Source organism: Pleurodeles waltl, chromosome 7 (genome assembly GCF_031143425.1).
Source record: "Pleurodeles waltl isolate 20211129_DDA chromosome 7, aPleWal1.hap1.20221129, whole genome shotgun sequence".
In the NCBI taxonomy this organism is placed as follows: domain Eukaryota; kingdom Metazoa; phylum Chordata; class Amphibia; order Caudata; family Salamandridae; genus Pleurodeles; species Pleurodeles waltl.
The window spans coordinates 1,303,166,213-1,303,238,301 of record NC_090446.1 but is presented as its reverse complement, the minus strand read 5'-3'; the positions used below and the strand labels follow the sequence as shown (position 1 = coordinate 1,303,238,301).

Below are 72,089 nucleotides of genomic sequence, written 5' to 3'. Positions count from 1 at the left end.
CCTCACTTTAAATTTACACTTTTTTTAAGCGTGAGTCCATATCATACATCCTGGTTCAAACCCACTTCAAAATCTGGTCATGTTCTGTTTTGTGAGTGCCAGACTCCAAGATGTCATCCTGAAAAACGAATGCCTTAGATATCTCTTCCAATACCTTTATCCTCACCCTCTGAAAACATGCCACTGCTGAAGTCAGTCCAAATGGCATGCAAAGTAACTTGAATGCCCCTAGAGGAGTGATGAATATAGTAAGATGCATAGAGTCTTCCTGCAAGGCAATCTGGTGGTAAGCACAGGACATTTCCATAACACTAAAATAAAATCTAGCTTTTCCTAAAGTTGCCAAACTTTCCGTAATGTTATGAAGTGGTTGCCTGTCCACCCAAATATATTTATTAAGATCATGAAGATTTACACACATTGTGATTTTCTTACCATTGTCCTTGGATGCCAAATGCACTGAACAGAGCCAACTGACTTCTTTAGAATTTCCCCCAACCCATTCTATTTCAATACAATGACAATCCCCAATGATGAAGATATATTCTTTTAGCATCAGAGATTGCAAGTGAGGAAGAGACAGTAACAGAGATTAAATATGGTAGTTCTTAAGAGATAGATTCATGCTGTGAAACATATTTGTAACTAGAATGCTCTAAATGTGTGCTGTAGAAAACTACACACATGCCAACACAGATGAAACTAAAAACAGTAGATATGCTTCCTTAGTGGGCCTCACTGTGAATGGCATGGCACCCTGTGACTTAAAATGTACTACATAAATACAATATAAGACTATGTTCATATTTACATATCCATATATTGTGAAGGACAGTGCATGGACTGGCTCTCAAGTATGTAGGATGCTGGCACTCTATATAGTGTACAAAAAAGACATGCACTGTGCAGACAGTCCAAGCAACCCCACGTTGGTAATCAGAAGTAAAAAGCAGACCGCTTAATGCTCTATTTATATGGTAGTGTGGGTGAGCAGTTAGGCTTATCTTGGAAATGTGCATTTGTTGTACTTACAGTATCAATAAATATGGACACACACTCAAAAGAATACCTCAAGACTAATTTCAGATTGTTATAATATTTTTAAGACCAAGATCATCAAGATCGGGTAAGTATTTTTTAAGTTATGATTTTTCAAAGTTTAGCAAAAATAGTATTTTTGTACATAATTACACACCATAGGAATCAATGGGAAACATCTTTAAAAATGTATTTAAAATCAGACAATGCTCTCAGAAGTGTCACCTTCTGTTTTTAGGTCGAGGTCGTTGAGATGTCCTATGGGCAGGCAGAGAAGTTCAGGCGGTACCCGGTACAAGCGAGAGCAGCAGCTGAAAGTCTTGGAGCTGGTGCAGAACATAGAAGGTGGCCACTTGGAAACACACTGCACAGGTGGACTTAAAGGTAAATCCGGTGGGTCTCCTTGGAGTGTAGAGGTCACAAGAGGTTAACTGATGCAGGGGCCACGGAGGACAGGTGCAGTGCAGGTAGGTCAGTCAAGGGTTGTGCGTCAAGGAGCCTTTGGAGCCAGAGGCATGTTACTTTGAGAGTGGATTGCAGGTCAGCAGGGCCACTTTGGGGGGTGATTTTTGTGTGACCTTAAGTCCCTCAAAAGGCCCTTGCTTCTGGTCCTTGGAGAGTCCGGAGTGGACTTTTCTTTTGGGTGTCCGAAGTTGGGGCATGTCTCAGGCTATGGCATGTCTCAGCCACTGGAGGTCGCAATGCTATTAAACTTGACACACTGGCAGAGTTTGGAATTTGGTCAGGCTGCTTTGCCTGGTTCATTGGTCAGCAGCTAGTCAATTAACTAGACTTCATTGGTTTCTTACCTGCAGGGTGCAGGGAGTTATGTCTTCACTCAGAGGGAGGTTCTTGGCGATTTTCAGAGGGCTGAGGGTCCTCTGGGGTTTCTTAGAGTCCGTTCCGTTATATTTGAAAACAATAGGAGACCGCCTTTTTTGTTTTTTAATGATAACTTATGCCCCAAAGTACCTATGACTCATGCCCTAACCATGCACTGCTTATGACCTCATGATGTGTTTAGTGACACCGTTAGTAGCATTACTGATGACAAATGAACTGACATCATTGAGGACAATACTATTTATGGCAAGGGTGCAAGTTATAGTTACATCAGATCAACCACAAACCTGCATATATTGCTGGACACATTTGAGATGTTATTTTTGCAAATCCACAACTAGACTAGTTACTTTTAAAAAGTTGACTTCAGTCACATGGTCTGTCCACCATTTGATAGGTTTCCAACACAAAACACCACAAATCAACACATCTAAGCCCACTTTACATGCCACTTTACATCCACCAATCGACTGTGGCAATTACTCATTTTTGAATAATTAGAAACACAACTAACATCTAAGGGCGGGTAGAACACGTGGAGTTGTACTATGCAGAATTCCACGGAGTACCCTAAAATCTCTGATAGCGGGCGGAGTATTTCTGTGCCACCCATCCACAGCTGGAAAAGAGCTTTAGTCTGTCACTTAACACTGTGGCTTGCCTTCTCGTTTACCCAACTCACACTCGTGCCCTAATACACCTCATACGAATCTGCCTTGACAGCTTAATTCAATTATTTGTTATTCCAAGCCTTAACTTCCTTGGTCGTTTACGGGTGACGAAGTCCATCTCTGTCCACTCGAGCACGTGGCTGACTGAGCTTGAGGGAGGCGAGGTTCCTCTCTGGCCGCGGTCCATTTGTGATGGCCTCACTCACACACATTACGAGCATGGTCTTTGAAATGCAGCAAAGATTGGAATGCCAACCCATATCAGATGGGTAAAGGAGGTGGCCATTGTGGATGAGGCTGCAGATGGGTTATTGACAGGAGTGAAGAAATATGCACAGACTGGGACCCCGAGGATGGGACAGGAAAGCGAAGGGACGTGAGCGTATGTACTGTGATGTTGCCAAGGAAAGCAAAGGGAGAAGGGAGCGTATGTACTGTGATGTTGCCAAAGACTCATGGGTTATGCGGGGCCTGCTAGGAGATCGTGTTTTACAAATGAAGATACACATAATAGAAGGTAGTAGTATAGGAGTGGCCTTTAGCGGGCCACATCCCTTTTATTAGTGGCTGCATTGAACAGTCTCCCTCCTCAGTGATCTTAGTTACAGGCTTGTCAACCAACCACCGGCAGCATCTCCTACAGCCAATCACAGAGACCAGGTTGCACCATGGTCAGCTCCAGCGTTAACCCTTTGGTGAATGGTGACATAAATTACACACATCTCCAAGCCTTATTTATTCCTTTCAAGGCTGCTTGCTTTCCATCCATGCAGCCGTGAAAGGCCCATCTCAGCTATCTGTATCTTCTGCTCTATTATTAACTTATCGCTTTCAATAAAAAAAGGTGAGATTTGTTTTGAACCTCTTTTTAGAGGTGATTGTGCTTTTTTCTACATAGGTCCTGGAAAATCATGGGTGAACAAACAAACCCAGCATGATCCACACTGAGCAGTTCCCGATATCCCGACAACTATTAGAGGGAGGCTCGAAGAGAGGAGTCCACTGCCATTCATCAATTTGACATTCTATGTTGGCCACTAGAATTGGCTGAGACACCCTCCAAGCTCAAATCATGGGTCACCTTACACAGTTGTGCCACCCACTCCTAGACATTCTTTCTGACAATAGTCAGCTAATTGATTGGTTGCTATGAGACCCTGTAGTGCTAAAATTTGGTTTTCAGGGGTAGGTGCACCATTAAACTCAACTAAAGCTGGTGGTTGGCGGAGATTTTTGCTGAACTCCGCACATAATGCAGAGTGCAGAGTGGGCAAAACTTTGCCAGAATGGAGTTTGCCGCCCACCCCTACTAACATCCAGTCCAGATCTGGACACAATAAATTCCGTTCAAAAACTCTGAGTGGCTACAGGAAGCTTTTGATATCCTAATACCACTAAGAACAACAAAAAAAGACAAAAGAAAACAAGCACCTTGCAGAAATACAGAACTAAAAAAGATACAACTACAAATTGCAAAGTTGCAATGCACCAAATTCAAAACAAACAGCAATCAAGAGAAACGCAACCTACACAAGTTTAACAGAATATACATGTTAAGAATCAAAAAATATAAACATAAGGTACTTTTCAGACAGAAGTCAAAATTGATTAATGTGCAAATAAAGAATTTTATAAAATTCTCTGCAAATTTTGTAAACCTGAATGCACACACAGACGTCATCCCATTACTCAAGAATTCACTGACAAATTGGCAAATCATTTCACAACCAGAGCAGACACACTGGACACTTACTTAAAACAAAGAAAAACACCAGCACCAATCCTTTTCTACTAATCCCCTTCAAGAGTAGGCTAACCCAGACTCTGCATTCCACCAGACAACTATCACAAAATTAATTTATGGATCTTGTCAAAGTAAGTAGGCCAAGCAGAGTCCTTCCGACCCTTGTCCACCACAAATCTTCAAGAACATTCTTTTAACTACCTCTGCTGCCATGCCAGTAAGAAGAATTATCAATAATTTCTTAACTACAGGAATCTTTCCAGAAGACCTAAAAAAAAGGGCATACAAACAAGCAATTATTACAGAAAACAAACCTGGACCAATAACTACAGACCGATTACAAATGGACCTGCCCAGATGTCACAGTTCAGTGAAGATAATTCCATACTTTCAGATTACCAAACTGGATTCCACCCAGAAAGGGGCACAGAATCTGCCCTCCTCATCATCTGGGATGACCTTAAAAACAAAGTAGACCGCAATGGAGTTCCTGCACTACTCCTCTTGGACCTCTCAGCTGCCTTTGATACAGTTGACCATGACACCCTAATACAAAGACTCTACGAAGCCGTCATAGAGGGGACTGCTCTCGACTGGATCACATCCTACCTTCAAAACAGAACAAATGTCATCCATACTTCCCCTTTCTCAGCCACCCCATACTTCACAAAAGCAGAGGTCACTCAAGGCTCAATCATCTCATCCATGCTTTTCCACATCTACAAGAATTCATTACTGGCAATGATCAATGAATTTCATCTCACATGCTACAACTTTGTAGATGACACACAAATACTCCTTAAATTGGAATGCCCCAAATACATTTGAAACTAATAAATCATCAGTTGTCTCAGAGCCATTGATCAGTGGATGGCATGGACAAATCTCAAACTGAATGCATCTAGAATGGAAATACTCATGTGCAGCAATTGGAAAAATTATGACCCACTCTGCGTCTGGCCTGACAATCTGGGACCACGTCCTAAAGTACCTAAGGAAGGAAGAAACCTTGGAATTACCATGGACTCCAAGTTAACAATGAATGCTCAAGTGGACAAATTAGCAAGATCAAGCTTACTCCCCATGAAAACTCTGTAACACACCTCCCCCCACCTGGGATTTCCTGACAAAGTCCAGGCTACTATCTCTCTTATACTGTCTAAACTGAATTACTCCAATGGCCTCTACCATGGATCATCTCTATCTACTATGAAAAGACTACAACGGATTCAGAACTCTGCTGCCAGACAACTCCTACATGTAAACTCACAAGCCAACATCTCCTCTGCCTTGAGGGCCATTAATTGGTTAAAGGTTGCCAGAAGATCCACCTTCAAGCTGCTTTGTATCACTCACAAAGCAGTACATGGAACAGGACCTCTTTTCATCAAGAATAAAATCACCAAATACATTCAACGAAGGAACTGCTGCTCCTCACAATTAGCACCTCACCTCCTAACCCCATCATACAAGAGAAAGACAATAGTTGGTACATCTTTCTCTGTTAAAGCGGCCAAACTATAGAATTCATTAACCCCATATATAAGATCCACAGATAATGATCTTGTCTTGCACAAGAGTTAGGTCTTTCTTACATAACCACCTTACTTAAAGAGCAATGTACTGCATATCCCTGTGTATATAAACATTTATAATCTAATATATATATATATCTAGATGTGTGTATTTCTTCTTTGTAGAAAGATGTATAGTACTTATTTTTTACTTATTGTTTCACTCTCTTAAAATATAAAACATATACATATTCTTAGGCCTGCTTAACAAATGTATATGTTACTTATGGTTATATTTATATATATATGTATATATATGTATATATATATATATATATATATATATATATATAGGTAAATATTATCCTAACTATTTATGTACAAGCATTTCACTATTGAAATATAGAGGAAAAGATTTTTAAAAAGTTATAAAAAGTAAACAAATAAACTACCTTCAAATACTGCAACACTTGACAGTTTGTGTTTATACAGCCTTACATTTCAATATATTATCGTCCTTATACATATATTCCCTTTCTATGTAATCATGTATCTATACATTTATTACTTTAGTCCTACTGTACAAGAGAAAAGAAATACAAATAAAAAAACAGAAAAATAAATCTCTCCAATGCAGTACTCTGGCTCACTCTATACCATTATCAATCTATCCTCTATCTCCACTCTCTGACTCATACCAAATCTTATTCTAGTAGTATGATCACCAAAATAACCCTTCCTAGACCCATCCCTTCTCTATCCCTCCTGGGTCACCCCAAACCTCAGTTTTCTACTAACATCTGCCAAACAACCCTAATACCTTCTCCCTCATGTATCTCTCATTTGACTCCTCTCAAACCTCATTTGACCACTATGATCTCCCTATTCCCATTCTACAGACTATTCCCTCCTCCCTTTCTCCTTTACTAATCCCAAACATCATCTTACTACTATGATCTCCCAATTAACACTTTCTGGATCTTCCTTCTTCTATCCCTCCATTGTTCTATTCACTCCAACAAACAGACTCCCATGCCCACAGCTGAAATTAACCCATATTTCCCTATACTAATGCTAATACTATTGTTGTATTTACCTATCCTAATCAACCACTAATCGTTTGGGTTCCGATGTAGCGTACTACTCACCAAAAAGACCGTCACTGACTCATCAGGGGTAGTAGGCGCTGCATAAATACAATGACAATTAATGTTTTCCACAATAGTTCAACCTAAAATGTTTTGTCCGTAGTCTTATCACCATGCAAGGTTGATGTTTGCAAATTCTCATCAACAGAAGGTTATATTGGAGAAGGAAAGCCATGCAACGAAAAGAATAACAACGGGAAATGAAACAAAATTCAAAACATTGGATACAAAAATAAAAAATGACCTACTGAACAGTAGCAAAAAAGGATGCTTTATGACAAGAACAGATGAACAAGATTGCCTACATGTCCCCAATAGAAACTGCAGATGTGTGTAAAGAAAGTGGCATGATGACAAACACATGACAAAGTGGTGAACTGACCAATAGATACTCACCAGAATTCAACAAGCAAATCTAGACCTAAAACTGGGGGAACACCACAGCTTCATTTTGTGCTGTTGTGGTACAATTGGAGGCTGTGGAGTAATGGTGACTGGCTCTGATGCACAAACATCAGAGGTTGAAGATGTATGCAACATTTTTGTAACATCAGTGAGCGCTATATGATGCTTGCACTGAATGCTGGCTTGGCAACACGACAACGACCTTGCTGTGGAAGGCTCTAGTTAGTGCCTTGAAGGAGACCATATTGTCTCCTTCCGATTTCCTAACCTCTCCAGTCCTTGATGCAAGGACTGAATGGAGGAACTGATGGCTACTAGCTGGGTAGCAGCATCACTGGTGCATGATCTAGAAGGTTGTTGTTGATTGCTCTTCTGCATCATAACACCAGCAATGTCAGCTAAGGAGGCATAAATCCAAGGGAGCAAGAATGCGTGTCTCGTACTGCCTCTGCCAACTGCTTATTGTGGCTGAGACACCTCTGGACTCCTAAACTCCCCAATAAAGTCTCCATCCCCAACTTCACCACATCTAACATACAATGCTGGACCCAACCACTCTCCACTGAAACCTGACTTGAGGGCCATCAGGATCAGGACCCTCCCTAGGGATATGGTGAGCGGCTGTATGTGGCACAGTCTTCCCTTGCCAAGATACGAGGAGAACGATTAATGATGCCCAGGAGTTGGTTTAAGATGTCTTCATCCATGGAAGGCAAGTAAGAGTTGATGCTAAGATCTTCATCATTGGCAGGCTGCAGTACAAGAGAGGTAGGTGTTGCCTCTGTAAAGATGTGGATAAAGTTAGCATTGTACTGAGTTTATATTTGATATAGTTATTATTCAATATATTGTGACAGACGTGTTGTTCACTTATCATACACTACAAAATAAAAAGTTTATTTAGCAAAATGGCACTTTTTGCAGATTGTAGTGAAATCATCACTATGTACAGGTACTGTAGTGAAACACCCTCATATGGAAACATGACTTTATGCCTATGTAAGCGCAACAATGCACCATTTTGCAACACAAACATAAGTTATGCTTAAACATCACTACATAGCTGTCGTTTTGGACATGCTAAATCTTTTAAAGGCATTATTTCACATCACAGTTGCATTGCTTGCCTCCTTATATTGCCACGCTCACCTGTATATTCTCAACAGCTTGTAGAGTAAATAATACTCAAGTGATTCAATCGCCATACTTTAACCAGGTTCATCAAACTAGAAGCATTCATGACATTAGTTGCGTTTTTCTGGATTGTGTCCCCTTCACTTTAGTATTACACTGTGTAGCACTCAGATATCAAAGTGGAATAATCCACCTTATTATTATCCATTCATCTTTGAGCCTTAGAGGCCACACACATTTCTATACATTGTACAGACGGCCTTACATATGTCCCAACATGTTCTACGTCTGCAATTCGTCACAACACAGTGAAGCATCCTGATGAAGGAAAGCCATCACAATATGTGATTGTCTGTAGCAAAATTTAGCTCTTCACCTTTTCATGCACGACTGCACATGATGCAGGTGGCCTATTTAACACACCATAGAGTAGATGTACATTAAGGCGCATATGGATTTGCCTTCAGGATTTGTCTTGGATGTGGATTGCAAGGGCAGGTTATCTCTGCTTTCATATATATAATTGGCATACCATTATAATCCTTGGCCTGGCAACATGTTTGTTTGTTATTAGCAATACAGGCATACTTTTACCATTGTGGAGGTGTAAGACCTATATAGGTATTCCAGTTATGTCATGAGTCAGGATAAACAGACATGTATTTCGAATCTTAGTATCATGACCTCTGTGTATGTACCATACATGTGGCAGTTGTGATGAAATTACACATTCCTGCACACAAACAAATAAGTCTGAACTGCAGTCACACTTGCGCTATGGGGTATATGTGGCAGATGTGGACCTAGGCTGCACACAGTGCAACACAGCTAGCTGTTATATGGATATTGAGCCTTTATAATTAATTGTTCTACATTATTATACACTCCTTTACAACTTACAAACCACACCAAGTTAGCTTGCAGGCCTCCACTACATGCCACTGTAGTATGTAGGCCCTGTTTTGTGTGGAGCCAGGTTTTTGTGCTTCACAGGTAATCTGAAGGTATGTAGATATATTACTAAGAGACATACACAACTGTCCTAGTATGTGAAGGAAGGTAGATGACTGACGTCTACATTTTGGTGCTGCAGCCATTTCATAAAGACATGATAATACACATATTGTAGATACTTTGGATATTTGAGTGTGTTATGCTATAGCTGTACATATACACACATCTTGATTGATAATGGTGATTCTATAGTTAGTTCCAGGAACTGCTTGCCCTATATAATTATATGGTGTCCTACATGTGCTTACATGTTAGGGTACGTTTACTATGTGTTTATCTACTCATATTACTAGTTTGTTCACATATGGACAGTGCATTATGTTATAATTCACCCTGTAGATTTTGTTGATCCTCAATACCAGCACTGTCCATGCCCTCAACTTTAACAACCAGTTATTAAAATGAGTGAGGCCACCTGCTCCTCCAGTGAGTTCAGCTCCTTCTGGTCTTCCTTCAGCCCTCATTGAAGCCTTCCGATTCCTGGCCAGTTTCTTTTTTGTCCTGTGTTTGTGAGGAGGCCACCTTTTCTTCCATTCAACTACATTCCTGGTCAGCGTCTGCTGCCCTCCCCAGCTCCTCTGGCTACTGCTGCTGCTGCCTCTGCCGGGATGAACTGAGAGTCTCCTCATTCCCAGTTCGAGGCCCTCCTCCACCCGCAGGCTTGTCCCTGCGCCTCATCCCTGGTGGTCTAGTGGCCATCAAAATTAAGTATTTCCTTTTCTTTCTCTCTGTCGCTCTGTCACTTGTGTTTTCTGTCTTTTTCTTCTATCATCCCTCGTTTTTCTCTTTTTTTTTCCTTTGTCCTCTCTCTCCTCTGCCCCTCCTCCCCACCGCGAAGCACATTTCCCACCCTCCCGCCTCTCAGCTGACCACTCCCTCTTTCCCCCTTTCCTTCTTAATGGCAGCCGCAGAGCTGTGAGAGGGTAGCTGCACTGACCTCCTGGTCAGCGTCTGCTTCCCTCCCCAGCTCCTCTGGCTGCTGCTGCTGCTGCCTTTGCTGGGACAAACTGAGAGTCTCCTGACTCCCAGTTCGAGGCCCTCCTCCACCTGCAGTCTTGTCACTGTGCCTCATCCCTCGTGGTCTAGTGGCCATCACAAGTAAGTATTTCCTTTTTCTTTTCTTTCTCTCTGTCGCTCTTTCACTCTTGCGTTTTCTGCCTTTTTCTTCTATCATACCTCGTTCCTTCTCTATTTCCTTTTCCTTTCTTCCCTCTTTCCTCTGCCCCCCTCACCCCTCTGCGAAGTATCTTTCCCGCCCTCCCACCTCCCAGCTGACCGCTCCCCTGCCCCCCTCCCCTTCTCAATGGCGGCCGCTTAGAGGAACACGCAGCGGGCGCGCCAAAGGCAAGCCCGTCTGCGCCCATCCACGCCTGGACCGTGCCCAGCGCCAGGAACCCTGGTGGCTCTTCGGATAAGGCACCTCCCCCCAGCCCCTTGAGACCTTCATGGGTGAGTAGCCGCTCTTTACAAGCATTGAATGATTGATTGAGTCCTTCTGGTTGGTGCTAAGCAATTTATCTTGTCCACTATCACTTGCTGTAAAACATCCTTCTTGGCTAATGGTAATTTGGAGGTCACAAACAAAAGTTTCTAACTTTTAGTGACCTCTATGATCAAAATTTGGAATTCCTTCTTGGCAAAATTGACTTTTCACTTCTTTTTGGACTGCCTGACAACCCCATCTTGTGGATTCGACCCCTTCTGACTTGCGAATGCCCCTACCATGCCTCTAAAATGCGAGTGTGGAAGAACAATTGTTTAGGGCTGTGTGGGTTTTTGAACTTTTGCATCACACATTGGACTCCTGCCTGAGGCACAGCTGACTTGGGGCATGTAAAGGTGCCTTGTGGTATGCAAGACTGCTTTGTGTCACGCAGGTTGGAGTTGTGTTACTGCACATTGTGCTGAAACTTCAGCCTTGCATCATGCTGCTCGATGCAACTCTTGCATCATGGTGCCCATATAGTAAATATGCAAAAAGAACAGATGATGGACGTAATTCTGAACAATCTCAAACATTAACCCCAGTCACAGATTTGGACCTAAATCCATCATTTTATTTTTGCTTGCCACACCCTTCCAGTTTAGACCCTGCCATATACAGATCAGTCCTGATCCTGCTCCCTGTGGGAACAGTCCAGCCCAAACTTCTAGGCCAGGTACTCCCTGGCCCGGAAAGAAGTTTCCTGGGGCTGGTTTTAGGTTATCACCCCTCATCAACCAGGCTAGCTTGAGGCCGGTGGCATAGCATGCACAGGCCCCACCTCTGGGCATACCCTTGCCTCTTAAGGTGCCAAATGCAAAAAGAACAGATACTGGACAGAATGCTGAACAATGTCAAACAATTGCCACCAGTCACAGACCTGGGCCTAAATCCACTGTTTTTTTGTGTGCTTGCCACGCTATTCCAGATTGGACCTAGCCATGTGGAAATAAGTCTTGACCCTGCTCCCCATGGGAACAGTCCAGTCCGAACTGCCAGGCCACATTCTCCCTGGACCAGAAACAAGCATCCTGGGACTGGTTTGAGGGTATCAACCCTCATCAGCCAAGCTAGCTTGACTCTGGTGGCATATCGAGCACAGGGCTTATGTATAAGCATACCCTTCCTGCTTAGGACACCAACTGCAAAAAGAACAGATGATGGACAGAATGCTGAACAATGTTAAACTTTCACATCCAGCCACAGATCTGGGCCTAACTTCATGTTTTTTATTTCTCGCTACATCATTCCAGTTTAGGGTCAACCATATACATATCAGTCTTGACCCTGCTCCCCATGGGAACAGTGCAACCTGAACTGCCACACCAAGTCTTCCTCGGACTGGAAATAAGCATCCTAGGACTGGGTTCAGGGTATAACCCCTCATCAGCCAGGCTAGCTTGAATCCACTGGCATTGCGAGCACGGGATTCATGTCTGGGCATACCCTTCCCATCCAGCCTGTGTAACTCTTTGAGTACCAGGGTGATGAGATTGAATTTGTTACTCTTTAACCCACAACATGGGGTATGCTTTGTTATTGGGCCTGCTGTCTGTGAGGCTGACTATCCACTGTGAAAATGTGATCTGGGTAATTAATCTCTATGAAAGAGTTGACCTTACCATATGCTGATTCTCCTGACGGACTAACTGAGTGGACAACCAAAGCATGCTAATACCCTCGATGCAGCTGATGGGGAAACCCAGTGACGAAGCATGCCACACAAATGGGTGAGAGTTGATCATCTAATTGAAACTACAGACATCCATTGTAATCCCTTACTAGGTTTGGTAACAGAGCATGGCGTGCTTTATGTATGTGTATAGTACAGGAGAGAGGTCAGATAGGAAAATTAATTTTAAAGAGAATGGGAAAGACAGACATGCCAGCATTGAGAGAGTTTTCGATGCACAAAAGAAGGGAAGCTAATGACCTGAGAGAACAGAAGGAGACGAGCAAAGGAGCTCAGAGACAAAAATCCCCCTTCAACTGAGCTAAGAAGATCACTAATCCTGCTCTCAAGCACGTCAGGAGGTGGGGAGAAGAGAACAGCAGAAGCGGCGGCAGCAAGCAACTGGCAACATCCCTCCTCCTTCCTTAGCTCTCCTCTCTCCGCCCACCTGCTAATGTCACTCACCGCCCAAAGAGCCTATAAAACAAGGCGCAGGTAGAAGTGCTACCCTTACTTTATCTGGTATCTCAAAAGAGGAAAGGGGAAACGGAAAGCAGGTTAAAGTGAGAAAAGGAAATTAAAAAGCAGAACAGAGGAAAATAGAATGAATTAAAATCAAGTCAAAGAAGGAAGAGGGAAAAAAGAAAATAGTAAGGGGTCATCCGAAGGAAGGACAGCAGTTCAAAAGACAAAACATCAGAGTCCGAAGCATGGGGAACAGTAAAAGTGGAGCACTCTCCAAGGAAATATTGGAGGATCTGAAAATGAACACACGGTACACAGAGGATGAGCTCTGCAAGTGGTATGAGAGCTTCAAGAAGCAGTGCCCTGATGGCAAGATCAGCCGGGCGGACTTCGAGAAAATCTATGCCAACTTCTTCCCCAACTCTGACCCCAAGACATACGCCCGGCACGTCTTCAGGAGCTTCGACACCAATGACGACGGTACGCTGGACTTCCGAGAGTACATCATTGCCCTACACCTCACCTCCTCCGGCAAGACCAATCTGAAGCTTGAGTGGGCCTTCTCCCTCTTCGACGTGGACAAGAACGGAGAGGTCAGCAAGACTGAGGTGCTGGAGATCATAACGGTGAGTACTCAGTCATTTAGTCTCCTCACATGTATGTTCAAGAGGAGATAGGTTGATGCTAATCAGCCGCTTTGTACAATATATATTCCTGCGTCGTAAACCTACCATGATAGAACAAAATGGTTGCTTTGCAAAGTCCATGGTATCCATGCACACACACATGTTCATGTGTCCCTTGACTCTGGGTCAAAGATTCCTGTTTAATATTTTAAAGAAAGACTAAAGTATGCGTGTGACACAGGGATTGGCTACTTCACAGTGGATGGTTTTCCTCATTTGTAGGTACTTTTCTTACAACCATAATATAGTTTAGTTGGGCGCTGCCTGAAGTATGACATTTCTAGCAGTATTTCAGCTCTAGCACACTAAGCAGTTCCTAGCAGATGAACACGCACTGGCGCTCCTCTACTTTTTGAACAGGTGGAGCACCGGGGCTGGGATTTCACAGAACCTGCTTCGCTTGCATTCAAAACCTTTTCAGAGGGGTTTCCACCTGTGTGCCTGTATAGAGCATAGTTACTTAACCTTTGGCTGGGCTGCTCCAAATCCCAAATGACCTACAATCTACAGCTACTTCTCAAATTGTGGAAAACCTGGGACATTCAGGGTGTTGTCTTAGAATATAACTTAAGTGAGAATGGTATCTGAACATGCAAATTCGCTCACTCATCCACTTCTACATGCTCCTTAATGAGCGAAGCAGCCGCTCCAGATCTCGGTCTCTAACCTGTATCACTTGTGCCACAAGTGTACATGTTCTCTGACTGATGGAAGCTTGCACTAGTCTGCCCTGCTGCATCTGTTCTACTGGGAATTGCAGATTGCACTTGTTAAGGTCTGTGAGAGCGGGAAACTTGCTTTGCTACTGCCATCCTGCACCAATATTGTGAGGAAACAAAATGTGCACTGCTGCTGCCTGAACTGTAACTGTTGTGTGGCGGGAAAGCTTGCGCTTCTGCCGCTCTATCAATATTTGCCCTTTGAAGGAGGAGGCTTGCACTATTTCTGCCCTGGCTATCCCTGTTCTATGAAGAAGGGCTGTTTCCAGTGCAGAATGAAGGTGTTTCTGCTCCTTACTATTTAAAAGGGATAGCGAGAATGCACTTGCATAACATGCCTTATGAACAGGGACGTTCCACAATATTTGATTAGATGCCTGTAGACATGAGGAAGTTCCGGTCCCCAAAAGGTTAATATTCAGTGCCAACACATTCTGGCATAAAAAAGAAGCATATTCAATTGTTCTACCCTCTGTTTTTAAACTTGTGACAGGGAGATACCAGTAAAAAAATAGTTCCCCAACAGAGCATTTTATTATATGTTGGAGAATTTAGCAAAGTTAGAACATAAATGTTGACATAAGAGACATACCCTAACCAGGTCTGGTAACTAGGATGCTGTACAAGGGAGGAGTAGTCTCTGATGTTTTCAGTGGTAAATGTGGGACCTGCTACTAACCATACCACACAAGGTGGTGGAGTATCAGCGCCCTTCATGAGTACATTAATGCATGGGAATTAGTTTAGAGGTTTGGCTCTTTCTTGCACATGTGCTGTGCTTCTGATGTGCTTATGTATGTTTATGGAAAGTGAACATAACACATTTTTAACTCCTCTTCACATAGCCGCCTGTGCTGTATCAGTCCTGTGTGTGTGAGTGACTTGTGTGATGTTCCTCTTGCTACTGCCACCGGCCCTTTTACTTATTCTTTGCACCAGGTAAATCTACTCTGCTGAGGCCCATGTGGGACCGTTGTTGTGTTGTGAAGCTTGATATAAAACATTCTGCTACACAAAAGATAAAACAATTGTATTGCCAATGCTCGTTTTAATGCATGATGTGAAAGAAAGTGTGAACCCTCACAAAATATGTGAGCAGAGTTTACTTTTGTTTTATGTGTGAAACAAACAGATTTTGATATGGGCTAGAAGGCATTGTAACATTTTAAAAATGTACCTTACAGGTGGCTCCATGTCATGTATGGCCCCTTCTGCCAGGTCTGGCATTTTATCCAACACCCCTTTAGGGCTCTGGATCCAAAAAGAAAGTATTAAGGTGAAACACAAGAGCCACAATAAAATGTGCTTTGTAGCTGAAAAGCTAGAAATGGCTGATGTATTTTTGTGCATTTGACAGACTAGTGAAATGCAAAATATAATGTTGTTTCTGGCTTTCTTCCATTTCCCTCAAGTGTTAAACAGCCCAGTGGGTGACAGGGCAGAGATGGCCTTTCAAATGCAAACAGGAACATCTCACTTTTAGTGGGCTAACATGAATACTCCTTGGCTCCACGCTAAAAACACATTGTTTCCCAGATGAATGCGAGCAGCAGGGAGTCGATGAGCGAACAAGGAATGTGCTATAACCCTTGATACTGAGCACCTGCCTGTGACCCTGACTTGAAATGCTGCAGCATGTGCTGCAGGTGCTGCCCGGCGAGGGCCACCAGTGCGAACACGTGTCTATGAATGTAAGACATGTGAAGCCAGACAAGTCTCTTTCTGACAGGAAAAAATCTGAGTGGTGTGGATCAGATTAGGACACTGAAGGCAATTTGCATACCCAACCGACGGCAATGTTATTCAGCCATGTGAAGGGAACTGTTCTTAGGTGTAGGAAGGTTGGTAAGGTAACATAGGGTGCATGGTTCCTATTTAGTGTCAGCAACATGAGGCTGAAACATCCCAAGCACTATATAGCTTGTGCAAGGAAAAAAAAACTCAGAGATCTGAAATTCCCGGCTGCCAGGTTAGAGCTGCTGTCATACATGTAGATACACACGTATAGGAGTGCTTAGTCATCCCTCTTCATCTATTTATTGGTTCAAGTGTCATTCACGTTCAGAGTCAGAATAGGACAGAAAATAGGCCCAGGCACCAATGCAAAAGTGGCCCCGTTAGTGAATTAGATAGCTAAAAAAGTGACCCATGTTTGTAAACTGATATGCTGCATAAGTGTTCCGCAAGGTAAGAAACACTGCATGGATTTGAGCTTGCTACTGGCAATGTTCGTTTTAGTGTCATGGAAATCAAGATTTAAAATAGCCAAAAAGCGGCCCACACACTGACCTGTCAGACCAGCCCATCTGGCACCGCCTGGGTGCTTTATGGGCCAGTCCGACCCTGTTTTTAACTTCCACCCACCACAGCATGAAGTAATGGGTCAGTTCATCCACTGGCTCTCTTCACTGTGAAAGCTTCAATGTTACCTGTGCACATCAGCTTAAAAACAGTGCTATTCAGTTCCAGGAGTGGTAGGCTAATGTCTGCTTTTGATTCTGCTTTCATTTCATTTTCTTTTAGTTTATTTTTTTCTGTGAGTTATTTTTTACAATGAAACGTATTCACTCCAAGTGAGACTGTAGCAGTGTCACTTTTACAAGTTTTACACTTCTAATGTCTGTTGCATATGTTTGCAAAAAATACAAAATCACAGGATTGAAAAGCCAGAACCTTTGATTTTGTCAGTGTATGTTGCTGTTTGTATTTTGGTCTTTTAAGTCATGCAATTATAGAGAAATGACAGAACTAAACGTATCAGTATCTGCCCGTTTATGAGGAAGTCCTTGTTGACGCATTGTTTTAAGAAAAATACGGTGTCTGTGGCTCTGTATAGATTGTCTGGCCGTGGAGAGCGGGTATATCAAATGATGTACTTTACATTTTTCACACCTTCATTCTGTTTACTGCAGAAAGTTGGGAGCGGTGACACCCCTGGAATATATGTAATCTCCCAATAGGCTCGTATGGAATGGGGAATAACATGGGGATTTTGTTCGTGCTACACCAATTTGCTTATGTTATTCCGTAATTCCCAGTCTTTTGTCCTGGCAAATTATCACAGGTTTAGTTTGGAGGCTTTGTCCGGTAATATCACGTGTAGTAATATCAGATGCCTTGCTTTATGGATTTGGACAGAAACTTCTGTTTTTTCACAACTCATTAATAGGAGCCCACTTGTAGTGTTAGCGTAAGTGGTAGCACAAATATGGAAATCCATATTATGACACAGAAGGAGTTCAAGCCTGGGAGCAAAACACATGGTACCATGCTGATCTTTCAAGCTGACCGTGACAATTCCTGGAACGAAATTTACGTCTCACACGTGATCCTTTCTATTACATGCAGCTAACATAGCCTTTTCTCCTCGTTAATCTCCAGCACGCCATTTTCAGTGATCATCCGCACGAACGTCAATTTACCAACATGTCAGGGGTAGCGGAAGTGACATCAAATACCATTTAACCTTTACTTTCACTCACACACGCATGCATGCTTACACATACACACGAACACACACACACTCTACACTTCCTCACCTGCGGGCATGAACAGAACATATATTTAAAAGCATTATTTACTTAAACCTTAGCTGCCAGGGAGGGCCATATCCCAGCTAATTGTAATACATTCTTTATTAGAGTAAATACCAGTTCTATAATATTCTATAATAGTATACACTATAACTGTAATACAAGATTGACAGAAAAGAAGGAAAGTGGAGCCTCAACGGCCGTCCTTAAGGACGAGCAGCTCTTGTGTTCCTGGCAGTGATTTTGCCACCTCTGAAGCCAGGGGTCACAAAGGCAGTGCCAGGGGTCACAAGGGGCAAGCCTAAATGATGTCCATGGCCACCCGCCTACGGCCATTAATGTCAGGTTACACTTTTACACTACAACGCTGAAGTAAACAAAACCAGAATGCGTCAGCAATGGCTCGCATTAATGAGACAACAAATTTAGAGGAAAATGATGAAGCCAGTGCGAGTCAGTATGCGCCAAAGATTACGGCATACTCGTTCCAGCTTTCCAAAATACAGAAACACGTATATAGCTGAATTAATGTTCTTAAATACTTGAAATAATGTGTAAACAATGAAAGCTGAGTTAGGCCGCTTGCCAAACCATGTGTGACTTTGCATCACATTTCTATTTGCATCCGAATAATGCCCCTGTCCGTCCTATGTTTACTTATTTAGTAGGGGTCGCGTGTGTTCCATATGATATAGAAAGGTACCGTCCAGAGTAAGGTTACGTAAAGATTCCGTGGCGTGCGCTGCACAGTGGCCTTTTCACAGCCTGGTAGGGTTCGAGCTTCGTCACGTCACTTCTAGCGTGTTGAAGCTCAGGGCGCGTAAAACCGCGCAAGGATTCGGATCTCAAATCCGGGCGCTAATCCCTCCTAAACGGAATTAAGGGCGCTATTTATATTTCTCAATCCTAATGAGGTTAGCACAGACTGCAGCTGGAGCAGAAAACCTGGACCGCTTGAGAAGTCGGCCCAGGAGAAGGGGGCAGGGGGCAAGTGACACCCACACCTACTGGAGGGCTTCAGCCGGATGTGAGTCGAACAGAAGGCACGGTTTAAATCCTTGAGTGTTATCCGCCATGTCATTATTGGCTGTGGGTCCCAAATACAATTCAAAAGGACAAATCACATTTGCAGACAACTGTAACAAAATGTAACACGTGATGTGGTTAAGAGCCTGGCTGCTCCTTTGATTTAGTGGGGCTCATATTCATTAATGGCGTGCTGCCCCGGGGGTAAGATTTATTCAAGTATTTTCATATGTACTTTTTGCCCTTCTATCAGAGCACCCCATCTCACATGGGTGTATGCCCACACAGGGGGTCTTTTGATTACAGCTCCACAGGGATTCAGGCTCCTTCTCACCGACCCATCAAAGCCAAAACGTTTATGCGGTTGCTGTGTTCCTATTCAGGGGGTTGGGAGCAGTGCTTAATTTGTGCTGCGGTTGCAGGTGGTTGAAGTAAAGTTTGATGTGGCCCCCCCTCTTGCAATGACGACTCACGCGTGTTCAGTCTCTAGACAACTGCCGGTTAAGCAGCGCCGTTTTTATTATATAGCCTCGGGCGATGGCCCGCCCTCCTGCCCTCACCGGGCAACAAAGTATAGGAGATCCCGAGTGGCTCTCTACATCCCTCCAAGGCTTTAATAAGAAAGAAAAAACCCTAACCCCATAGGGTGAGCGTCTAACAGAAAAGACCCTAAAAGAGTAACAGAACAAAAAGGGGGAAAAATGACAATGTCACCATACAGTCATACAGAACCTGTCACATTCCATGTCATATGCTATACTCTAGCAGTCAAAATCTATGAGTGACTGGCTAGGCGCAGGGTTGGGTTGCAGATGTTACCTCTCACTCCGACCACCAGGCACCACGCCGCCAGCCTCGTCTGCTGGCAACGCCTGAGTAGACCTTGGTGCGTCTTGGACACCCGACCTCTCTTCCGTCCAATATTCTCCACCTCCAAAGGCACTCTCTTCTTCGCCGTCCTCTTCTCCAGACTCACCAGATGCTCCCACTCGTTTGAAACACAACACATTTCTCGTAACTTGCCTCTCTCCTCTATGGGCAGTCACCATGGTTCCCCTTACCATCACTACATTCCACACCTCGGGCTCGTATGTAGTCTGAAATTTTCCTCCGGGACGTCGGTTTCTCTCTACCACTCGGTCGCCCACATGAAGATCTTGTTCTCCTTCGGACGGTCGTTTTCTGATTGGTCTGCCATTGTCGTTGTTGCGCAGCCTCCACATTTAACTCGGTGGGCTTCCAGTGAGAGTCAGCCGGGATACAATCCCGCAGAGCCACCTTAAACATCAGAGCAGCCTGTGATGCTGTGGGGTGTCTGTCGATATGCTCTTAGAAACTGGTGCAGACACCTTTTGGCCACTTTTTGTTCCACCCAGATCCTCATGGCTCTGTTAAGGGTCCGCATGAACCTTTCAACATCACCATTGGCCTGAGGCCAGTAAGGCATGATCTTATGGTGACGTATGGCAAAGCCTTCGAGATAGTCCTTGAATTCCTGCCCTTGAAACAGCGGACCATTGTCTGTTCTGATTTCGTCAGGGAGACCAAACAAAGGAAATGTTCTCTCTAGCACTGGTCTCCCATTCTCAAAGGCAGTAGAAGTCCCTGCCTCCATCACAGGAAACCACGTGTAAAAGTCAATCATGACCACGGTCAGCCTCCCATTGGGAAAACCCCCAAAGTCCATGCTGAGTTTTGACCAGGGTTTTTGACTGGGAGGCTCAGTGACCACTGGAGTGGTGGTCTGCTCAATGGAGGTGATCGCGCAGGAGTGACAGTTCCCTATGAGGGTATCCACCTTGGAGTCCATACCAGGAAGCCATACTTTGGCTCTAAGGCGCACCTTAGTCTTGGCTGCTCCCTGGTGCCCCTGAAGGGCCAGTTCGACCACCCTGTCCCACATGCAATATGGAAGCACTATCTTCTGACCTCGCAGGAGGAGACCATCGCTCCCCACCGACAGCTGGTCCTTCACCCTCCTCATTCCTTGCATTGCAATCCGGTCCTGAAGTCAAAAACTCTCACACCATCCAAGAAATACTTCCACTGTCGTCTGATCAGGGCCTCCTTCACACGGTTAATGACAGACTCTCTTTCAGCGGCATCTGCTATGTCTGCCACTGTCAAAGCCACTGGGCAGGCCGCCTGTACTACCATGTTTATGAAACTTTCCATCCTCTCTTCTTCGTCTTCCTGCGACACATCCAGCGGTGTTGTCGGGGGATGCCGTGACAGGTAATCTACCGGATTATTCGCTCCTGGTCAGTAGATGACCTTAAACTAGTAAGATTGGAGTAGGACAGCCCAACGCTCAATTCTCAGAGGAGCCAGCCGCATGGACCCAGCGAACAATGAGACAAGAGGCTTTTGGTCCGTGACCATTTGGAACTCAAGGTAGAGGTGGAAGTGCTTGCAGGCCCATTGAATGGCCAGCGCCTCTCTCTCCACTTGTGCGTACCGGGCCTCTACAACGGACAATGCCCTGCTGGCATAGGCTACGGGGGCCCATTCCTGGTGACGCTACCTGTGAAGTTAAACCGCTCCTAGCCCAATGGGGCTGGCATCCACCACCACTTCTGTTCTGAAAGGGTGAAAGTATGCCATGGTCACTTTGTCTAGCAGTGTCTTTCACAGCTTGGAAAGCTTTGTCCGCTTCCAGGTTCCAGTCCCACTTATTAGTCACTTTCGTGAGTTGTCTGAGTGGTTCAGCCATCGTAGCTAGTTGGGGAAGGAATCGGACATAATATGTCACCATTCCCAGGAAGCTTCTGACTTCCGTCGCATTTTGTGGGACTGGAGCCTGACGAATGGCCTCTACCTTCCTAGGGTCCACTTGCAGTCCCTCTCTCTCGAAGATGTATCCAAAGAAATCAATCGAGGTTTGATAGGACGCACACTTTTTTCTGTGAAGTGTGAGACCCGCATCAGAAAGCCGCTGCAGAGTGGCTCTTAATCGGCGATGATGCTCCTCACGGGTCTCAGAATAAATCTGAATATCGTCACTCAGGTTGATCATACCTGCCAGGCCGGATAACATCTCCCTGATGGCATTTCGGAACACTTCCGCTGCTGAAGATACCCCGAAACTCAGCCTCTTGTATTGTCACAACCCTATGTGTGTAGAGAACGTGGTGATATTTCCGCTGTCGGGGTCCAGCTCCAGTTGGTGGAGAACCATTGGGCCCCATTCAAATCTGCAATTATGTCGTCCATCGTGGGTGTAATGTTCCGTTCTCTCCTTATGGCACGGTTTGGTAGTTGCATGTCCACACAGATGCGGATGGCCCTGGGCTGTTTTGGCTTGGGCGTGATCACCAGTGGCGATACTCAGGAGGTAGGTCCCTCGATCTTCTCAATCACCCCATGGTCCTCTAGAATCTGCAGTTCTTTCTCGACTGCAGGACGAAGATGAAAAAGAACCCTCTGGTGTCACAGCGCCGCAGGTGTCACATCCTGGTCAACATGCAGTTTTACTTGCTTGCCTTTGAGCTTTCCCAGTCCCACAAACAGTTGTGGGAAGTCGTTGAGGAGGAACTCCATATGGGGGGTCGTAGACCTGGCGTGCGAAGAAGACAAGTTCAAGATCTTCCTCTGTGTGACACCCCAAAAGAGTACCTCGGTTTCCCTTTACCACATAGAACTTGGCTTTGGTCGCGTGTTCTCGGTTAGCAAATGGATACTTCAATGGTGCCTTGCAGAGGAAAGTGGTTCACACCCCCCATAGGTGTAGATTTTCGTGTTACATGGTGACAAACCAGGTTTTGGAGAGAGCTGTTGATACAAAGCATTGTCCATAGCATTAACCGAGGCGCCTGTGTCGATCAGCACTGTTGCAGGGGTGCCATTTATCTCTACTGCTCTCATGGGGGTGGTCTCCGCTTTTGCTGTCACCATCCAGTGAACGAAATGACGAATATGTCCTCCTCCTCATCCTCCTCGTACATCAGCGTCTTTGTGTCCATTTGCCCTCCAGGCATACTGTCGCCAGGTCTTATATTCTTTACGGTAGAAGCCTTCCCTTTAAACTCTCTCTGCCTGACTCTCTCCATTTGGCACATTTTGGCAAAATGATTCCCTTTTCCACATTTGTTACAGGTTTTCCCTCTCGCTGGGCAACCGCCGGGTGTCTTCTGTTCATATCCGCAGCTGCCACACATACTCTCCCCTTGTTTTGAGGTGTTTGACGGCCGCAGGTGAGTCTGGCAAGCTTGTATGTCATCGACCTGTTCCTCTTTTACGACCGGTTGCCGAGGGGTATTAGCTGCCAACATCGATTGCCCCCTCACAGCGGCCATGGCGTCAGTACGGACAGCCGAGAGTTCGTGGCATCGGGCCAGAATCAGGATTTTGTCCAGAGAGATTCCTGGCTGCCGCATGATGAGTTTTCTTAGTATATTCGAACGGCATCCATGGATAATTTGTGCACGGATCTCCTCGTGTTGGTTGAGGCCTACGCATGTGCTTGCTAGCCTCCTCAGCCTGGCATAAAACATGTTCACAGATTCCACGTCTACTTGCTGGGCTTGATGCAGTTTGAATCTTTCGTAATCAGTGTTAAGCTGGGGATCGAAATATCTATTTAGCGCCACCACCGGAGTGTCAAAATCCCCAGCCTTATCTGTATTGGGAATGGTGTCGAAAAACTTGTGAAGTTCGTCGCCTCCCATGTGTAGCATAAGCAACCTGTGTACTGCTCCATTCGTTTGTCTGGTTGCCCAGAAATAGTCCTCCAGGTGGCCAAGCCAGTGATGCCAACGTGGCGATGCTTGGCAGGATCCAAAAGCTGACTGAATGGGGGCAGCGCAGCCACAGATGAATGGGCCCCTGCATGGGCGTGTGCGGGCTGCTGCTCTCGATTTTGCTGCAGTGCATTAAATTTTCCTTTTCAGTGTCTTCTGCGCACTGCTTTTCCCTGCGCACTCGTTGGCAAAGCCTCTATGAATTATTTACTATATATATATTTTGTCCTCCTGTCTTTTTTTTTTTCCTTCTTTTGCACTGTGCTTTGTAGCGGCCCTCTTTTTTTCCCCTCTCTCTCTTGAAGGGAGTCAATTGGTGCCTCGCTATGTGGCCACATGCACCCGGTCTTCTGGATGTCACTTCGGAAGGTCAGGGGCGGCGAATCACCTCCATCCTCTTCTGGGCGGGAGCTGTGGTGGACACCCTCCTGGGTCCTCTCCACCTCGTGAACGAACGACGCGGTACACTCATAGGACGGCCTGCCCCTTCCACAGCTTTACTGTGCGGCTCGCCTTAGCTGCCTCCCGACCAGCCTCACCCAACGGGACTCCGCACAAGCGTCGCCGAACCAAGCGAGCGCAACAGCTTGAGCAGAGGTTAGAAAGGGGGTGTGGCCCCTTCAGCTGTTTACAGTCCACACCGCCATGATTCCGGCACACAAACTCCCGGGAGGGCAGAGCACAGGTAAGTGAGATAGCCGTGTGGGTGCTTTAGGGTCGCGGCCAAACCTCACAGTGCGCTGTCGAAATTCTGAGCACTGCAGGGTTTTTGGCCCTTGTCACCAATGTAAAGTTTGTTGTGGCCCCCCTCTAGCAATGATGACTTACACTCGTGTTCAGTTTCTAGACAGCTGCCGGGTCAGCAGCACCGTCTTTATTATATAGCCTCGGGCGATGGCCCGCCCTCCTGCCCTTACAGGTCAACAAAGAATAGGGGAGCCCGAGTGGCTCTCTACATTTGACACTGGCAATCACTTTTGGGACTGGACTGAGGCTTGTTTTTAAAGGCCAGACTTTGACTTTGAGTAAGAATTGGAACAGCAGATAGGGAAAAGGAAAGATTGGGAGCAATGACAAGAGGGAACGAGGGTAACAAATGTGAACCCCCAATAGTGAGGTAAACAGGCAGGAAGTGTCAGTGGTGCGGGGCAACAATTGTGAGAGTGGGGGTGCTGCTTTAGGTGACTGAGGTCACAAGGCTTGTGAAAAATCAAAGACCTGCATTAAGGACAAGTGCAGCAAATGAGCCACGCCCCTTCAGCTGCAGGAGAGCGATAATGGTGCGGTGTGTAGCTGCTGTTGCAGTCTAGAGCACACTGTCTCACATACATTACTAAAGCATGGTACAGCAGCGCACTGTCATTTACAGACAGCACATTTTCCATTGAAATGACCACTAAGTTTACTGATCAGGCTATGTTGCAAACAGGCGCTATTGTGTGAAAATCGTTTTTCACAAAAATGTATAGCTCGCATATTACAAAGTAAAGTGCCTTGATTTGTTCTGATGTATTAAAGTATATGTTTCCATCATACTTCAGAATTACAAGTGTTTAATTGTTCTTACCTAGCCGCGGATATTTTTTGAATAATATGTACACTTAATTTGCAGATATTTTAATTTTGTTTTGTCTTAGAAAAACACAACATCCCATAGCTGTTCCTTTCACACTCCCTCTACCCCAGCAAAGTTGTCACATGCTCTCACTTTGCAGTTAGAGAATGAAAACACCAACGTCCTTGCTAACAGAATAAGCAGTAATGAAGATTGGGCAGCCTTGGAATTCAGAGCCCTGGCTTTCAGCAGTGTCAGCAGTGGAGTCAACAAAAACTTTAGGGTAATTCACAAACTAAGCACTGGTTCGGGGCCTAGTAGCTCATGCCGGACCATGCCTTTTGCAGGGGAATGATGACTAATTTTCATACAGATGGTTCTTCTGTAGGAAATGTTAAACAGAGGCATCCCCAAATGTTTGAAATCGATTCAAACCTTTACATTCCTCACTTCTTTGTATCTAGCTGGGCACCCATGGTTGAGAGCAAGATGGTTTTTTAGGTGTCTTTTTGTACAGCCAAGTGCTTCATAGGGTTCTTGAACAGATCTCCAAATACTAATTTGTTATAGATAGACATGAGTAATTTGACCAACTTTGCAAAAGCAGCATCAGCAATACTGCTTAAACAAGCATTGGCAAAGCCACCAATTCTCACCTTATTGAGCTATTGGCTTTTCCAATGATTTTGCAGAAGCTGTCCAGTGTTGCACAAAAGTAAAATGCAAGAAGAATGCAACTCCTTTGTTCCATAGCTTGTTGCTGCAACACTCAGGTGGTCATTCCGACCCTGGCGGTTTCAAACCTCCAGGGCCGGGGACCACGGAAGCACCGCCAACAGGCTGGCGGTGCTTCCAGGGCCATTCTGACCGCGGCGGTAAAGCCGCGGTCAGAAAAGGGGAACCGGCGGTTTCCCGCCGGTTTTCCCGCCGGTTTTCCCCTGGCCCAGGGAATCCTCCATGGCGGCGCTGCTTGCAGCGCCGCCATGGGGATTCCGACCCCCTTCCCGCCAGCCTGTTCCTGGCGGTTTTTACCGCCAGGAACAGGATGGCGGGAACGGGTGTCGTGGGGCCCCCTAACAGGGCCCCACAAAGATATTCACTGTCTGCTTAGCAGACAGTGAAAATCGCGACGGGTGCCACTGCACCCGTCGCACCCCTGCAACTCCGCCGGCTCCATTCGGAGCCGGCTTCATTGTTGCAGGGGCTTTTCCCGCTGGGCCGGCGGGCGCTCTTTTGGAGGGCGCCCGCCGGCCCAGCGGGAAAGTTGGAATTGCCGCCGTGGTCTTTTGACGGCGGGGCGGTCATTTGGCGGCCAGATATTGGCGGGCGGCGACCGCCGCCCGCCAATATCAGAATGAGGGCCTCAGTCTTTAAAAAGTTGCTGAGATTTTGTGTTCTTATGTCTGCCAGCACTTTCAGTTTGTCGAATTCAAACGTACAAAATGTAGCTTTTCCAGCAAATCCAAGAATAGACATCTCTTAAAAGAAGACATTCATTGTTGAAGACGCTTGAACATTTACATGCTCGCAAGTACAAAAAAGTTAAAGTAAAGAGATCGACGCCCTTATCTTGTTATATTTTACTGTGGAATTCCCCTCCAAGGAATGAATAATGATCTTGGTGATTGTACTTTGGCAACATTATAAATCCCTTCAATTATTTACTATCGTGTTTGCCAGTGCCTGCTGAACTTACAGTGGCATTGTTTTTTGTTGGTGGTCTCTGTGTGGGTCATGAGGAATCTTCACAGAAGTGCATAGCAAGCACTTGTATTTATCATCTAGCTGTCATACTGTCATCAACAGTACGCTGGTCAGTATGAAAGAGCCAACAAAACAATGAACAGTATGTAAAAGGAAACCACTATTCAATCAGTAGCAAGACACCTTGAGCCATTCTTCACCCACCAACCACTTAGAGTCAAAGAATGGATCATCCTTCTTTTAAGACTCCCTTTCCTTTAGCTACTGCTTATTTGGTGGTTGAATTCTGCCATCTTCTCCATTGACAATTCATAATCTTTCAGTTTATGGATTAGTAGAAGAGCTAATACAATTCTATGAGGTTTAAGAGAAGATTGTGACAGCTGGGGTTTGGGGGTGAAAATCCAACATCAAATCAAATAATTTCATTAAATCCAACTACCAGCTGAGGTGTTTTGTTAAATAAGACACTCATTACAAGACTGGAGATTTGAGTCTGGGTGTCATCGATGTGCTTTGATGAGTCTGAGACATTTGTGATGCAGATGGACATGTTGCCTTAGTGAGTGGCAGGAAGGGTAATGGTGTAATCGTCATGAATTAATTTCAAGAAATTGCATGTTTGTCTAGTACTTATTGTGTGAACCTCTCACTTAGAAAAAGAACATGGGGAGCCAAATACATTACCGGGTTAATAAAAACATTATAATATAAAAACTCCAAACACGACATCAAAATAAAACATCTATGGGCTTTAAAAAAACAAAGGGGCTTATTTACAAGCCCCTTGCGCCTCCGGTCCCTCACTTTTTATATTTACATTAAGATTGTGAAAGTGGCATTAGCTGAGTATCCGGATTTGACAATCTGTGGGTTTTTGAACAGCTACACGTTTTGCGCTTTTGAATATGCATTTAATACCAGCAAACTAAAGCATGTTAGTCACTGACCACACAATTCTTGTCACAGGAGGAGAGGTTGAAGTGACCCCAGAGGTTTGATGTGGGAGCCCTTGCCTTGCGCACACACAGCTCTTTGTTGTAAATAGGTCTTGACTGATATATTCAGTCCTGGACCCCTAAAATGACTACTCACTAAATCCTGGGATCTTCACTGTCCTGAATGACCAGCTGTGGTGGAGTTATGACACAAGCTTAGCACTTGTTTCTGTTCATTCTTTACTCGACCGATGCACGACCTCTCCATTGGAAAACAAAGATCCTCGTTGCTGTCTCTGATGTTGCTATTGTAACCACTGAGCCAAACTGATGGACCGCTGAGCTCTTGTGACCTGTTTTAATCCCAATTATTCTTGGGCACTGTTGAGACAGCTAGTATATTTGGAGGTGGGACAGACTCTTCTTTTTCCTCCTGTCAGTCTCAATAATACTTCTGCCGTCTCATGACAACCAACAATCCTCTGTAGTATATATGGTATTGTTGGACTCTGTACTGGTCAGAGGTTGGGAAAAATAGCCCACTGGATGCAAAGCTTCTGCCTTTCGGAAGTTTTTAAAAAATACTGCCCTCAGAGCAAAGGATGCGCCATCAGCTTTTATTATAATGGGAAGCTGGATGTCTGAATGCCAAAGGATGGGAGTAGTCTTAAAGGCCTTCTTGAAAGCTGTGAAGGTCGCTTTTTGTCTCCCCTGCTGATATGGGATTCCTTACTTAGGCTGACAATTGGTCAGACCCAAATACGAAAATCCTGAATAAAATGTCAGTAAATGTTGGCGAAACATACACACATTTGGTTTCCTTGGATGCTGCTGGTACAATGCCATTCTACCATAGTTTGTACTTTGGAATTATCAATTCCAATTCTTTTGTCTGATGTTTGAAAACATAAGAAGATCTCTGATACATTAAAAACATTTCTCCAAGTTAACATTAAGAGAACATCTTTGCAGTAAAGTGAGCACTCATCAAAATTCGTAATGTTGTGGTAACTTCTCAAAGGAGGTTAAGGTGTCATAAACATAAACCTCTATAAAATATCCAACAAATCTCTGAAAGTGTCCCTCGCAAAAAAGCCAAAAGGCATCGGGGGCACTGCACAGGCCAAATAGCATGACCAGATATCCGAAATACCCATACTGTGTATGAAATACCGTCTTTATTCCTATCCCTCTCTTATCCGAACAAGTTCTCCTTTGGGATCAAGTTTAGTGAAAATCTTAGCTGTCTTAACCTGATTCAATAAAACAGATATGAGAGGTAGGCAATAGTGATTTTGAATTGTGATGTTTCATTCACGCTAGTCAGTATACAGCCTTACCCCTTGAGGATTTCATCCTCTTTTATAGCCCAGGGATAAATCCTTCCATGATGAACTGTTGTTCTAGGATTCAAATCAGTTGCACAATCAGTCTCAATTTGGAAGAAGAGAACCTGCTCTCTTTTTACCAAACCCATCTGTGAAGCCAGTGTATGCTGAAGGCACAGAATTTCCTGTGCAGTTGTTTCTTTCCATTTCTGATTAGCTGGTCTGTCAGAGTGCCAAATATTTGAATTCTTGAGTGTGTGTTTGTTTTGGTGTTGGATAACATGTTTCTATGCAATAAAGATATAGAAAATGAAATTGCTGGAGTCTTTCAGTCGATCATTGGGTTATGTAAGCTTACTGAAGTAGTAGAGTCTACCAAAGCATGGGGAAAAATGGAACCGCACAGAATGGTAATGAGAACTTGTAAATAAAACTGGGACTTCAGAGAAACAGACTGTGAAATCTTTGAAATGCTCGCCCTATGTATGTCAATCTAGTGTTGAGCCAATCTATTTCCTGACAGATGAAGGTATTGTACGAAATTTCCTATGTTACCATAGTATAGCCACAAGCTCATCTTCTGTTGCCATTCCTTTCCCTCGGGAGTAAGAGCCCTTCCTACACCTCTGAATTGCATCGGCCCTTCACTCACAGGTGTTTCATCAGAGACTTCTGGGGCAGATGAGCACATACTGTCCTGTGCAATTCTTTCTTTCCATTTCTGACTCTTCAACTGAAGGTCAGAGGACAAACCCCCTCAGCGCCTTGAGACTCTTACAGCTGAGTAGCTGCGCTTTATAAACTTTGATTTGATTTGATGAGCCGGGCACCTCTTTTTCTTCTTCCTTCTCTGTAATTGTGCATCAATCTGTAAAGTTAGGTCTCTGGGGCTGTAGTTGTCATTGGGTTAGTTAACCACCAGGCACAGAGTGTCCATTAAGTCTACCCCAATGCTTTGATTAAATGAAGCAACTGCTGCCTCATCTAGCCATGCCACTTCCGCCATTAACTGCTAAAACAGACATATTAGGAATTATGTCTTTATTAGAAATTAGGTTTCTGGTTGGCAGAGGTAGGCACCCTATCCAAGCAGGAACCACAATCCTAGTCAGGGTAGGTCACAAGCACACCCTAAATTAATCTGTGCTCACCTCCTGGTAGCTTGGCACAGAGCAGTCAAGCTTAACTTAAAAGGCAATGTGTTAAGTATTTGTGCAACACTTAAAACACTAAAAGAGTGAAAACACCAAACAAAAAGATACCACTCCTGGTTAGAAAAACAAATCTTAATTTAATAAATTAAACAAGATCAAAATGACAAAACTCCAATAAGTAGAAGTGGAGATATGAGGTTTTAAAGAATAAACTGTGAATTAGCGCTTAGAAACAAGAAGCAGCAACCGGGGATATCTAGTCTTGCTGGAAGGGGACAAAGTAAAAAGTTCAGGCCGACAGCGATGGAGCGCGGGGCGGCTACAGGGACCCTGTTACGCCCACTGAATAAAAGTACCTTAATCCTGAATCTCAGTTGCATCGACATCCAAGATGCAGGCTGAAGTGATGCTTCAGTGTTGATCCTTGCAGTGGAAGCAATGCGTTGATCCTTTTCACGCAGTAGCAAAGATATATTGATTTTCTCCATGCAGTTGCAATGATGCGTCGGGTTCAAGATGCAGCAGTCCCGAAGGTGATGCACCTAGGTTGATCGCCCTGGAGAGGCGATACGTCGACTCTGCTCCACACGATGGGGGCCTATGAGCTGGTTCCAATCCACATAGCAACAGCGATACATTGATTTTGACTGGAGCCGCACTTAATATTCACTTCCAAGGGTCCAGGACTGGATTGGCACCACTTGGCAGGGCAGGACTCACAGTTGGCAGAGTCCAGGTGCTGTAGCAGGTGAGTTGGAAGTCTTTTGTGTCCCTGAGACTTCAAAAAACAGGAAACAAGTCAGCATGCCCTTGGAATCCCTTTGGTTCTGGGTTGGAGAGCTGCAGGTCCAGTCCTTCTCACTCCCAAGCAAGGAGGGTAGCATGCAGCAGGGTCAGCACAACAGAGTAACAGTCTAGCAGAGTGGCAGTGCTTTCACCAGCACTTCAGTCGTTCTTCCTGGCAGAGTATCCACAGGTCCAGAAGTGTACTGAGTTAGTGGTGTCTGAGGTCCAGTACTTATACCCAGTTGTGCCTTTGAAGTGGGGAGACTTCAAAAAGAGGCCTTTGAAGTGCATAGAGTCTCTGCCCTTCCTGTCCTCGCTCCAGAATCAATACAGGGGGTATGCAGCCCTTTGTGCGAAGACCGGACACAGTCTATTTAGGTGTGTCAGCTCCTCCCTCTCATCCTGCCAGGATGGCCCATCAGGCTGTGGATGGCCCATCAGTCACACCTGAGCTCCCTTTGTGTATATGGCTATCGAAAGGAAATGTACAAAGTCTGGCTGTCACCCCAGACATGTATTAACAGACAGGCCCCAAATGTTTAAAGTAAAAAATGCCAACTTTCTAAAGGTGGCATTTTTAGAATTACATTTTAAAATTTGACTTCACCCAATGATGTGATTTTAAATGATTCCAGAGACATCAAACTTTGGGGTCCCATCTCTTCCCAATTGAAAATTACACTTATAAAATGCAATAAGGTAATCTCAGTGTTATCCTATAGGAGAGATCGGCCTTGCAGTAGTGAAAATTGAATTTAAGAGTTTTTCACTACTAGGATATGTAAAACGTAACAAGGCATGCTCTACATTTTAAATACATGGTACCCTGCCCTTGGGCTATCCAGGGCCTACATTAGGAGTAACTTATATGTATTAAAAAGGAAGGTTCATGACAGTTTAAACTGCACACACAGGCTTGTAGGCCCACTAGTAGCATTCAATTTACAGGCCCTGGGCACAGGTAGAACACTTTACTAGGGACTTAAAAGTAAAATAAATATGCCAATTGTGGATAAGCCAACATTACTATGTTTTAAGCAGAGACCACATGCACTTTAGCTCTGGTTAGCAGTGGTAAAGTGCCCAGAGTCCTAAAGCCAGCAAAACGGAAGTCCGGAAAACAGAAGGTCTGAAGGCAAAACCACACCAAGGTTACCAGGTCTAACAGCCTTGATTTCTTTTCTGAGTTGCCCCATATGAGCTGTCTGTAAGGCTTGATGTCTTCAGAATATTACTTTAAATTAGGTCATAAACTGGTCACGATCAGAACGCCACAAGCTTAAAGGAGTCCCCCAACCCATGGCTAACTTAGTTATGAAGGTTACTTTTGCAGTATCATGTGAGAAATACTGAGAACTTGAAAGAAAGGACTGAAAGAATAATGGCTTCCCCAAAAATATTTTCGGGCAAGATTAGCAGAGAATCTGAACTTCTGTATTCCATATCTCTCAAGGTGATTTTACATATTGACTTCCCCCACAAATTACTGCCAGTATCCGGTGGAGAGCATATTATTAAGTTCGAACTTGTAGACTTCTGGTGTTGCGATCTGATTAATAAGTTTTATTAAAAAATACCCTTTCCTGGCTAGCAGTCAGTGGTCTCCCTGAATCTAAGTGATTGGCTTGCACCATTTGCTGGAGGTTTTCTCAGCAGAATCCATGTCATGCTGACAGATATTTTTGTTGGAAATGAAATTATAGTACTCTTCACATAACAATACTGATATATAAACTGTTTACAGTGCAATGGAATGATCATCATGGCTATGAACTATTTGCCAGACGGTTTTATTGTTCTTTTACTGTACCCTGCAAATAGTTCTACCCACTTTCTATTTTTGTATTGCTGCTTGGCTAATAAAACTAATTTCTTATAGTCTTTTTAAGGTAATGTTATCTCTTAAGTGCCTATTTTCTGGCTCCTTCTGTGGCAGTTTGTTGTTTGCTTAGTGTTCTTTAGAGCTGCACAGTAAATGATGGTATCATCCATTATTATTTACTGCAAATCTTTATTCTTTACTAAAGAAGAAGGTGTGGTGAGGTAGAAAAAGATATTTACCAGAACATCTTACCAAGTACTATTATTGTACTTCCCAGTTATTGAACTCACTTGAAAACTTTAAAAGTATTCATCAGGTAATTGATAAACCCAATTGTTAACCTCCATTGGCAGAGCCAATAGGCCTTGCCTATGCAAGAGCTATTGGCATTGGGAATGTGTTTTAGCCATGTTGTACACTAGCATGGTTGCTGTCAGCATGGCTAAAGGTTAGTGGCATAGAGGAGAGTGGTGTGGAGTGTCGTTAAGTGGAATGGCAAAGAGTGGAGTAGAGTGTCATGTAGTGGTTAGCTCTCATCATGCACACTCTGGTACACGAAGATCAAAACGGATTCATCCCAAAACGCGATACCTTTTTAAATATCCGTAGATTACTGAGTGTAATGGGAGACACCCCCCCAGATGCATGGGACGAAATGGTACTCTCGCTAGATATCGAGAAAGCTTTTGACACACTAGGGTGGGATTTTTTGTTCGCCACCATGCGAAAAATGGGTATCGGCCCCAACTACATAAAGTGGGTACAGACATTGTATGCCAGTCCACAAGCTCGGGTGAAAAGAGTAAGGGACATATCTGACAGCTTCCCGATCGCTAGAGGCACCAGGCAGGGGTGCCCCTTATCTCCTTTGCTGTTCGCCATAGCGATGGAACCACTAGCGACTCGACTACGGTCAATGGACGATAAATGGGGTGTAGTCAGGAATGGGCTACACCATGTTATATCATTATACGCAGACGACGCTGTAATATACGTGTGAAAAGGGAGCGAGACGATACCCTCAGTAATCTCACTCTTGACCGAATTTGGGGAGATATCGGGCTTGGCGGTTAACTGGGAAAAATCGTGTGCGTTCCCACTAACCAAATGGTTCTCGCCGAGGAAGGATAAGGCCCCAGCCTCGATACTCGATGGTGCTTCGATACGTTCAAATATCTGGGGGTCCACATATACCACAGGATAGAAGACCTCAGAGATGGAAACTTGGGCAGAACTTTGGCTTCTATGAAGGGTTCACTGCGATTCTGTTATTTTTCTTATTTAGTAATCCCATTTTAGGAGTATAAAAAGAATGCTGCTAAAATAGAATTCAGAATGGACACTTATTCAGTATCTGGAAGGGACATGATGTAGGTGTCCGTTACAAATACTGACTCAGTATGTAATGCATCAATGTTTCGTAAGTGAAATCTGGTCGCAAAACTTGACATTTTACCAACAACTTTAAGGAGGTGGTAAGCCATCTGTAAAACGGAAGAGGTCATCTTCTTCTTTGTTAATGGAAAACAAAAATGTAAAAGAGGCAGCAGTGATACATGGGACCAATGCCCCCTCTTAAACCATAAAAGTTCAAATGTATTTTTAAATTGAGTCATGTTTCCTATAAGGAAAACGTGCTGAGTTTAAAAAACAAATTTGCTTCATTATAAAGCAATCACAGACATGGTGGCCTGCTGGCTCCAGCAGGCCACCATCCATGTGATTGCCTCTATTTGTCATTAGCCATAATTTGTGACCTTCCTCATTAATATGTATGAGGCAGGTCACATTCCAACTCACTAAGATTTGGATTTTTATGAACAGACCTATGAATGCATGAGTATCGTCTGATGATTTTATTAAAAGAAAGGATGTAATGCAGGATAATGTTCATATTAGATGGAGTTTCTCTTATCATGTCACAATACGTGCCTGGATAATCTAGATAAAATGAAAGGTTATTTTGATTAAACATTAGCCTAAGAAAATTAGTTTGGAATGACATATTCTGAATGAGGTGGCTTTACAAAAAATAGAAAATGGAACCATAGTTCTTGAAATTAGTGACACAGTTTATTTATATTTAAATTAATTAAAATGTGCAGGGGTAAAACCCAAAAAGGAACAATGAAACTCCTTTTAACAGGTGCCACTTCACAAAGAAGCACAATGGTAGGCTTCAGAGGGTAAGAGCACACCATGGAGAAACTAGTAAGAAAAAGGTTTTTTGAAGAACAATGATGCTAGAGATACAGATAGGAAGAAAATAAAAAACACTGATCAATTTCCAAATAAAACGAAGAAGTGCAAGCCTACAGGCAGTGAGTCTTGACAAGGGTTTATTAAAGGAGAGATATCAAGGGAGAAATAAAAATGGCAGTAATAGGCTCTCTAAAAAGTAGCATTTTTAATATTGCTCTTTGGTTAGCTGAGAATTAGTCATTATAATTTGGTAAATGAGACAGGTCAATGTAATTTCTTATTTCTTCAAATTGGATTTGTCAGTTTAGTGTCTTCAGAGAAAACATTTGCTACCTCAGATTCCATTTAATGCACAAATGATTCTGTTCAATGCAGGCCGCTCTGGTAAAACACATACACTGTCTCCTGATATGGCTGGCATTAGTTTGTAATATATGTTATGAAGAACATGTTAAGGTTTTCAGAACAGTTGCAGGACTTATCTGATGGCCATGCTCTGCAGCTGTGTGCAAGCAGTCTTGGTTCAGGGCATGGCAAAGTGGATAGTGCGGTCAGGAAGCATATTATTCAATGACCAAACCAAATAAAAAAACCTTGTTAAAGCAAAGTTTAACTGTCAACGTTGATCACAAAATAACATGTCCTAGAAAGAAACATACAAATGCCCCAGAGATCACATTTGATGGGATGTTATGCTCATAACAAAAAAAACGAAATACCCCTGAAATTCTCCTATTGCACAACTGTAACTTCCCAACAATGTACTCCCCATAACACAATGATGGACAGGAGACATGCCAGATCAGATCACCAATGTCATGCCAACATGGATCTTGTCATTGAAGTTGTTCAACAACTCCGCCATGCCAAGAAGGCGTTTGATCATGAAATGCAAAACTACAAAGTCATTTTTTTGCCTCTCTTGCCCCGTTTTGGTGTGCCCTTGTCCTCCCTGGGAAAGGTTATGCTCATTTTACCTTCACTTGGCACTTGCACTTGGACAAGGTCATGACCTAATGATGACTGTGGGTGCAAAAATGTCCTGACCCTGGAAGTCAGATTGTTTTTGATAAAAGATCTACATGAAATAGCACAACGGATAATAGTAGAGGTTATGAAATATTTTACCTGAGTTTCTACAGTGAACCACATAGCATAAATAGGAAATAACATATCAACCTTGAACAAGTCATCTGTCTGTCCATTTCAGTGGCTAAAATTGGTTAAATTAGCATGTGTCATTAAAGGGACATTTCAAAACCTGCATTTTACAGTACTTTAATAGTACTACAATCGTACTACTAAAATACTACAAAATGCTAATCCAACTCGCCACATCCACCTCTCCTATCTTATCTTTTTTTATAGGTAGTATAGAAAAATATCAAATCTAAGCACACAGTCAATACAAGCATATATGATTATGTTCTGGTGGGATTCTATCATATTATACAATCATAACATAATGATACCAGATGGATAGAATTCCATTAGTTAAGATTCAACCCACAGTGAGTACATCAAATAGTTGAAAAAATATTAGCTCTGCCGTATTTCTTGATATTTTGGCAGTTGACGATTAATTTGTTTTGCATAGGTCAGTTCGAAAATCTTCACACAGTTAATTTTTAACAGCCATTGAGCAAAAGCTGGTACTTCTGAAGTCTTCCAATGCTGCAACATAAGACAGTGAGCTACCGACATGGCTACAAAACCAACTTGCGTGCTGACGATGGAATTGAAACAGCATTTTTTATTAACCTGAACTAAATGCTAAACACATTCAGTGAAAAATTTCTATTCAGTTTATAATTTAAAATGAATACAGCTGGTTCCAAAATGTAGACAGAGAAGGGCAGGTATATATGATGTGCTGCAATACCTCCTTCTTGCTGACATCTAAAACAATGATTGGGAGTGGAAAAGTAAAAGTTAGTTAAGACCTTTGGGGTATAATAAAGCAACAATGTATCAAAGATCTCTATAATTTTAAAGTATACCTCTCAAAACAGTGTCTAACTATAGTCAGGCCCTCATTACGACCCTGGCGGTCATGAGACTGACAGGGCCGCAGTGGAGTTCGGACCGCCACCAAATCGGCGGACCAGCCTCCACATTACGACTGTGGCAGAGCCACCATGGTTCTACCGCTGGCACTGCCACGTTGTCGCCAGCCGCCAGCCTGGTGGTGCCGGCGATCTCAATCTGCCATGGAAGCGGTGCAAGCAGCTCTCCCTTCCGGATTAAGAGTCCCCTTTCCACCAGCCTTTAAATGGCAGGCCCACCACCATGCAAAGGCTGGCGGAAAGGGGTTCTTGTGGGCCCTTTGGGGGCCCCTGCACTGCCCACGCCCAAGTACAGCCCCTTCTCGCTTTTCACTGTCCGGTTTACGGGCAGTGAAAAGCACAATGGGTGCTGTCACACCTGATGCACGAAACATTGCAGCCAGCTCGATTACGAGCCAGCAGCAATGTTGTGGTGTGTTTCCCGCTGGGCTAGCGGCAGAAACGCTGTTTCTGCCCACCTGCCCAGAAGGAAACTCTTAATAGGTACCGCGGAGGGATGGCCGCTTATGAAGTTATCCCGACGCGGGACTTTGGCAGGCGGCCTCTGCCGCCCGCCATAAGTCAAAATGAGGGCCTGAAACATTTGTCTCCAATTCATACAAAGACATTTTAAACCCTGTTTCTCTTTCCACTGTATCAAAATGTTGAAAAGGAGAGGAACTTGCTCTTTATAACTCAAGTATTTATACCAAAATCCACTAAACCTAAGTTTATGCTTGAAAACCATATTTAAAATCATGTTAGCCTTCTCTCCAGGCAAAACAAAATGCTGTTGGAACAGACTAAAGTAATACAAAATGCTATTCCAAACCTACAAGTGTAAATCCCCAACTCCACCTCTCCTATCTTTTCTAAGGGGAGATCATCACACATTTAAGTTTACTACTTAGGGCCTGATTACGAGTGGGTCAGTTAATATCAACCCATGCGTAGTCCACTGTTTATGCATGGGTAAGAATTACAAGTGTGAAGGTATTTTAAGCGTCCAATAGTTATCAGATGCATCCAATACCTCAAGCTTAATTAAATTCCGGCTGGTCAACCCTGCAGAAATATAACAGGGGAAATATGTACATTATCTACTGTACCCTGCGGATTTTGGTGCGTTAAACCAAAATCCAAAATCCATGTTATTTCCCACCAGTTCGTAATATGTGCTATTTATCACACCCAATAAACAATGTGCCCTGTGGAATCACTATTTATCAGGTGCGTTAAATAGCAACTACATTCATACTGAGGACCTAAGAAGTAAATGAGGGCAGAACATGGGGAGTGGTTGAAGATGGGGCATACTCGCTACAAAATAGGTGGAGTTTGGGGAGGAGGTAGGAGGGGTTAAGGGAGGATTAATAAGAGGTTTGGAAAGGGAGATGGACCCACCCACAAAAGACTAAGCCATTGCTATTCACAAACTTCCTTTCTAAAGTTACTACAGTCAAGAAGGACCCAAACAGTAGTAAATGAACTCTGGCTCAGAGCTGAAGTAAGTCCATCACCAAACATGGCTAAAGACTGGTACTGCAACACCATTCCATAGAAATCAATGGAGGTAGGAACTTAACAGCCCGTAGGAAATAATGTTAAATTAAATTATTCAAACTATTTAAAAGTACATATAAATGTAATTTGTTATAAAAAGAAATATCTAAAAATAAAACATATAGGGCCTTATTAAGAGTGTGGCGGTCTGGACGGTCTGACAGCCACATTACAACTCTGGCAGTCAGACTGCCAGGGAACCGCCAGCTTCGCCAGAATCTTGGCAGTCTGGTGGTGGCGGATATCCTAATTCGCCAGGGCAGCACTGCAAGCATCACTGTCCTGGGATATATGACTTCATTCTCCGTCGCTGCCACCATGAAAAAGCTGGTGTAGAACAGGTGCAGGGGGCCCCAGATGGGCCCCTGCACTGCCCAGGCATTTGGCATGGGCAGTGCAGGGCCCCCCAGGCCAGCACCATTGCGATGTTGCATTGCAAACAATGAACATTGCGAATTGATGGTGCACCCTACAGGTGACAACATTGTCGCCGACTTGATTACGAGCCGTAGACAATGCTATAGCCTTTCTCCCACTAGGCCAGTGGGCAGAAACGTAGTTTTCCACCCGTCGACCTAGCAGGAAACCCATAATAGCTTTGGAGGGGAGGTCGCCGCATAGGCGGCAGCACCCCTGTTGGGAGTTTGGCACATGGAGTTTTCCGTCCACCAAACTCATAATGGGGCCCTTAGTGTTTAATTGTAAAATATTTTAATAACCTTTACAAAAATTTATAGTTAAGGAAACAGTCAGTTTTATTAAAATATATTTACATAACTTTTTACTAATTCTGTACATAACTTTTAATAATTATAGATATGTAATAAAAACATTGTATTTTACCTTAGTTTTTTTTGTTGCTAATTTAAACTTTTCTAAAATATTTTTAGTTCATTTAATATATTTAAATTAATTTGTTTCTCATTAAAAATTAAGTTGAGAGCTTATAGTGCTGTAGCATTCTTTTATTTTGTTCTTCATTTAAAATAAACATATTAAAATGACATTCATATTTCGCATAAAAATATTTTACTTTTTTGTCAAGTTTAATGAAAGTTTTTACTTTTCCCTATGCTTTACCACAGGGGGAGATCTCTCCCTGTGGTAAAATATAGGGAAAATGATATTCATCCCCACTGTTCTGCCTCTGACTGTTTGGCAACACCTGGAAGAGCTGATAAGCAATGATTCTCAATATCCTAAGGAAGCAAGGGCAGGAAAGTTCAAAGTTCTCTAAACTCCATAGAAAAGCTAAACAAAAACTGAGCCTAGAGTGTTTCAAACACTTCTGTGTAACAAGCAATTGTCATGGTTAGTTTATCTGTTCCCAGGAACTTATCTCATGGGCAATAAAACTTATTGTATCTGTCTGCCCCTCCGCGAGTGGGAATGAGGGAATGGGAGTATGTCAGGTAACCCCAGTAGCTTGTATGTTGGGAGAATATGGTTATAAGAAGGAAAACTCATACCTCAATCACAAACTGCACTTTTCAGTAAGTTTTGTAATACTACAAAACTTACTACAAAGTGCCATTCACAAACTGTACTGTTGTAATAACTTGCACTTTTGCAGTATGTTCCTATCTCCATTATTATCTATAGGGGTGCATTGCAGCAACAGTGTTTGGCCTTGTACAAAGCTGGACTTACTACAAAAGTGTAAGTTTACTACAAAAGTGTAAGTTGGTACTAAAGTGCAGTTTGCAAATATCGAAAAGCAGTAAACGTACTCAAAAGTGTAAACTTACTCACAAGTATAAGTTAACTTTGTGAATCAGGCCCCTAATATTTATCGCATCTAAGACCTCCTTGAACACGCCATAGAAAGTATTGCAAACAACTAAGACTCCATCTTTTGTCAAGCTTGTGGACTTGGCCTAGTCTTGCTGCTTCATCCCACCTCGCACCTTTGGGAGCAATTTTAAGCAACTGTTTCATTGTGCAATTGCTACGAAAAAATACGAATACATATATAAAGAATTGATTGAGCCTCTAGTGAATCAGTCTCCTTTTCCAGTCGGTAAGATGATAGCGCAGTGATGAGTTAAACAGTTGTAATGGTTACCTGTTGCCATCTGCAAGCCACAAGTTGAAATACAGGAAAAAGCGACCAACGCAGTCTTCCATCTTTCCAAGGTCGATAATAGTTCAAATAGGGTCTGTTATTTAGAGTACTTAGAGAAATATTTGCTGTAGAAAAAAAAGCAAGTTATTACTACACTCAGAACAGCCAAGTAGGGGCATGAATGTCAGTTTAGTATTTATACCACACTGTTTAAAATGGGTAAAAATAAGGGTTAGATTTATTAAAAATATTTGGTCACAAGAACATCAGTATTCCTCCCAATAGAGCAAAACACAGCAGAATACTCAAGCTATACATTTTTTACGCCTTTTGACAGACTTTTGAAGGATATTATAGATCCCATAGCTTCACCAAAAATAAAGTTTTACAGCCAAGCCACAAATAATAAAGGTTTCCAGAATCTCAAGATCTAATTTTACCATATGTAGCAGCCCCCATGCCCCTTCTGCACGCTCAATTAATCCCTGGCCCATAGGTTTCCATGTGGCAGTGTGGCATCTCAAGGGATTCAGCATCAAGGACTACACAGAGATATGTTGTAGAGATACCAAATTCAGTTTTCTTTATTTCGTCAGAAGATCCCATCCATCCTCCGTTCAGGCTCTGGTGTAACTGCCAGTCTCACTTTCACATCTCACAATGGGTCACTGGTCATGGCTGACCTCCCCCATACAGACATCTTGCTATCCAGCTATCATTACCTAGCTACCACTGGTAGGTGGTAAACCTTGCTAATACCATAATCATGTGTTTGTAGGTAGAATGTGATGAAAGCGACTGAAAAGAACACAAGTGTGGGTTGTAGATGTTCTGTGGACTCACACAGCAGGTCAGGAAAGAAGAAGCAGTTCCACAGGAAGTGGCATACAGAGCTTCTAAGGCAGATATTTTACATAGGAAAAATCGAGCAGTTTTTGTGTGCGCTATCACCTGCACACTAAGGAGCATATGTTTGAGCCCCTTGCGCCACTGTTGCATCCTTTTTGTGAAGCAATGGCGGTGCAAACCTTGCACTCATTTATGAGGCCATGCAAAGCCACTGTGCATGGCCTCAGTGATATGGACTAAGGCAAGTCATCATTTTGTTGCCTTACTCTGCACAAGCGAGGTGTTTCATGGGTGTTACGGTGAGAGCTCTAAAGCAAAACCCATGGATTTGATGCAACCCCAGATTTGCAAGAGCCTGTAAACCTGGGGATACGCAAAAACCTTATGACTCTCAAGGGCAGGCGCAACAAGGAGAAATATCTTTATTTCTTCTCGTTATTTCCTCTTTCTGTGTGCCGCATTCTGTAGCACACATAGAAAGAGGAAAAAGACTCCCAGGATTATTTTTGTTTAGGAAGGTACCCCTTACTGCACACAAACAATCCTGCCAACAATACAGACAACCTTGCACCATGGTCCAAGGGTGCCTGCAATGGTGCTACACAGCCAAAACAGCACCAGTTAAATGGGCAAGGACATGAATGAGCTGCATTGCACAGATACAGCGCATTCCTGACCTTACCCTTTGATGGAGGGTAAGGCAGCAAAATGACCTGCTACACTGCGCTGCATCAATAGCCTATAAATCTGGGGCCAAGGGGCCTATTTATGAGGCCATTTGCATCTCTCTTGCAACACGCAATTTGGTGCAAGAGTGACACAAACCTTAAGTCATATTTTTGTGTGGCTTCAAACATCGGTAGTAATGCAATGCAGCACAAATCACTGCGTTGTGTTACTGTGCCCTGGAAAAGCATTCCATGGGTGTTGCATGCATGTTCCCATGCAACGCCCATGGATTTTGAAGAATCCCCTGAGTTACAAGAACTTGTAAACCTGGGGATGCACCACAATCTTACACCTTCCCAGGGGAGGCGTAACAAGGAGAATGATCTCTATTTCTCCTCATTTCTTCGTCTTTCTGTGTGTGCTGGGACTCCTTCCTGCACAAAACCAATCCTGCATGCAACACAGGCACCCTTGCAACATGGTGCAAGGGTGCATGTGTTAGTGCTAAGCAGCCCATTATGCAGCAGCACATTGGTGGACAGGAATGCGCTGTATTGCCTTAAATCTGCTGAATTCCTGGCCTTTCCCTGCCACACAGTGTAGCACTGCAAGATTAATTTCTGCGGTTCATGACGTCCTCATAACTGAGGCCCTAGGGATACACCATTTTATATATGCTCAATGCAATAGGTTTTCAAGATGGGTTGCATGGCACAAATAGAGGTTAATCCCTTATCCTGTGGCTCATGGGTTACCCTGAAATTGTGGTGCCTATAAAGTAGGCGGCTGAGCCTTAATGGGGTTACAGTCAACTGCCCAAATTCAATAGATTGCCAATTTTGCCAAGAGATTGGGAGGGTGAGAAAGGCCCTGGGGTAGACATAGTGCAAAGCTATCCCAGAAGGAAATTAATGAAAGACTTCAGAACAGGGGCAGACCACGATAAAAGCTGATCAAAAAAGTTGATCAATTACAAATGCAAAAATGAAAAATTAATCAGATAATCTTGCCATTTGTGGAGCAGAAACAAATCTTTTCTTAGAAGAAAGTTCCTCTTCGTTAGGATAGTCTGCAGGGAGTGAATGTTCATTGTGTGTACGTGCATGCAAACTCAACCTAAGAAAAACATTATCCACGTATGTCAATATTTTTACATTGGATGGACCAACTGGGCTTAACCAGGACGGAGTCTGATTCCAAATACTACTGTAGTGCATTTAAGCGACTCTAAGTGGTGCAAATGGCACCGTTGATTAACTATCGTGCACCAAAGAAATACAGAGTAGCACCAAAAGGCTTTGTGTCAGACTGCATACAATCACTAATAATGCATGTAGGTTATATATTTTAGAGGAGGAATGGTAAAATACTCATATCCATCAATGCTAATTTGCTTCTACTATCATCGCGAGAAGAAGTGCACCCATTCACAACATTGTCAAAAAGTTGCTTAACTAAAGCAGGGGCACACGTTTTGAGATCTGAAATCCTGTCACCCCCCACAAATCCCCTACTTACCTTAGAAATGTCACAATGGAGGTTAATAAAACACCACCAGACTGCCACTGCTAGAATTGGCCAGGAATGACAAAAGGAGAAGTCTACACATTGAAAAAGTCTACAAAGCAAGAGTGAAACAGTACGTGATCTAAAAAAGGGATAGACTAAGTAGTGACACAATACTAAGCCATCTTGAAGCACTCGCATGCTACACTGAGTCAGCTACGCGTAAGTTGGATACAGCACAAGCTCATGATAAATTCCTTGTGATACTGCATCGCCTGGCAGCAGGCATTCTTCCAGAGAACATGTACTAAAGTAGCTGGCTTACTATCTTAATTCCTGTCATGCATGTAATGTAAGAGGCAATCCTGTCTATCATACCACACCACCACAGGTTTCCCAAATAGGCCAGAATCAGTAAAAAGTCAAGACAGACTTCTACATGGTTGTTGATTTCCGACACATCTAGGGTGCCACTGACAGCACGTCACATTTAATCCACCTCCTCACATGGCACATATACATAAAAACTGCAAACACACACTCAGTAAATGTACAGGCAAACTGTGATGTCAGATACTGCTTCAACTATGTTGTTGCCAACTACCTAGGCAGGACACATGACCTAAGCCACTTCATGCACTGTTCCATCAAGCAACGCTTTAAAGTGGGTGTGTACAGACAAGGGAGACATGCATGGACATGAAAAACTATAGGCAGATGAAAGATGAAATGCAACATGTGTAAACTGCACTCAGGTTTCCACTAAAGTTGACGAAGGTTACACCCTGAGGCCATGGTTCATGACAGCCTTTGGAAATACAAAGATAACAGCAGAAGAAGCCTACAACATAGCACAGAGGAGGTCTCATGGTATCACTGGACTCTGTTTTGCATACTCAGTCTTGATTTCAATACATAGACTTACTTGTCTGGGCAAAGACATCTTTACTTCCTCAAGATTGTTTCTAACATGAATTTTGTATATTGCACATTACCAAACCGACCTATTTTAGCTGCTGTTAATGAGTAGCTAGATAGCACTCTGCAATCTTACGAAGATGACGCAAACATACACTTTGGACGAATGAGAAGACAGTACATTTTTCAGACTTTTTTTTTATTTTGAATGAAAACAGTGACTCTAACTGCATGTATCACAGAAAACTACTGTGTATTCCACATGCTGCCACACATACCATGTCCACAGCCATTAGACCTTAATTAATGATGAAGCAAATTAAATATAAGTTACATTGTAGGCAATGGGAACACTGGTCATTTCTTTGCAGGAGAGTGTTACCCATTTAGCATTTGGCATGAAGCTACTTTTCCCTCTTTTAAAGCAGACTTCTCCACGGTTGTTGACAGAAGACACTGGCTATCCTGTGCAAAATTGAGCTAATGCCCCTAGAGGCTTGGCTATTTGGGCACTGATGGATTTATTTTGTCTTGCTCTCATGTGTATCTGCTTCCTTCACTCTTGGAGAATGGTCAAGGAAGTGCTGTTCTGTGGGTCATTATCTGAGGTCCAAAGCCTGGACAAAGCATCAGCTTTTGGGTGTTTTGTTCGGTGTCTATATGTTACAACACAGTCAAACTCACTGAAAAACACTGTGCAGCGTAGTAGTTTAGGAAGATTGCCCCTGGTTTCAGGTCTATCCAGCAGTCAAACCTCCAGTGTAGGGACATGAAACTAGATTTTGTTTTGCTGAACACTTTTTGGAAATCAGTGTATTCAGTGGTTACTGCCATTGCACAAAACAGTGAGAAAAGAAACCACAGAGGCTCCACATAATTCTGGTAACAATGAACAGTGTCAAGGGTCACCTTCCGTAAGCACCATTCGATCTTTGGATTAAGTGCATATAATTATGGAGGTACCCAAATGACACCAAATAGAAGAGAACCAATCAGGTTGAAAATAGGTCTTTAAACATGGCCACTATTACATACCATGATAATGTGTTTCTTTTGATGAGTAATTAGCCCAGAAGAAAGTTCAGTGCCATATACAGCTTGAACAGGTTCTAGGTGCTCTTTCTTAAGTAGAGGTATATCTAAGGACTGCACATAAATTGTGTCAATGGAATTCTGTGTTGCTCCTATGTCCAGGAAGATTTTCATGGCTACTGAGGTGTGAGTAGATAGAGCCAAGATAGGTATGGCCAGATGGTATTCTTGAGTCACAATATTGACTTGAACATGAGAGACCAGGATTGGGCTTGTGGCGACAGAGGAGTCTCACTTGCTGTTGGGTGTTGGTGTCTCCCTAATCCTCTGGGGTTGTATCCAGTGCCCATTGCCACTGCTTTGTTGAGTTGGACTTTATAAGACATTCCTTAGAGAAGTGCCTTGCTTCACCGCAATGCAAGCACAAACTCTGCTTCGAACACCTGTTTCTTTCCGTGATCAATCAGTGCATTGCAATCTCCAATCTGCAAAAGCTTTGACCCAAAGGGATTTAGCCTTGAAGAATCAAAAACTACTATATTCCCCTGCCTCAGGTCCTGTCTCATTTTCTCTCTCCAAGTCTATGATCCAGTTTCACTACTAAGTTGATCAAGACATCACAGAAAGCGGGGGAATCACTATCTGTGCTAGTACAGCTTTTAGGTCATTGCAGAGGCCACAATAAAAGAGAGAAGAGTGTTTCTCTTCAGACCATTTCCTTTTTGCAGCTAATCGACTGAACATGGTTAGATGAGAAAGGAGATCCTTATTTTCTTGCTTTAGATTAAGTAACTTGTTATCCACCACCTGCATGTATGTGGGTTTTGAGAACAACTTCCTCACAGTCTTCTTAAAAAGTGACAAACTTGTATAGCAAAGGGTCATCTCACTCAGCTAAGGGTATTGCCATTTCAGTGCTGGCCTTCCCCACACTTTCCTAATATACCAATGTAAAGGCTACGCTGGAGGAGTCATCAAGTAATGCAGATGCTGCATACTGTAAGAAATTCACTGTACGTGACATTGGTCCTGACTTTTGCCCATTTGGACTAAAGCCATGTTGTGGACATCCAGAGTGTGGCCAGGAAGTGCTGCATCCATGTTGTTCAGACAGCAAGGTTCCATGTACTTGGCTTTCTGTCAGTCTCAAGTCATCACTAATCTGTAGAATGTTGCTGTTGGAACAACGTGGAACCCACCAGTTTCTTTCCCAAATAAATCCAAACGATACTTGGTGCTCATGACAAAGAGAGGGAGAGGGATATGACAGAAGACACAAAAGATAAATTGTTGGTTTGTAGTCACACTGACTGCCTTGTCTGTTGGAGGTACTCTAAACCTTTTGTGTTTTCTCATCAGAAAAAAAACTTTTTATGCTAACTAGAACACAAGACTACTATTGCTCTTACATTAACTTAAAATACACTGGGCCTCATTCTTAAACTGCACTTTGTAGTACATTTGGTAGCAGCATAAAATGTATAACAAAATGCTATCACAAACTACGTATGGAGTTTACGCCTGCCCCTGTCCTATCATTTTATGAGAGGAGATCTTCACCACAAAAGTAAACATCCGACTGAGCAATCCTGCAACTTAGGAATCATCCGCGACTCCTCCCTTTCCATGACCCACCAGGTAAACTCTGTCACCTCCTGCTGGCACACACTCCGCAAACGCCAGAAGACCTTCTGATGGATCCCAGCAGACTGTCGCAGGACAGTCACCCATGCCTTTGTCATGAGCAAACTCGACTAAGGCAACGCCCTCCACGCCGGCACCTCAACTAGGAACATCAAAAAACAACTTAAACTCATCCAGAACGCTGCCGCCAGACTCATTCTGGACCTCCCTCGCTGAGAACACATCTCCCAATACCTGAGGACCCTCCACTAGCTAACGGTTGAGAAGCGAATCACCTTCAAGCTTCTCACCCACACGTACAAGGCAATACACAACGTAGGACCAGCCTACATGAAACACTGCGTTTCCTTCCACACCCCCGCCAGATCCCTCCTCTCTGCCCAGATGGCCCAGGCCACCGTCCCTCGTATCCACAAAACCACCACCGAAGAACGATCCTTTACCTACACTGCAGCAAAAAGCTGGAACAAACTCCCCCTGCACCTCAGACAAAGCCCATTGCTCACCAACTTCAGGAAGAACCCCAAGACGTGGCTCTTTGGATGAGGCTCCTCCCCTCCCCCCAGTGCCTTGAGACCCTCATGGGTGAGTTTCTATGCTTCACAAATACTGATTGATTGATTGACTGATTGAGTAGTATATATAAGAGGGACAGAGGGGAATAGATAGAAAAAGGGACCTACTTACTGCAAAAGGAGAGAGGTATACAGAGGAGTAAGGGAAGGTTTAGGAAGGGGCATGGAGGGGTTTAAAGAGGAACGTCACACTTCCACAAAAAAGTAAGAACATTGAGATTCACAAACTGCACTTCTAAAGTCACTAAAGCCAAAACTAAGAAATAGTAGTAAGTCAAAAACAACACCTGGCCAAACACTGGCACTGCAACACATAGCAAATAATGGTAAAATCAATATCTGTTTAGAAATACTGTTAAACTGACTTCTAAATAAATGCATTTATTAAAATATCAATATTTGTATAATATAATGCACTACATTAAAATGAAGCTACCAACTATTTATATTTATAAAGTATTTAAAATAAAATGTATTTATTACAATGCATACCTCACAGCACAAACGTATTCTTATATTCTCCTGCATGTATTGGCTGTGAAGATTGACAATAGCCTTGATCATCATGGCGCCTGGCACTCTCCTTCACATACATTTTAGGCTGTTCTAGGTGTATCTTTTACACATCCTGGTATCATCTCACAAAACTCACAAAAGGTGATGGGAGGAATGCTTGCAAAAAGTCTAACCACTGGCAATCTCTCAGGGCATGGTTCCAACCCATTGTTTTTTTGCCCACCATACCACTCAGTTTAGACCCACCAACATACAAATGAGTCTTGGCCCTGCTCCTATAGAAACACTCCAGCCTGAACTGGCAAGCCAGGTCCTCTTCAAACCTGAACACAATCAACCCAAGACTGTCTTTGCTCTGATTTGGGCTCTTCTGTCTGGTGTAGCTTGGTTCTAGTGGTACAGTGAGCAAAGGATCATGCAGAAATTGTTGCTTAAAGGAGGATAAGATTCTCTCCTGGGATTGTCTTCCATCCTGTGCTTGAAGATGGTTCACCCCCATTTTCCAGCTCACTGTCCCCAGTACCACAAAGAAGACTGCAACAGATGAAATACATCACATTCCAGTTTTGATGCTATCACATAGCACATTACTTTAAAAAATGTTTTCCTGCAAAACAAATTAAAATTAAACATGTTAGGCTATGTCAACATATGGTATGAAGGATTGAACCATAGATAAGATTGATATATTGTTATACTATGACCTCACTAGCTCTTGCCAAAGACATGAATGTTTTGATGATCCCCTGATGCTAGCTCCTGGACCTGGGTCCTTGTAGCTGTACTGAACAAATAATTTCTAGATCCAGCAGCTGGAAAAAGAATATGTAAGTGCAATTGATATAGTCCATCTAAATGTTTCGTCATAAACACAAAAGCAGACATATTACAGAAACATACCCAGGAGCTTGGACAACTCAATAAAATGGTTTTAGACATTTTATGATATTTAATAGTAAGCGAACAAAGAGTTAGTGATTGTCTAAACTATAAGAACTCTAAGTTGTAATCACAGGTTCCCAAGCTTACCTAGCTGACAGATGGTAGAGGGCGTAATTCACTACCAGGGCTACCTCCTTCTCAGAGAAATGTCACTTCCTTCTCAGCCCAGGCAGCATTCATGGATGAGTCGGTGCCCCAAACAAACCTGGACAGTAAGGAGCAGGAGGCAGATACTGAAGAGGAAAGAAAAAGATCTTAGGTTTTGGGCACTTTATATGTGGATGTATGTCAGGCATGTCTGACTGATTTCAGGTGTATATTTCTGCCACAATTGCAGTCTCTGACAGTCATAAAATACGGTTGTAAATTACATGTCATAAAATACAGTCCTAAATTACAACTATCCAAAATCCACCCATTCAACTAAGTTACAATTTTGGAGTAAATTTACACTGAGTGTGTGAATACCAAAAAGTATAAACTTACTTAAAAGTGTGAACTTACTAAAAAGCTTAAGTTGCGTTTGTGAATTTCACATGGATTTCACATGAATAGTAACATTCAATAAAAAAGTGATATACACAAGATTTACTGTAGTAACCGATGCACTATGGTTAACATTCAACATACCAATGTCACAGTACCTCTGTCTTCTTAAAGCCAAACAATTGTGAAGAGGCTGGTCTTGTTGGATATCATATAGCAGCTGTTAATGCTCCACAACCAGAGACATCAATCAAAAACAAAGGTTCGTGCAGGATCTGCATATAATACTGAAGTGCCCAAGAGACTGTCGTTGCAGCACAACATGGGAGGTGTGGCAGCATCTCAGTACGTAGATGCTGGGGATAATTCAAGGACCCAACTGTAGTTTCACAATCCTAACACGTAATATCTAACTCTCCCTAGCTAATGGCACCTATGGACTCTGAAGACAGCGCTGGGAAAGGTCAAGTAATACAAAGGATGTAAGGAAAACTATTTGAGGTGAGACTAGCGAGAGAATTTCCAAAAGCACAGCAAACATAAAACTGCTGGGAAAATGGTCTTGACGTCTGGCCAGAAAGTTATCTTAAAGGTAGAGCCAGGAATTTAGGTGAAGAGATGGGACCGAGCAGAGACTTTCTCTCATTAACAGGGAAGAAACATCTGTTCCATTCACAGTGGCACACAATACGGTAGACTCTGCAGGCCAGTGTATTACATGGAGGGATTGCTAGATGGGGAGCATCTTGCACTGTTTGTGGTGTACGCTCCAAAAGCCAACATTTCCGCCTTCCTACCCACTCTCACTTCCTCTTTGCTCTACAGCCCTCTCCTACCATGTGTCTGGGAGTGGGATTTCAATTGCATGCTCGACTCCAACAAGGACCGTTCGTCCCTCTCTCCCATTCTGAGGGCCTACTCATTGACGGCAACAGAAGCCTTAGCAAAATGTGCAATGGACTTCATGGTCACAGTCGTTTGGAGGGACATTCATCTGACCATCAAGAAATACTTGTTTTACTCACAGGTCCATGCACTAAACACACACAACATGGAGGCTGCAGACAGGGAGATGGACACTGATTTTTTTTCTGACCATAACCCCGATAAACTGACACTTGCTTGGGGTTGTCCTCTCCCCCCCCACCAGTTCTCCCCACTCACTTTCCCATGTGCAAACTCTCTTAGAGATGCTTCATGATCCCTTGATAGGGACGGCGATTGGGGCAAACTTAGAACTATACTTTAGCAAGAATGCTGCAATTGCCTCAGATAGAGCAACAGAGTGGGACACATTTAAGGTGGTGCAACAGGGACTTTACAGCAAGATGATTTGTAGGGTGGAGAACACATTAACACATGAACTGACCTCACTAGAGGTTCACATACGATCCTGGAAAGGGAGGTGTTCGGCAATGACTGTGCTGGGCAGTTGTTATCTCAAGCACAAACGGACCACAGGACTGGGGGGCCTTTCTGTTAGTGTTAAAGTTGATTGTCAGTTAACTTGTCAACCCATGGCTTGAGTCTAGTTTCATAAATATTTCTTAGTAGAGCTGTAATGTAAATGTTTTTTTTCATAAAGTAAGGCAATCAGCCCACATGTCGCCATTGAGGGCATGAATGCTGTGGCTGCAATGTTGACTACTGATTTTGTCATGCATTTCATCTCTGTTAAATCAATAAAGATCTACTGAGCAAACAAACAAGGAAATAACACCCTGGGTGCGGCTTTTGTAGACTGTGAGATCTTTGAATTGAATCCTGCAGCAGACCCTCAAATCACAGAATCCTCAATTCATGCATTAGGTGTTGATTCCCAGATCCTTGAGTCTTGCAGTAGACCCTTTAAACCTGCTGTAGTTTGCCACTTAGATGGGGCATACGGTCACAGCTTTGGGGGTGCCCACATGAGGACTGGAATGGCCGTTGTGATGATGGGGGGAGTAACAACGGGGCAAGTACATATGTGACAACCACAGTCCTGTGCAGCATTTCTCCTGTGTGCCAATGCCATTAGCAAGGGATGGATGGATTGACCAATAATGTCCAGGGCCTGAGGTGGATGGGAGTAGGGAGAGCATCTATGACGAGCCTTGACAATGGGCATACTCAATCTTGCAATGGTCAGTAGCCATTATACACTGTACACTCGTAGTCATTGCATGTGTATGGTACAGCAGACATACTATTTTAGTCTGCATTGCAAGAGAGTGTGACATAACATGCAGGGGCTTTGTTTCAGTTATGGTGCTATGTATGGCTCAGTCACTTTATTTTGTGAGAGGACTCATAATGTTCGGACCCATTTTACAACTATCTCTTTCTGCAGAAACAGCTATATGGCTACCCACTAGTATTGTCATGAATCGAACTTCAGTGAGACGTTACAGTCACAGAACATAACATTTCACAAGACTATGGACCCTGTAATCAGGGTCCATACACTCCCCTTTCTCTGTAATTTGTGTGTACAGTCAAGGTGCTGGATAATACGTTTGGTGGAAACGTCTTACATGTGTGAGGGCATGTATTTGGACATAAACTGAGGTCATAGATATGTATGAAGCGTTTTGGTCACACATAGGTGTATGTTGAATTGCTTATTTGAGTTTGCCTATTCCTCAAAGTCTGCTGTGTCCTGGCCTTGAAGTCCACAGACCAACTCTGATGCTAGGAAAGCAGCCACCTACCTCTTCTGTTGCGCAGGCTTCTGGTTGCTCACTTGCTGCTTATGTTGCCTTTTACTTTTGCACACACATTTCTTTGGTGTGGTGCTTGATATCATGAAAGCATTTTCTTAGTTTATTCCCAGTTTTCCTTGTGGGTGACACCACATTTAGTTTCCACAGGACGGTGTTTCGCAGGGCACGTTTTTGTATAGTAGAAGCCTGCATGAGACAAATTAATTTGACCTGGTGTTCGTAGACCTCACTTATGAAGGTTTTCCTTTTCATCTTCCTATCATCACTGTTCTGTGGTTTGTGGCTCCCTGGGTTGGTCTGCAGATCCTAGCTCCCTGAATCAGCTATTTGGGAGTTCTGATCAGCTCCCACACTCCCCAGCTACGTTTCTGCACTTTAGCACTTTTTTTTTGATGCGTGGCCCAGTTGTGCGGCACTATTTATTGTTTATGTGAAGCAAATGGTGGCATCTCAATTTTCTTAGCATGTGTATGAGTCATGCACCTGGACTGAAAAACGTGTATTCAAATCAGTACCAGAAACACAAGGGCAGCTGGTCCTTATTGAGGCCGCTTCAGACTCCACTTTCCTTGTCTTCTGTCAATTTTCTTATCACACTAATAGTGAATACTGTGTTATTATTCACTATTAGAGTAATAAAAAATGGATCAGTTAGCTGGAATATGGCCCTCCCTGGTGGCCGAGGTAAGTAAAAATTACTTTTAAATGTTTGATGTGTGCATGCTTGTAAGGTGAGAGTGTATAATGGGGGAGAGTGTATGTGTGAATGTGTGTGTATGCGTATGCATGCGTGTATGAGTGAAAGCAAAGGTGAAATGGCATGTGGTGTCACTTCTGCTACCCCTAGTATTTTGGTGAACTGACATTCAAGGGCTCTACCCATTGCTATGGTCTCCTTCAGCTTCTTTTCAATGCTGGCATAAAATGATATTAATGTAATGAAATGTCTTGGGAGCAGGCTCTGAACTATGGGACTTAGTTGAAAAGATATGAGTAACTTTATAAGTCATAGCTTATAATTTTTGAAAAGCTACTTTTTCTTAGAACATTTGCATTTTATTTGTTTTTGTTGTAACTATAACATTTTATTTGTTTCCCTAACATGAAGAAATAAGTTAGCTGCCATTACTCAAACTTTTTGTACCACATGGTTAGGTGCACTGATCCACTGTGAAACGTCCCTAGGAATATTTGTGAATGGTTACAACTTTATGACTTTCTGGATGTCCCACTGGCAATTTCAGCATTCTTACGCCACCAATCAAAGTTATGATGGTGGAAATCTGCTGTACGGGGGGACTTGGTGTGAGACAATTACTCAAATTCTGAATTCTGAATCACTGTTCAGGAATTCTGACTCAAAATCCACTCTTTTAGAACCGATATGTTAATTTCTACAGGCAACAGGTTTTGTTAGTGATACCCTAAAATGTTTTCTTAAAAGTGATACAAGACCGGTTGGCCACTTTGCACTGACAGGGATTGTTAGTTACTTTTCAAGATAGATTCTATGTCTCAGCCTGGATTCCACCCCTTTTGAACTCTCTACCTTTGTATCTTCATCAGTCTATCCTCCAGAATATCAGGGGCCTGCTTCACATAGAGCCGCTGAGAAAGGTGTGTACCACCTGCCACATAATTACTCAAATATTTAATATTTCTTGAAATTCACAAAGAATTACAGGAGTAAATTTGCCGAGGTGAAACTATTGGAGCTGTATACATATTTACTTATACTTAAAATTCCATCATCTTTGCTTAGGTGTATGTAAATTCATTCAGAAGAGCAAAATCCCACCATTATTGATTGCTTAAATCAATCATTCCTAATATCATGAATCAGGAACTGGATTTTTCCCTAATAAATGTTCTCTTAGTTACAATGTGCTATGTAAATAAGTTTGTGTTTTGAGCCTAAATCTTCTGTGAAGCATTTACAGTTCTGTTTATGTGCCGCCTAACTGAGTGGAACTCATGGAAAATGCAATCATTTCTGACCATTTCAGCAACCTGTTGGGATGCAATTGTAGTATTTGAAACTGTCATTTTGAATTGTAATGGTAACATCTAGTCAGTTGTTCGATTATAAAATGTATAAAGCTCATATCCATCCAAAAGTGCATCAGGGTCCTCTGTAAACAAAATATAAAATAAAACCCCTAACTGGATGTTTAGGGATGTAGGGCCTGATTACGATTTCGGCAGATGGGATACTCCATCACAAAAGTGACGGATATCCCACCCGCCATATTACAAGTTCCATAGGATATACGGTAGCTTGCAATATTGCAGACGGGATATCCGTCATGTTTGTGGTGGAGTATTCCATCAGGAAAGATCGTAATCAGGCCCTTAGACATTCAATTCAAAATGGATAGCAGAATAAACACACACAAAAAATAAAACATAATCTAAAGCATAGAAGCAGCATAATAATAAACAGATTTCAAATGTTTTTAGAAGTCTAATCTAAAAGAACACGTCTTCCAAAAGCCATGAAAAGAAAACCAGGTGTGGACGTTAACAGGTAAGGAGATCTCACAAATGAGTCTACAGACGGTAGAGTTATTAGGATAAAGAAGCCACAGAAAGAAAATGTTGGTAACTGAGATGATTTTTATTCTTACTGTTTTACTTGATTTAATAACAACAAGCTATCATCTACACCAAATTACCCTTAATGTGTGGGGGCAGTGCTTAATTTGTAAATAAAAACGTGCCAGTGCCCAAAGCCCTCCTCTGAAACACGCAGATGCTGCAATTAAATGTGAGAACACAGAATACTGAGGCATAATCCTGAAGCCATCTCGGGCCTCTTCAATCCATTTACAGCCACTCCCTGCCCCTTCAGCTCACTGTTGCAGTTTTCTGCTTTCTCCCATTGTGACGCTTTTTTGTTTTTCTTATCCTCTGTCTGCAGTAAATGCTTAAGGCAGAAAATAAATGCCGGCCCTCAAGAATAAACGCCGGTGCCCACACCGGAAATAACAAGCATAAATTAAGCACTGTGTGGGGGACAGAATTTCATAGAGGCAAAATCTATATTAAACTTTAGCTGTTTTGAATATCAAGATCTTCAGAAGGACCCTTCAAAAAGGATCTTGGTCACATAAGCACTAGTAGTTATTCTTCGAAGATGTTCTTCTAGAGCAGTGATACTCAAAGTATGGCCTTTACATGCAGCCCCCGGTCAACAGCAGCACTGGGCAGCCGTTTACTCAACTCAGCAGTAACATCAACCAGATGTTAAGTAAACAGGCAAGCATTTATTTAAAGGGTAATTGAAGTTAAATAAAGGAAGCAAGTAGGGTGTGCTGCATTGGTTAACTTTAGAAACACTTTCATTTTTAAAGATATCTCGCAGCAAAAGTGTAAAAATATGATAGTCTTCAAAATTCAAAAAATGTATTTCATTAACATGCAGAATCGTTTCTCCCTAGTACATCAGATTATATTAGTGCATTGAGAAGTGTTTTTTTAAAGTGATAGTTTTGAAACATGAATTTAGAAACATTCATTCTCCCACCCCCATCCTGACTATTCCAATAGTGAATGAAGAGCAAGTCAGTACTTATGTGTATCCTTTGGGTGGCATGGGTTCCTATTATACATGAACAGCATTAGTTTTATGAAATTAAACACAGGAGAGGTTTTCCTACCCGCGAATCCTACAGTCATGTATTTCAAGGTCTTATATGTGATAATGAAGAAAAGGAGGTAAAGTGAAATGAAACAATTGCCTAGCATCATACCATTAGTGTAAATTGGGACACTGGGATTACTCATCCAGGTTTTCTGGTTTCACATTGTGCAATTCAGCCAGTAGATGTATATGCTTGGTTTCTTCTACACCTATTTTACCGCCAACCCACCCCACCCCACCCCAAATCTGTGACTGCCAACCTGACTGGCATTAATGCAGCCCTCAGTCACATCACTGACCACACTTTTTGGCCCCTGGGAAAATGTTTTGTGAGTACCTATGTTCTAGAGGCTCAGGAGGGATCATATAACATATATTTGTAATGTATGCAGAGGGACGGGTATTTATTATTGGACAAGGTAATACAATGATACATGAAATTAGTGAGAGATAAAGAGAAACCTCACTAGTCAATCAACTGTAACATTGTTTTTTTCTGATATCCCACAGGCTATATTCAAGATGATTCCACCAACAGAACACAAGAACTTACCAGAAGATGAGAACACGCCACAGAAAAGAGCAGACAAACTATGGGCATATTTCAAAAAGCGTGAAAATGGTAATCACCCCCAGTTTTTGAACATAAAATGTTATGTCTTAGCTATTCTAGAATGTAACATTTATCTGCTCCATTTCTCTCAGCCTTTCAAACCTTGCTGTATAATCTGCTTTGTCAAGCATTTCTCACTGTATTCTCTATGTTCTCCTCTCATCAGATTTAATCTTATGTCTGCTCTCTACACCTAACCTCTTAGTCTATCTTTCTCTCCCCATCCCATCTCACTCAATAGCATAACCTAAAAAATATACTTCCCTCATGATGTATCTCCCTTTAACGTATTGTCAATTAGTTTGTTATAATCTTTTTAAATAGTTATAATCCTCCTAAATGTGTTCAATCTATTTTTAAAATGTTGTAACTGTAGTTTGTTATCAAATCAATTTTAAGAAAGTTTTAAGTACTGTAGATATATTCTATGACTGTTTGTATATTTCGTAATAGGCAATTTCTTATTGTCTTATATTGTTGATCTCAGACAAGAACTAACTCAATATAATTTTCACTTGACAAGTTATTGTCGATTTTCCCCCAGTTATCACATTTATGCTTTTGTCTCGTAATCTATATCTTAATTTATCTTACCTTCAATTGCTTCAAACACATTTTATAGTATCTCCTTCAATCCACTGCACACTTTGGTCATGTTTCTACTACAGGTGCCAAATGCTTAAGAACATCTCATTGTCTAATGATGTCAATGTATACTCCATTAACTATGTAATAATGGTTCTCATAGTCTTTTATATGCCTCTCTCTAGCTCTTGCAGACACCGCATTCAAATATTATATCATGTCCTTTCTATCAATTTGTATGCCATTATTTTAACCAATATTCCCCGAAGTACAGTTTGTTCACCTTTCTATCAGTCTTCAATCTTCAGATTACGTGAATGTTCTTCTAAGTAGATCTTCTTTCCTCTTCCTATAAAGACGTACCGGATACACTCTGTCACTTCTTTTCTCTTAATGTCATTTATCAACCTATTATATATTTATCAATCATGTTTCTCAATAAGTTTCTGTCCTGTTCACACCAATCACTACATTACAAAATCTATCAAATTTTTCTCACCTGTTTCAACAAATTCTATCTTTCATTATCTTCCTTTCACTTCACAGTACATCTTATATTGTTATGTGAACTATTACATAATTTGTCATCATTTTATTGATTCTACGATTATTGTCTAAACAGTCAAATGTTTCTCTGTGTCTCTTTCCATTTCTTGTAGCATAATGTGCAGCTATTTATTCAGTATAGCAAACATGTATACCCTTCTGCCAAAGTACTATAGCTTTTCACATATTGAGTACCTTGCTCTTGCTATTGATAGTCACAAAAACATATAATTTCTTAAACATTCATGTATTTATTTCCCTCCAGTTTTAACAATTCTCACTTCTATGATGTCTTTCAAATTCCTTCATATCGGCATTATCTGTTTAAGACAGGTATCATCTGATTGGTACTCAAAATGCACAATGTAAGGCCTATATTATGCCCTTAAGAGCGCTTAAAGTAATAGGAGGTGGCTGGGAGCCACTTCTTGGGTTTTTCTGTGTGCAACACAGGCACTTTGCCATCACTGCAGGGTTAAGAGAAAATTGCCTTGGATGTTAGGTGACATTGTGATGAACAGAAGTAACCTGCCACTTTTTTGGCTATTTAAAGAATATGCAACTGCAGCATCTATTAATAATAACTGACCTTCTAGGCAGTGTTCAAATTAAGCTTTTCAGCAGTTAAGTCCTGCAACATGTATTTCCTAATTCTCTGCCTTATTGGAACATTTTGCCCTAACTTTTAACATACTGATAGTCCTGGGTGCCTAGTTATAGGCCAAGACACAAAAACATGCCACTACCAAATCACAGCTCTCATGATTTTCTCATTAATACATTGACAGTTTTCATCATGCTTGGGAAATCAAGGATTCAACACTGCTACGGCTGAGGCATTTCATGACAAAACTAATATGAGCAATGTCAATTGAAATCCGAAGACTGTCCGTCTCATCCAATGAGCACATCATGTTGACCACAATAGCACAGACAAAACATAGTTTACACGTTTCTTCCTCCCATTCCAACCATCAAGGATCCTCTGGGCATGTTGCATACAACATTAAGTATTGGTTTTGTCCACTCATCTGTACAACCAACAACTGTTCTGCGAAGAGACAGTTTCACACCATATTTCAGAATTTCACTTCATTTATCATTGAAGCATGTTTTGTCCACTGATAAATTATTGTGTTACACAGTCAGTGATATCCTTAGTGCATTTGATCACCTGAATAATGAGCCTCTCTGACACAGCTAATAGAATACATTTGCATTATGTAGAGATTAAAGATCAGGCCAGAGATCAATGCCTTTGCTGTCCAGTCACAGTGTTCTGTAAACACTGGCTAGGTGATAGTCAGCTGATAATATAACTTGTAACATCAAGATAAATAGTTCTGGTTCTAGTTAATGTTTGCAAATGATACTAATCTTCCGACTCATTCTGTTGTGAATGATATTGTGTGTACTAATTATACATTAAAATAACATTTCTCCATCTGCAGAGAAAATAGCTGAAGGAGAATTCATCCAGGGCGTGATGAAGAATGATGACATCATGAGGCTCATCCAGTATGACCCAAAGAAATAAGCGATGGACATCAAAAGAGGAACACAAGAAAAGGAGTGTGTGGATGGGGCAGAGAGGGAGCAGCCTGGAGTGTATGTGAGAGTGCAGATACTGTCTATGGGACAACCACTCCATCTCTTTAGACTCCCTCCTGTTCTAGCCAAAGATTCCAAACTTCACCTCCACATCCACTCATCAATATCTCTTTATATGTTAAAGAATGTCAGTGTGAGAGACTGTCACTTTGTTATCCCCCCAGGCACTTCCTACGGTAGATGTGTTAAATGTTGGTGGGGTGTATGTGTTTGTCTGATTTTGTGTTGTCGATGGTGGGAAATGGGGGTAGAGCTTGGACAGCTGTTGTGAATCATCAATTGGTATTTGTATGCACCAATGTGTCAGTGTAACACAACCTTTATGCCAGTTCCACCAGAATGAGAATGAGAAAAGATGCTCAAAGTGTTTTCTCTTAATATTCGAAGATGAACTCTCACTTTTAGGGTGGCAAGTCAGAAAATTTACTGCATCAGTAAAACAAATCTATCAATCAGTCTGTCAACAAATAGGCCTTCAATCATCCCATCAATAAGCGTATCAGCCATCCTCTCTCTTGTCCTGTCAATGAACATGTCTACTGAAAAACAACCTAATAAACATATCTCAATCAACACCGCCAATCATCCTTTCACATAGATAGCAAGAAATGTGACAATACATATGTCTATCCTCATTTCTGGGCCTAAAACCATCAGTGAAAGTGATTGAACATGCTTCCTCTGTATGAAGTGAACAGTTCGAGTTTTTTTTCTGGGCTGTTGGTTAAAGGTAGGAGTTTGTCAATTAATTTGATGTTAACAACTGTGTTTTCAGCGAGTTGGATCAGGTGCAGCAGTTCTGAATAAGTGGCTCTGAAAATTGAAGATATAATCCTATGTTTAATTGATTGAAAATTAGCCTGCTAACGGAGGGTGTTTATTTTGACACTCTGTATGTGGTGGCCACATGTGAAGTCCAAAACCGTTCACCCACATGTGATCTATATGTAGAAATCCATAATAGGTTGTCTACTGTTGTGCAATATATTCTTGTGTGAAACCGAATACATTGGCTGGAATGAATAACACACAATCAAGTTTCATTATTTGTGATTAGCACCATGGATCAAATTCTGAATTTGGCTCAGCCAATCAGAATGCCCAGAATGTTCTCGCTATCTACTGTTACTTCCCTTCTTCAATAATAATGTCAATGAAGGACATGAAGAATACAGTGTGAGTCGGTAATAGCCTTATCATCTACATACTATCGGGTGTCTACAGATCTCAGTTGTAATTACCACAATATTGACTCTTGCATTTGAGCCAAGCCCATAGTTGGGGAGTGGACAACTACTAACAGCAAGTAATGTCCGCTGTTAATGCCTTTAGCAGAGGGAAATGGCACTTATGTATAAATATAGTTTCTGTTAAAATGGCATCTAGGGGCAAGGGGAGCAAGGAATATTCAATTGTATTCCCCATGTCAGACTCTCATCGAAAGTAGGAGAGAGTGCCCTGAGTACAATGACGGACAATGTGGGGCATGTTGGTGCCCATGGACAGGCAATATGAAGTAGCTCACAGTGCAATGGAAAACATTAGTGCTCTCTACCACTTTACTGAGAAACTGAATCCTAAACTCGTAGAAATAGCCCATTTCTTTTTCACGGTATGCAGTAGAGGAAAGCTTTGGAAATAGTGTTCTAGGGAGAAAAAAAATTAGACTTGTGGACCTGGGGTTAAAGCTTAATTATGGCAGCTGGTACAGGAATGACACCAAATTGAAAACATTCTGTGAAGTAAGCTAGTCCAAGCCACAGAGACCAAAAACATATATTTTTTTGTAGCTTCTCTGGAAATTGGTCTCTGCACTACTCTGGATCTTCTATCTGAATGAGGTAACAGCTATAGGGGAATATTAAATAGCATGGAGTAGGAATTTACACTGTCCGGACAATTACCTTTATATAATTCAACTATCCACCCACCTCGTGGCAGACAAAGCCTTGGTATCTACGTAGCTTTTCAAGGCATGTCCATCATTGAATTTCTTGAATGTTGGAAGTGCAGGGTATTCATGAAGGGTGCAGCCAGTGAAGGTTTTCATTTAATTGTTAAGGTGGCAAAATAACCTTTCTAGAGTATTTCTAAAACCAGCCTTTCCCTTTCTACCATCCTAGAGTGTTGTTCTTGTAAGTTGTTGATTTTAAAATAGGTACTGGACATATGTTATCATCACACCGCTTCTCTAGCAGAGGCATCCCTCTGACGCATGGATATAAGATGACCCTGCATCCTCAGCAGACAAATTCGACAATTGTGTTCCATGCAGTCTTACGTCTTATATCTAAGTATGGGATCATTTGAAGAATCTGTAAAAATGTAAATTGCGTACAGTAGTTGCCAGGAATTGAATAGAGATTTGGTATGCACCAATATGGTCTTCACAGAGACTTAGCGTTCCAGTGATGTTTTAAAAAACACCATCAGCACTGACATGAATCAATTTAAAAGTATACAGGAGAAAGAAATCTACATCCTTCCATCTAATGAAAATCTAAATACTTAAATTAACTCGGGAATTCATAGTCTAGTCATAGTTTGCTTACCTTTGAAACTGGATCTTTTTTGTCGCACTTTATTACAGTATCGCAACTCTGCTGTAAGTTTAAGTACCAGGGGGCGGATTTACAAACATTTTACATCAGGTTTCGGGTGTAAAATTTTTATTTTGAATTGAATTTCCTGTGCAAGACGTGTTTTGCGCTGGAAAGTTGTGAGTAAAGTTATGCATAGCAGTGCATTGTGCTGCTATGCAATTCTTTGCCTCAAGAGGGTGTTCCCATGCAACCACCCTTTGCGTCTGATGCAAAATCCTGTCTTCTAACAATGGAAGACAGGGGTTTGCACCAAAAGAAAAAAAGGCACTGGCAAACCCAATAGATGGCGTATACAAGGCTATTGGCTTGGCAATTAGTTTTTTCCATGTTCTACACCAGTGTGGCTGATGTTTAGCATGGCTAAAAGTTAGTGGCATGGGGAGTCAGAGAGGGGAGTTGAATGGATTTATTGGAGTAGAGTGTCAGAGTGGAGTAGGGGGAGTAGAGTGTTGTAGAGTGTCGTAGAGCTGAGTAGAGGGGAGAAGAGTTTAGTTGCTCCGTGGCAGATTGTCTGGAGTGCAGTCTCATAGACTGGAGTGGAGATGGAGTGGGGTGCAACTGGGTGGAGTGTGTTGGAGTGGATTGAGGTAGGGTGGTGGATTGGATTGGAGTAAAGTGGGGTGTATTGAATTGGGTTAGAGCAGGGTGGATTGGAGTGGGTGGACTGGATGAGATGAATTGGAGTGGGGTGATTGAACTGCAGTGGTTTGCAGTCGGTGGATTGGAGTGGGGTAGATTGGATTAGGGTAGGTGGATTGAATTGGAGTGATAGTACTGGGTTGGGGTGGATTGGATTGGGGTAGGGTAGGGTGGATTAGACTGTGGTGGTTTGGAGTGAGGTGAATTGGAGTAGGATGTATTAGACTGGACTGGAGTCGGTGGTTTACATTGAACTGGAGTGAGGTGGTTTGGACTGGACTGGAGTGGGGTGAGGTGGAGTGGAGTGGATTGGAGTGGGGTGGACTGAATTCACTGGATTAGAGTTGGATGCATTGGACTAGAGTGGATTGGATTGGGGTGGAGTGGAGTGGGCTGGATTTGAGCGTGGTGGAATGTGGTGGATTGGATAGGAGTGGAGTGGATTGGAAAGGAATGAGTGGGATGAACTGGACTGGTGGGGGGTGGATTGAACTGGTGTGGGGTGGATTGGAGTGGGCGGATTGGACTGGAGTGGGATGGACATTTTGGAGTGGGTGGATTTCTGAAGTTTGATGGATTGGAGTAGGGTGGATGGAAGTGGGGTGAATTGGATTGGTGTGGGGTGGATTGGATTGCAGTTGGGTGAACTGGACTGGAGTGAGGTAGATTAAGATGGTTTGGAGTGGTGTGGATTGGATTGAAGTGGGGTGGATTAAAGTGGCCTGGATTGGACTGGAATGGGGTAGATTAAGATGAACTGGTTTGGAGAGGGATGGATTGGGTTGCAGTGGATTGGATTGGAATGGGGTGGATCGGATTGGAATGGGATGGAATGGATTTTAGTGGGTTGAATAGGTGTGGGGTGGATTGGACTGAGTGGGTAGATTGGATTGGAGGGGGTGAGGTGGATTGTATTGGGGTAGATTGTGGTGGATTGGATTGGGGAGAGGCCGATTGGATTGGGATGAGGTGGATTGGGGTAGATTGGATTGGGATGGATTACATTGGGTCAGATTGCTTGGAATGGAGTGTGGCGGACTGGAGTGGGGCAGGTTATTTTAGATTGGAGTGGGGCAGATTGTCTTGGATTGGGGTGGGGCAGATTAGAGTGGGGCAGATTGTTGGGGATGGGAGTGGGGCAGATTGGAGTGGGGTACACTGTTGGGGTTGGAGTGGGACAGGTCTGAGGGGGTAGATTGAAGTGGGGCAGATTGGAGTGGGGTGATTTTTTAGGATTACAGTGGGGCAGATTGTTTTGGATTGAGTGGGGCAGAATGGAGTTTGGCAGACTTTTGGATTGAAGTGGGAAAGATTGCTTTGGATTGGTGTCAGGCAGATTTTATTAGATTGGAGTGGGGCAGATTGTTTTAGACTGGAGTGAGGTAAATTTTTTGATTTGGCTTGGGGCAGATTGGAGTGGCCCGGACTGTTTGTTAATGGAGTGGGCACATTGTTTTGGATTTGGAGTGTGGCACGTTGTTTTACATTGTAGTGGGGCAGATTGGATTGGGGCAGATTGCTTCGGATTGAAGTGGAGTAGATTGTTTTGGATTGGAGTGGGGCACACTGGAGTGTGGCACATTGGACTGGCCACATTGATTTGGATTGGAGTGGGGCAGACTTGAGTGGGGCAGACTGGAGTGGGACAGATTGGAGTGAGGCAGATTGTTTTGGACTGGAGTGGGGCAAATTGGAGTGTGGCAGATTGTTTTGGATTGGAGTGAGATAGATTGGAGTGGGGCAAATTGTTTGGGATTGGAGTGAGGCAGAATGTTTTGGTTTGAGGGGACAGATTGGAGTGGGGCAGATTGTTTGGGATTGGAGTGGGGCAGATTGAGATTGGAATGGGGTAGATTGTTTTGGATTGGAGCAGATTGTTTTAGATTGGAGTGGGACAGATTGGAATGGGGCAGATTGTTTTGGATTGGAGTGAGGCCGATTGATTTAGATTGGAGTGGCACAGATTGTTTTGGATTGGAGTGGGCAGTTTGCTTTGGATTGGAGTGGGACAGATTGTTTCGATTGGAGTGGGGCAATTGAGGCTGATTGTTCTGGACTGGAGTAGGGCAGATTGAAGTGGGACAAATTGTTTTGGATTGGAGTGGGGCAGATGGTTTTGAAGTGGCATGGGGCAGATTGCTTGGAATTGGAGTGGGGCAGATTGTTTTGGATTGGAGTGTGACAGATTGTTTTTATTGGAGTGGGGTAGATTGTTTTGGATTGGAGTGGGGCAGATGGGCCAGATTGGAGTGGGGTGGGTTGGGAATATTGGAGTGTGGAGGATTGCAGTGGATTGGGGTGATTGGTTTGGTTTGGAATGCAGCAGGGTGGACTGGATCGGTCTGTGGTGAATTGGATTTAGTGGGGTGGATTGGTGTGGGGTGAGGTGGGGTAGATTAGAATGGGATGGACCGGGTTGTATGTGTTATGTGTATGTTATGTTGTGTTATGCTACGTGTATGTTATGTGTATGTGTTAAAGCATAATATCAGAACTTTAACATAAGAAAGAAACAATGTTGCGTTGCAATATTTAGAACAAGATAATCGTCATCCTTTGAGAACCACTCCCATGACCAAAAACAAAACATGAGTGCAAAGTGGGAAAAGAAGACTTGTCAAAATAAAAGAAGAGTTAACAATAGAAAATAAAACTGCAATTTTGTTTGTATTGTTGGGCAAATTTTTGCCAATCACACTCTGTTTGCAGGGCCCTGGAAGTTAGAAAGAAGTACCTAAATCACTTAGAGAAGAGAGGGGAGGGACACCGATTAAGTTAAATCAATAAGGGCTTGGTCCCTGCTCCAGAGACAGGAATGGAAATTATGCTTGGCCTTTAGTAACGACTTACGGGGCTTTAAAGAAGACTACCACACAAGCCAACAAATGGTAAGGAACGGGCGGGCTCCAAGCCATTTTTAGTTAACAATAGAGTCTTGCAAACGAGACATATGCTCTAGAGCATGCTCGAACCTAAAATAACAACTCTCTGAAGCTACCGTAAAAAGAAGATTTTTTTATTTTTCCAAACTTTTCTTTCTTTATATGTGGGCTGCAGTGTCCAGCATATATCCAAAGAGGATAAAGTTTTCAAGTTTGTCTAGGCATAGTTTTTTGTACTGGAAAGCTTCCATTCCAGCACAAACCCTATGCTAGGCATTACACACCCTTGAATTGTGGTGCAAAGGTTTGTGCTTGGTAGCCTAATTGTGCACCATCACTAGGGAGAGAGGAAGACAGTGGCAATTGTTAGTAGATATGATGCTTCCCTCCCCTCTCCCGTTTCCTCTCATGCAATACAGCACAACAACTTTACATGTTCCAAGACATGCTTGTAAATCTGGGCCTGAAGGATTTGCAAAACGAAAAATATTTCGGCATCCACTAAACCGAATGTAATTTCCAATGCTTATTTTTCAACACAAAAGTTCACCTTTTCAACACAAGACGTGTTCATGCGTGGAGTGTAGTATTCTGTATGCATCTTAGCTGGCTCCAGGTGAGTGGCATAAAAGGAGACGTCATAATATGTGGGTTCTGCCAAACCCTGCACAAAGTGCCACGATGAGTCCCACTGCCTTGGACGCTGATTACACAATATGCAGAAGAAGCAGGATTTACTTCACACACCCGTGGACAGCCCCGCCCACGATGACAGTCTAGAAATGTTGTCTTCTCTCACCTTAAACAGCCTTCTATTTGCTGCTATAAGCAAGGAGTGCAAACTGTGAATTGTAAACATGGCTCTAGACAATTGCGTACTGTATTTTGTAGCTGCTGCCTTCACATCTCACCCACCACTATCTGAATGACAAGCTCTCTCACCCACAAACATTTAGAAAAAAATATATCTACGAATAAAGATTTCCTTCTTTGATGTAATTTTTGAGTTTCAGTCAGGGAACCCCGACTCTCCTCTCTTGACCCTAAGTTGTGCAACGCTTAACCCTTCTCTATACATTCAGACGATTCCGATTGGAAATTCAAAATTCTCCATCATGTTCGTTTGTATTTTCTTATCCACCTTGGATTTCATGTGATTCCCATCGGTAACTGGGAGTACGACAAGTGCAAACATTTAAATGGAAATTTTCTCTCGGTTTTCCCAAATTACGGGGACACACGAACCTATAGTAAGTAGCAAAGACAGGAAACTGACAATCTAACTTTTTCTAAAAGTGAGGCTAGAGGGCCGTTTCCTTACCCCTTCAGCTTAGAGCGCAGATCTTTGTAAGGACTACATTTTTTGCACAGAGCATGGACTGCACAGACACCCTGCGGAGCGTGTAACAGTGAGAGGTGCAAGGAAACCGAGAGCAGAGTAATGGAAGCTTCTTGTCCGCAGCATCTGTCCCGTAGGTACGAGTAACAGGCAGACAACTTAACTTGTGCGATTAACGAAGACTGTCAGGGTCCAAATTTGAACTGACGGAGTACGTGCAGCACAAAGCAACTTTATTAGTGACATTCAGTTAGGGTGACCAGATTTTGAGGAGTAAAAACCGGGTCAGGTCAGACATAAAAGGAGGACTAAAGACATTAATCTCAGTTTTATATCTGGCCTGTCCCGGTTTTTTGCGTAGCTTTGTGAATGTGTGCCTATACACATGTGTCAATCTATCTATCTATATATATGTGTATATACACACACACACACTTACAAGACTACATATATAAAATTAGCTAAGGGTTGACCTCCCACCCTGCACCCCACCCACCTCTCTCTGCTCCCCACTCTGTCTCGCTGCTGGGAGCAGACGGGGGACTGTGTTGCCTGACAGTAACTGATAAAATACTTTAATTATTTCAAACTATGTTGGCGTCTTTAACCTATGCTTCCCTAGATGATCTGACCTTTGTCCCAAAAACCTGGACATTTATTTAAAAATCTGAACTTTGTCCCAAAAACCGGGACATTTATTTAAAATTAAGAGAAGCCGGGAAATCCGGGACGTCTGGTCACCCTACATTTAGACCACTTCAGGGGGCAGGTGTCTCACTGTTCGCATGTTCTGAAAGCATAAGCCACAGCCTGTTTCCTTGCTTCCGTGGCGGTTGATAAGGCCGGCGACAGATGAACCGCACAGGGCATTTGTGCAGAAACTGCTTTGTGCATCTGTTACAGGTCAATCGAGAACTGGTACAGAACACGGTCTGAGGTGGAGCTTGTGCTGGCGCATTGTGGGTTTCTCTCACGAGAACACTGCATCCCAGGCCCATTTGGAATTGTTGAAAGGTGGGGGGATGTTGGGGACAGGGAAGTGAGATGCGCGACGGGGGGGGGTTGAAGGGGCGTAGGCAGTACATGCTACTCGGTGACCAGGTTCTGCTATGGTCGCACGCGTGTTGTGTTGCAGTCAGTGCTTTAAATGGGCCGGTACTGAGTACCTGCACTTTTTTATTTTGAGAGGGGGAGTACCTGCACTTCTCAAGAAATACGTAATTCGTTTGATTGGAGAGTACCGGCACTTCTCAGAAACAAGCAGGTACTCTGGCAGAGTACCTGCCCTTCTATTTTTCCATTTCAAGCTCTGGTTGCAGTGATACAATTTTGGACAGGGCTACTCAATGTTTTGATGAAATTATATGTCAGCATTGCCCAGCCGTCACCATATACAGCTCCACCCACCCGTGGGCCATACAGACCGATCATAACATCACTGCCTAATGTGTGTGTTTGATTGCAAACGGTAGGACCTTGTTATGTACATGTTATGCTATGAAGTCACTGATAGAAAAATAACCATAGGGCCACATTGGGCTGCCAGTTCACTGGCTGATTTTAGCTTTGCAGACCAGGCGAGACTTGCTCTCCGGTTCAATGCTGTCTCTTTCACGGTAACTGCCGCCTCTATTTATGCCACAGAACCTCCAGAAATCTTTTAGGGATGTTTTTTGATCCTTTGTTGCAACTGAGGTATGATGTCATGCCTTTACCACCCTTTCTGCGTAACACACGCTTCCTTGAGTTAGTTCAAGGAGGTGATGCTGTATGAAAACCGTGAGCCCTAATGCAAGCGCGTGAAGAAAGAAAACATCATCCCTAACAGAGTACCGGGTCTGTTCCAACCAGAGCAGCGTCAAACATCTCTTTTCTTGTGGTATTTTTAACCGCACAGTGGTGGGACACCGGGATAGAGCGCGTGGGAAAGGAATGCGGGGCGCCCTTCCTTTATAAGGCTCTCAGCCCATCCCCGAGTTCCTTGGAATCGTGCACTAGCCCTAGCGGAGGGAGGGGCGTATTTAGCGCTGCGATGTCAGTAGACCAATCACCCTCCGGTCTTGAGATGGGACGCTTCTGGGCGAACTTTGATTTTCAGCGTTCCGCTGTAGATAAAAACGAAAACAAGACCATTCATTTCAGTTGTTGTAGACTTTTGCTTTTTTAAGAAAAAGAGGGAATTAGCTTTGTGTTGTGAGCTCGACTTGGCGGATATGTATCCGATCCTCCCTCATCCTTGGTGGTCCCAGGGGTCTCTCTATCCCTCCCCACTTTCATATCAGGCCGCAAATATTGCCACTCAATAACGCCCAGCCTCTCTTTAACGAAGATTACGCCACCATTTTCATCGGATTCAAAGATTCCACAAACCCCTTCCTAGTAGTAACTGACAGACACCCTTCTGGCCCAGAGTAATTTTAAGTGAAACCTGACGAAGTTTAAAGAACTAAGGCTCGCGACTGAGAACACCAGGTGTAGATCTATATTAACACCTCCTTGGTTTTATTCAATATACCCTCTCCCGGTCCCAGAGGCCAGAGACCCCGGAGGCTTATTTAAGGAACAATCCCATAAAAAGTCTACTTTGGCCGAGGTTCAACCCATTAGAAGTGCCACTTTCATTGTATTCCTGCATCTCGAGCGTACAGATGCGCTAGTGCAGACGGACGCTGCTTAGCGGAATAGGCATTTATGTACATGTTAGGAAGATACCTGTTTCATGAAACAGCATGATCGCTAATTAAAACGAATTAACTGGTAGGTCATGCCATGCTGTGGACAAAACATTTATTTAACTGGTGTCTAGTGTGGCAGTAACCCAATAGTGGTTTGTGGTGTCCCAGCGTGATTTCCTAAGTTCAATCAGTCAATCAATCAGTATTTATAATGCGCGGCTACTCATCCGTGAGGTTCTCAAGGCGCTGTGGGTAGGGGTAGAGGCCTCATCCGAATAGACACATCTTGAGGTTCTTCCTGAAGATGGTGAGCGACGCTCTTTGTCTGAGGTGCTGGGGGAGGTTGTTCCAGCTCTTTGCTGCAGTGTAGGTAAAAGATTGTCCTCCAGCAGTGGATTTGCAGATACGAGGGACGGTGGCCAAGGCCATCTGGGCGGAGCGGAGGGATCTGGCGAGGGTGTGGAAGGAGACACGGTGGTTGAGGTAGGCTGGTCCTGTGTTGTGTATGGCCTTGTATGTGTGGGTGAGAAGCTTGAAGGTGATTCGCTTCTCAACCGGTAGCCAGTGGAAGGTCCTCAGGTGTTGGGAGATGTGTTCTCCGCGAGGGAGGTCCAGAATGAGTCTGGCGGCGGTCTTCTGGATGAGTTGAAGTTTTTTGATGTTCCTAGTTGAGGTGCCGGCGTAGAGGGTGTTGCCGTAGTCAAGCTTGCTCATGACTAAGGCGTGGGTTACTGTCCTGCGACAGTCTGCTGGTATCCATCTGAAGATCTTCCAGAGTTTGCGGAGTGTGTGCTAGCAGGAGGAGGTGACAGAGTTTACCTGGCAGGTCATGGATAAGGAGGAGTCGAGGATGATTCCTAAGTTGCAGGCGTGCTCGGTCGGTGCGGGGGGGCGCTGAGGGATGTGGGCCACCATGAGTCGTCCAAGCTGAGGTGGCGTTTCCGAAGATGATGAGCTCCGTCTTGTCGGAGTTGAGCTTGAGGCAGCTTTCTCTCATCCAGGTGGCGACGGCTTCCATTCCTGCGTGAAAGTTCCTTTTGGCCATGTCTGGGTCTTTGGTGAGGGAAATGATGAGCTGTGTGTCACGGGCATATAACACAATGTTCATACTGTGGCTTCTGATGATGGCAGCAAGAGGGGCCATGTATACATTGAACAGCGTGGGACTCAGTGAGGATCCTTAGGGGACTCCGCAGTTGACTCCTGTGGGTCTGGAGGTGTAGGGCAGGAGTCTGACTCTCTCCATCCTCCCGGAGAGGAAGGAGTGGATCCATTCCAGGGCTCTTCTGTGGATTCCTATGTCATGAAGTGTGGTGCGCAGAGTGCTGTGGGAGACCGTGTCGAAAGCTGCTGAGAGGTCGAGGAGTATGAGTGCTGCGGTGTGGCCGCGGTCTAGGAGTAATCAGATGTCGTCGGTGGCTGCCAGGAGTGCTGTCTCCGTGCTGTGATTGCTGCAGAAGCTGTACTGGGAGCTGTCCAGGGAGTTGTTGGCCTTGATGAAATAACATAGTTGTGCGTTGATTGCTTTCTCTAATACTTTGGTAGGGTAGGGTAGCAGCGAGATGGGCCGGAAATTCTTTAGTTCTGATGGGTCAGCCAAAGGTTTCTTCAAGAGAGGGTGTATTTCAGCATGTTTCCAGTCCTCAGGGAAGGTGCCCGTGTTGATGGAGCAGTTGATAGTGTTATGAAGCTCGGGGGCGATGGATGCGCTGGCTCTGATGTATATGTGGTGCGGGCAGAGGTCTGAGGGGGCTCCGGAGTGGGTGCTGTTCATGATGTTGACTGTTTCCTCTGTGGTAAGCGTGGACCAGTCATGAATGGTCTGGGCAGGTTCTGGGGTGTGTGTCAGTCGCAGGTTCCAGTGCCAGGTCACAGAAAGCTGTCGTAGGTGTCCTGGATCTTGTGGTGGTAAAAGGAGGCGAAGCGAAGTTGAAGTTTCTTCTATAATAATTGAAAAAATAGTATGTTTTTGCTTCAAAGACTCTGAAGATTTTAATTGAAAATAAGCGGGATCTTTCGGCAATTCCTCACATCCTCCTCCACTGGCCAGGGCTGGAAGGCACCAGTATCTTGCTGTTAGACCTCACATAACTTACATTAGTTAGTACTTCAGAT

The 72,089-nt window shown here is 43.2% G+C and overlaps 1 protein-coding gene across 1 annotated transcript; it reads left to right on the top strand.

Moving 5' to 3' along the window:
- Positions 1-13,039: 13,039 nt before the first annotated feature.
- Positions 13,040-60,409, top strand: LOC138246219 (visinin-like). Its single transcript, XM_069200615.1, has 3 exons — positions 13,040-13,757; positions 56,992-57,103; positions 59,677-60,409. The coding sequence occupies exons 1-3, from the start codon at positions 13,377-13,379 to the stop codon at positions 59,760-59,762; spliced, it is 579 nt and encodes a 192-aa protein (XP_069056716.1). The 5' UTR covers positions 13,040-13,376; the 3' UTR covers positions 59,763-60,409.
- The last annotated feature ends 11,680 nt before the right edge of the window (positions 60,410-72,089 follow it).

Excerpts from the sequence above, each read along its gene's own strand:
- LOC138246219 (XM_069200615.1), top strand. The coding sequence starts at position 13,377 with ATGGGGAACAGTAAAAGTGGAGCACTCTCCAAGGAAATATTGGAGGAT. Across the intron at positions 13,758-56,991 it reads AGGTGCTGGAGATCATAACG|GCTATATTCAAGATGATTCC; the intron begins GTGAGTACTCAG and ends GATATCCCACAG. Across the intron at positions 57,104-59,676 it reads TTTCAAAAAGCGTGAAAATG|AGAAAATAGCTGAAGGAGAA; the intron begins GTAATCACCCCC and ends CTCCATCTGCAG.